The following is a 71,008-nucleotide window of genomic DNA, read 5'->3' on the forward strand; positions in this document are numbered from 1 at the left end:
GATAAATTTATAGTAAATGAATTGCTCATAAAAGAGAATACAATAACTCATTCAACGTAAACATCATAAATTTTACTTACCATTACGAAACTACATTCTCATTCAACATCCGTCCTAATCAAACTCGTTGGTGCATTTACTTCATCAGTTGGCACAACATTATAAGGCATACACTGAGTATAAGTATCATCGTCCTTCTCTTCCAATTCTTTTTCCATATCATACAAGTCCTTAGGTTTTGTCTTAATAACAAAAGACCAATTCTTATCTTTTGAGTCTTGCACAAAAAACATTTGTCAAGCTTGAGATGAAAAAACAAATGGATCATCTTTCAATAACACACATGTATGTATCAATCTTGAAAAATTTACAAGTGTAAATTCATTTATGTCTTGCCTCAAACCTCTAGGTGAGTTTATATTCATCCAATCACATTGAAATAATACTACCTTAAACTTTTTATAATAATCTAACTCATAAATATATGTTAGAGCACCATAATAATTTTTTCCATTTGCCTCAACCATAACCCCACTATTTTGGATTTTTCTAAATTTCTCACGCTCTTTAGTATAAAATTTAAAACTATTTTTAATGAACCCATCATATCTGTTGATAATATTATTCGGACCTCGAGCAATGACTATTAACTCCTTAGATCTATTTTTCTCCATCATCATTGGTACCTAAAAAGAATTATAGAAGTAATGATTAATTTCTCTCTATAGAAATTAAAAAAAAAGCTTAATATATTAGACATCTAACCTGTTTATAAAGCCATTCTGGAAATAACTCAACCAACCATCATTGCTCAATCCTTGGTGTAGGACGAATGTTATGGTTGAGACTTCGCTGAGCTATTAAAAATTCTCTGTACGATCAGAAAATTTTTAATTAAGTACCAATATTACATTCTCCTGATATAAAAGTAAATTTAAATTTTAATTAACCATACTAACTTGCGAGACTCGGATATTACATCACTATGAAGTAAGACATAGCGATGTGCCTATGTCAATGATTTTTGGTCACGAACAACACTTTCAACTTTTTCCAAAACTTTTCCACCAGATGAGAACTTGTAAACATCTGCATACTCTATGATATCATAATTCTTTTGAGGTTGATTGAAAAATATTTCAACATCTTCAAGATATCTCGAACAAAGTGTCAAATACTCCTCAGCAATATATTCTTCAGCAATCGAGCCCTCGAGATAGGCTCGATTGCGTACACAATCTTTTAAGCACACAGAAAACCTTTAACAATAAATTTTTAAAATAAATATCAAGCTGATTATTCAATATGAACATTAGAGTTTAGAAAAATCACATCTCAATAGGATACATCCACTGGTAGTAAACCAGTCCACCAAGTTTAGCTTCCGCCGCTAAGTGAATGATTAGATGAACTATAATAGTAAAAAATTCAGGACGAAAGATATTTTCCATATGGCATAGTGTAAGTGCAACTATAGACTTCAATTGATCAAGCTTCTTATGATCAAGAACTTTAGAATATCATGCCTTAAAGAATGATGACAACTGAGAAACAATTGCGAAAACTTGTTACGATCTTAAAATCAATGAAAAGATATCTTGCATCAAAATGTGACAATCGTGACTTTTAAGATTTGAAAGTTTTCGCTCTTTGAGATTTATGCATCGTGAAATATTCGGTGAGTACCCATCAGGAACCTTCATATTTTTCAGAATCGTTAGAAAAAGATCTTTCTCTTGAGTAGACATTGTATAACATGCAGAAGGTGTATAAAATTTATCATTGGCAAGCTTTTTCGGATGAAGCTCTTGTCTTATGCCCATATCTTTCAAATCAAGATGCGCTTTCAAGTTATCTTTGGTCTTTTCATCAAGATTTAACAATGTTCCAATCAGATTATCACAAATGTTATTTTTTATATGCATCACATCAAGGTTATGATGAAGAAGATTATACTCCTAATAAAGTAAATCAAAGAAAATGCTCCTTTTTTTCCATAGTTGCTTCTGTGTAGATGCTGTCATTGAGTCATCATCATTTTCCTAACCATATACGTTGTCTACATTCTCAAAAAAGTTGTCAGCATCCTCAGCAACCTCTGCTGTTAATCTTTCATTCATTGTGCTGCCAACATGCTCCCTTCCCCTCTTCTTTGAATATTTGGAGACCTTACCCAGTATATAATTGGTGCCAAGCATTTGTCTAAAGACTTCAGTTCCAATTGGTAGAATAGGGGCAGATCGTAACTTTATAGTACTATCAAACAAGTCTTTCTAAAATCGAAATGGATGGTTTGCTTCTAACCATCAACGATGGCCCATATAACAGAATTTTTTTTCATATTTTAACCAACACGAATGGGTTGAATCCCCACAAGAAGGACATGCAATATGCCCCTTAGTGCTCCAACTAGATAAATTAGCATATGCAGGAAAATCATTAATTGTCCAAATAAGAGCTGCATGCAATTTGAAATTTTGACCAGCAAAAACATCAAATGCATCAATACCCTCCCATAATTGTTTCAATTCCTCTATTAGAGGCTGTAGAAAAACATCAATATCATTATCTAGGCCCTTGTCACCTGAAATAACCATTGATAGAATTACTGAAGACTGTTTTATACACATCTATGGTGGCAAATTATATGGAATCAAAACAACCGGCCAAGTGCTATATGTTGAGCTCATTATTCGGAATGGATTAAACCCATCAATAGCTAAACCTACCCTAACACTACGAACATCAGAAGATGCCTATCATCAAATGCTTTCCATGCGAGACTATCCGCTGGGTGTCTTAACATTCCATTCTTTGTACGGCCTTCATGATGCCATCTCATCGAGGAAGCCATTTTCGGTAATGCAAACATCCTTTTGAATCTGGGTATAAGAGGAAAATACTTCAAAATTTTAGCCGATTTTTTCTTAGTAGGTGCAGTATCCACTTCAGTCAACAAATCATTCCCGTCTTCTTTATGTTTTCTCCATCGTAAAGTTCCACATATTCGGCACGACTCTTGGTTGATATTTTCACCACGATATAAAATGCAGTCATTTGGACAACTGTGTATCTTCTCGTATCCAAGATTCAACTCTTTTACTAGTTTTTTGGCTTCATACGAAGACGATGGCTAAGTAACACCTTCCAAAAATGCATCTTTTAATAATTGAAGAAGTATAGTAAAAGACTTACTGGACCACCCATTCAAATATTTCAAATATAATAAATGCAGAAGAAAAAAAATCTTCGTAAAATTCTTACAATCCGGATACAGTTTTTGATTACAATCTTTCACCAAGTTATCATACTGAGTTGTGTCATCAGAATGTATAGGTTTCTCAACATGCATGGACTGATCAATAACTGTACGCTCATCTTCTCCTACAATTTTAATACTATATCCAAGAGAATCTCTGAGTATGCCCTTTATATTATCTTCTCCTACAAAATTTCATTCTGTGTCATTGGTTCCAAAATTGAAGGTGTGTTCTAGATAGGAGGGTTGGTTACATGAAGGTATGAACTCTCCATGAAGTATCCATTCAGTATAACCCTTTAGAAAACCACTCCACACCAAATGTTCTTCAACAATTTTTGGATCAAAAGCAGAACCGTTTACATATTTTTGACATGGACATAAAATCTTCTCGTTTATATTAGATTTCTCAAAAGCGAACTTAATGAAATTCTGAACTCCATCCAAATATTCGGCACTGGATCTCAACTTATTTATCCAACTTTTATCCATTCTATTAGAATACCGATTGAACTGCAGTTTATATAAAAAAGATAAACAAAATTAGGGTATGAAGAAGGATGGCCTACATATGTAGAGTAACCGGTTCAAACTGTTAAATAAAAATGAATAAAGGATTGGCAGTGTGGAAGGGCAAATGGAAGGCAGCGCTCACACCACATGAAACACAGGAGGATGTTTAACAGATTCAAAACACATCAGATTGGAGGCGATCGAAATTGCCAGCATAGTGGTGGTAAAGGTGGAAGTCCAGGACATAAAAATGAGAAAAAAAGAGCCTAAAAACACAATTTTATTGCTAGCTAAAAGATATTGCCCAACTTTATACCGATATCTCATTTCTGATCTTCCAAGCTTTAAGGAATAAATAAGAAACATACACCATCAACTAGTTAAAATACAAGTGTCATTGCAACCAGTCCATTTTGTTTTGTATCGTATTGTCATTGAATCAACCACTCCTAGCCATGGAAATGATATTTAGTTTTATGCTACAGTTAGTTTTATCTCCCTAATCTTTTCTAGACCTTTCAGATTCCATTGGAAATGATTTTTCAGTACACATATGTTTAGAGATGAAAGCAACTCCCAAAATCTAATCGTGTAATCTTCTCTTTATCTACACTCTCTTTTCAAGTCAATGTAATTATAGATGATCTTTCCTAGGTTGCATGAGCAACTGGCCCTTCAAGTTTCTTGACAGACCCTTTCTTGCCTAGAGTTCCCTGGTTAGAAATTTAGTTTGATTCTTGGAAGATGGTCTTCAAGAGTTCAGGTTGACAACCAACAGTAGAACCCTGCTGAATCAACCCATGGAACCTGATCAGATTAGAGTTGCCCTCCACAGCTGTGCTCAACCTCGACACTAAGTATTACCTTCCATCTTTTCTAATCAAAGGCTCAACAACTATTGCCAACCACTCCTGTCATCTAAACTGCCTCATCACTTTAACACTGATTGTAATGATTAACAAGTATAACAAATCAGCACAAACCGCAATGGATGACCCACACTTGCTACCAGGCATCAAATTGAAACCTAGTTGTGGCCAATCATTTGGCTTCATATTTCCAAATAAATATCACTGGTCATTTATTTCAAACACAGTGGAGGCTAATTTCATGCTTACACCCTTATTTGACTGGGTATTTCCCACCTTATATCCAAGTTGGACAGACATGATAGCCGTATGGCAATCAAGAACTGCCTACTTTTGTTTCTCCTCTGTCCACATGTGGGGATGAATCTACGTATAAAAAATATTTCATAATCTAAGATTCCATCAGCTCCTAACCATGAATAGGACTGATAAGAGTAATAATGGCTGACAAATATATAAGCATTATGTGAATTCAATAAATCATTCCACTTCATTGTTGTTTAGCACAGGGCATGAGATCTCATTCTCCTTCCATGACAGGTCTGACTCTGTCAATTCTATATTAGCAGACTGGGGGCTTTCCACTAAGACAGAGAGTTATCAGACCTGAATATTCATCCCACATTCAGAATGCTAAAAAATCTATAAAGAAAAAAACTATTACCTCGTTGCTTCAGGCTGGTCGGTCGATGCCGGTCTCCGAACAGGAGGGATGCCACTCGATCGAGGATTGAGGGCTGCTCTGACAACGCCGGAGAGGAGAGAGGAGGAGGAGATCCTCGGGTGGAGGCGAAGCTAGAGAATCAGTAAAAAAAGAAAAAAAACACCCAAGAACACACGAACAAGAGGAGGCGAAGAAGGAGGAGAACAAGCGAGAAGGAGGGAGCGGAGGGAGGAGGAGAAAAATACCTCAGGCGGAGGGGGTTGGGGTCGGTCGGTCGGCACCGGAGAGGAGGGAGGAGGAGAGGAGGTTGGTGTCGGAAGGCCGGCACCGGAGAGGAGGAAGATGGCAGGCTAGGGTAGCACCGAAGAGGAGCAAGACGGAAGCTAGGGCAGCACCAGAGAGAAGAAATAAGGGCAGAATGAGGGCTCGATCAGGATCGGGCGCTGGGTTAGGAGGGGTCCTCGCCTTCGATGACGCTTATAAGCGTCGTCTAAGATCGACGCTTATACGCATCATGTTAGCTCGACACTTATAACCGTCATTATAGGTCGGAGAGAACAATAACGCTTAAAAGCGATGTCCTAGGTCCAGTTCCCACGTTTTCCAGCGTTGTTTTCAATTGAGGACTTTGATGACGCTTTTAAGCGTCATCGGTTCTTTTAAATTACCGACACTCCTTAGAAGCGTCGGTATAATTTGGCGCAGGAGCCAAATTTGCCGACGCTTTTTCCTAGCGTCGGCATTCAAGAGTCAGTTTTGTTTCTTTTTTTTGTAGTGTGAAATGTCCAATAAATCTATATATACTATGAATTGGAATTTACTTAATGGGCATCACATATTCCAGTATACTAGTTTATCAAGACCACTAAAATGCATGCCCTTTTTTTCCTGTATTCCATGCTAGAATTTTGTCTATCAAGTTTTTTGACCAGAATATTCTTAATTTCTCTCCTCAAAAATATTTGTAAATTTTTTTTTAAGAAATTAGATTTATAATTTTCCATATGTCTCTATTTATCTCTATGTTCCGATCTTTCTTGTGGTTTTCAAATTCTTATTATTATTGTGTTGGCGTGGATGTGCAGGGATACTTACTGAGTTGTAAAGCTCACTCTCCTTCTTCTTCCTCTTTTTCAGAGACGCAGAATGCATAGACATAGATAGGTTAGGCGTGGAGTGCGAGTGTCAGAGTCATCGGTTAGTTAGATAGTTTATTTGATACCGATGAATATTAAAAGTTCTTGTAATTGAACTAATTTGATTATCTAGATATGTTGGATTTGTCTATTTGATTAATTAATTAATTATGGAATTATTGGATTTTTGTTTATCTTAAGCCTTGCATGATCTTTAGGGCATTGCTCTAGAGCTCATGTGGTTGTGTCGCGTACCGAACCCGTTGCTGGTTTTGGGGCATGACAAAGTGGTATCAGAGCTTGAGGATTGTGACAAAATTAAAATCGGGGCATGAGGACAAATTTTTTTTAGGGCAGGGGGAGAATGTAAAGGCCCACATTTCATTGGGCTTGGGCCAGTCTCTAAGCAACGACATCGGCCCAACCCATGAGAAATGGGGAGGGAGATTCCCAATCGGAGTCTTCTCCCTCCCTAGTTCCGACTCTTCTTTCTCTTGAATCCACCAAAAGAAGGAAAAGAAGGAACTAGTCCCTAGTTCCAATCCTACCTAATTTGGGACTAGTTTTGCCTATTGAAGGATTCTTTCCTCTCTTCCTTGGGCATCAACTGAGAGTTCTCCCAATATTGATTGGAACTCTAAGCTTGCCGTAGGAGGGTTCGGAGCGTTCACCGTTGATCTAGCCAGAAGGATCTTGCCAGAGGCAAGGTGCATCCTCTCTCTCCCTTTTTCAATCTCTAGGCCCTAGTTCCCCTTGAATCCGACTGGCGAGCCGCCAGATTCGGAGACAAACGAGCCTCCCCTATTTGCTTGGTATGTCCTCTTCCGTTCCGGCCGGCTGTCGCCGGGCTTGGCACGCCGGCGGCGCCCCCGAGGCCGTCAATCATCGGGCAGTGCCGACCATGGGCTGTCATCGTCAAGCTTCCAATCCAATCGAGAGTGTGTGAGAGAGAGAGAGAACCACCCGCTTCTGTCTTCTTTGTTCTTCTCTCTCATCTCTTTAGTTTCTCTCTCTTACTGTTATGTTTTCTCTGTCTAGTTTGATCCAGGGAGATCATGGACTGCTGGATAGTCCTGGGATGCTAGATACTTAGTGGATCCTTTAGAGGATCCATAGATGGTTCTGGGTTGTCAGATACCTTAGGTAATTTTTAATATCGACTTGTTCGTAGATCGCAATGTGGGCATGTAATTGGTTTGCCTAGTTGTCAGCAAAAAAGTAAAAATTCTTGTACACCGACCTGCATAATATAAATATTTGTATCTATATATGTATGATATGCTATGATCCATATAAGTAAGAAGCAAGAATAGTTTTATATTAAATTATATTTTGATCGTATTTCCTTGTAATTGGTATCATGATGGATGTATGTACATGCGTAACCTACACCTACATAATCGGATTTATGGATGTGGTGCTCTAGATTAACCTTGTTATTATTGGTTACCCCATCACGGGCTGGAAAAGTGATTGTGGTTAGTCTAAAGCCGAAAATTAAAGGGATTGATGTGTGAATGTAAACTTGATTAAATGAACAAAAACTTGAGTCGTCTCGTTATCATTGGTTTGCCCCATCATAGGCTCTAAGCATGACACTATTGGTTTGCCCCATCATAGGCTTCAAATGTGATACTATTGATTTGCCCCGTTATAGACTATATGTGTGACATTATTGGTTGCCCCGTTACAAGCTGAAAACGTGGCCAGAATTTGGCCCAAAGCCGAAAAAATAATTGATTTGGATAAAGTTTAAAAGAAATGAAATTAAAAGCATTGAAAATATTAATGAAGATATTTAAGGTATCGTATGACATATTACACTTGAGTGGCTAGATTTTTAGTGATATTTGTCGCTTATAATTATATTGGTTGTTCGAGCCTTTTTATAGTTGGTTTACGATTTTATGATATGTGCATCGATTTCTTGTGGTTTTCAAATTTTTATTATTATTATTGTATTGGTGTGGATATCTAGAGATTCTTACTAGACTGTAAAACTCATTCTCTTCTTCTTTTTCTTTTTCAGAGACGTAGAATGTATAGACATGGATGGGTTGGGCGCGGAGTGTGAGTGGTGTGCCTAATGAGGGAGAGGGAGAGAGAGAGAGAGAGAGAGAGAGAGAGAGAGAGAGAGATAGAGAGAGAGTTGGAATGGAGGCATGGCTCGACAATTATGGGAAAAAAAACTTGGGAGGTCTTTTTTATCGGTGACATTGCTCGCGCGGTAACAGCTATGAAATGGAACCTTGGATCAGGCTCCTGAACACCCAATCCAATGCATCAAACAATTTTTGCCAAACCCTAGACTTTCTAGTATTGGGAAGCGGGCTGATCTCATGCTACCCAACCAAGCCGAGTTTGCGAATTAAATACGGTTGTTGCCGAGGACTGAAAGCTGGTAAAGAAGTCCTATGTCAAGGAATTACTCCCTAGGGCGTTACAGCGCCATCGGAATCTATAAAAAATAGGTTTTTGTGCGTGTTTCGGAATTTGACCTTATCAATGAAAAGAAGAGTTTGTTGCCTAGGGTCAGTTTTGAATCTCATACACCACTTTTAAGGATTTGAGAGGGCTCTAATTTTTTTCTCCTTGATTTTGTTAATGGACTGATAACAAGAGATAATCCGCCCCCAATATTCTTTTTCCCATAAGCTTGATGAAGGCAGAATTGAGTCAAGGGTTTTTTGTGCAGCTATCAAGAGACAATCGGTAGGCAAAATGACGACCCTTGGAAAATGACCTTTACAAAAGAGAGGAGGCTCTCTAATTGCAGTCAAGACAACTTGGGCCCAGTTTGGTATCCCTGTAGTCTTCTCTTCCCAAAATAAAACATGAAAATGAAGACAAAAAAAAAGAGTATTTGCTAATAAAGAACTTTTCATTTTTGTTTTAAAGATCCTAGTGTAGCTTTTGAAAATTAAAAATGCCTTTGAAAAGAGAAACTCTTGCAATGGGGTTCGAGACGGAACCTGAAAGGTCCACTTGCTGATCTCCAGCCATTCGTGCACTGTATGCAGAACTATGGGTCATGGACCGTCTGGAATACAAACCACACGGCCGCCATTTATTAATTCTCTGGCCTATCTGCAAGGCATGGATTGCCGATGATCAGCAACCGGACTTCTCCAGTTCAATCCCAAAGTAGAGATAACGATCTGGGGTCATCTGGCTCATTCATTTGCTTGCGGGATGGATCGAAACAGACGTACCATTCACAGTTTCAAATGTGACCGGTGTTGTACGGGACGGTCGAGTAAACTGATTTGCGCTGAATCCAGCTTAGCGACGGATAGTGGCGCATGGTTTTCTGCGGGTATGGTCGCAAACACTATGCAGGTACGATGGCCAAAACCTTCGGCTGGATCAAGAATTTTGAGGTGCCTCCTGTCGTGTTTGACCAGCTTAAATTCACAAGGTTGACAAGCGAAGAAGGGCCCACCACCTGACGGCGGCCATTAAAACGGTACTTAAATTGTTTCCGACACACCATTACGCCATGAGTATCAGAGTACATGGAGATAAAACATGCACTTCGTTAATGCCCTAGCATATGCAAAGACCATACAAACGACAGAAGAGGATCGCAGATCGAGGAAGTGACGCATGCACAGGGAGGTGGGATGATGACTAGTGCAGCACTCGGGGGAAAAAAAAGAAAGACAGAAAGAAAAGCAGGACGCCGCTCCAGCAGCGACCATAACAGCATTTCCATGGATGGGTAGACTCCACCACCAGTCGACTACCGTCAATGGAGATATATTGGGCAGCTGCATGTGCAGCTGTATATAGCATCAAACATCACCAGAAAGAAGAAATTATATATGACACACAAGACCAATCTCTCTGACCTCCCATGGCAGAGAGAGAAGTTCAGAAGCCGTTGGGATATCGGCGGTTGTTAGCCGACCTGGCATTGGTGGTGGTGCGGTAGTTGGGGAAAGGGACGTCGCCGGACTCGATGCTCTGTATGTCTTCGACTAGGAGGTCATAGTGGCGCTTGACGTCGGCCGCGGACTTCCCCCCACCCACCATGGCAGCCACCTTCTCCCAGCGGTCCGGGGTGTCCTGGTCGTAGATGGCCAGTGCCCTCTCAAATTTCTTGTCCTCCGTCGCCGTCCACGATACAGAGGATGATGCCATGCCCACCACTATTAATAATGGATGGCTTGTGGGAAGAGCTAGGTATGCAGAGGGGGAGGGAGGGAGGAGTCTTGGTAGGCAGGGGTTCTGTTTTTATTGGTTTGGTCGACTGTGCTTGCGTTGGATATGGAGATGCTGCTCTGGATGAGCATTTATAGAGAGAGCGAGCGAGCGAGAGGGGAGATAAGTGGGAAAATAAACAACGGACGAACAAAGCAAGAGGGGAAGAGAAAAAGGAGAGGTTACATCGGCTGGCGTGAGGGCGTGAGTGCGAGAATATCGTGTCCCCCTGTACGGGGTGGCATGAAAATTGAAAAAGGGAGGTGATTCGTGCCTGGGAAATTGCAGGTATCTCAATCTCGGCACCACCTCCCCTTTTTGCTGTTCTGCCCTCGCTCAGGCCGGGTGGCGGAGTGAGCGAGGGCCGGTCGAACTCGAGGAGATGGAACGAGGCCGGTTGGACTCCGGAACATAACCCCCCCATGCGACGCCACCTTCTCTGGCGGTCAGATCGCAGGCCTCACCAGGACGACGAGTGGCGAAACGCCACACCTCCATAGCTTTGACCCCGAGTCACGTGGCTCTCGGCTTGGAAGTTGGATCCGAACAAGAATTTTTTCCATCTCATTAAAATAGGAAGTTACTTTATTTATTCAGAAAAAAAAAGCGAATTATATAACGTATAAAACTTTGAATGACTCGCCGCCGGTTACCAGGTAACCGACTAGTAACCTGCCGCCCCCGCCGTCCCGCCTTTCTCGTGCTTGTTGTGGGTACAAGCTAGCTTTATGCATTAATAATAATTCTTTAGTCCGTTCTGCCTGGGGTTTTCTCCTCTCCCTTCTGCGAGTCCTCGTTGTGTTGGACTTGAGAAGCGCTTGTTCCGGTGGTGACAAGTGGACGAGGCGAGGGGAACGAGGACAAGGGAATGATCCCGTGGGCTGGCCTCGGCTTGCCCCCTCCCACCCCACCCTTTCACGTAACTCACGTTCAGGATTCAGAATTGGACGGGAAGCCAACGAAACGGGGGGCGCGGCAGCTGCTTGAAGCGCAATCCGAAACCACATGCACAAAATGAAAAGGTTTAAAATTAGTACTTTTTATTTTTTTTGGATTAAATAGCCATGCTGCACGCGAGTTGAACCGTTTCCCTGTATCAAAATCTGTGGCACTTACAAAAATTCAATCGGATCACCTTCCAGACGCGGAGGGGTTCGAGTCAGAGGAAGTAATTTATGACACAAACTAACAATCTGTGCCACAGTCGACACGGGTTTTTTTTTTTTTTTTTTTTTTTTGGGCACATCCGCGCCTTATGGACACGGATATGAGTGCAATTCATCAGTTAGAAAAAAGGAAAAAAAAAAAAAAAAAAGTACATCAAAGGGGGCACCAAGGCGTGAGTGTCCCAAACAAAAACTCTAGAGTGGTGAGAAGCAAAAAAATGATGTCATCCAGTCCGCCGCACTGTTAACCTTTCGAAAGACATGGTAGCCCGATGAGAGTTACACTCCCTCAACATGCTATGGATGTCGTGTATCAAACGCAACCTGCCTGCTACTTGTTCCGACTCCTGGATCCACTCGATCACTGTAGCTGAGTCCCCTTCCAGAATAAAAGGATCCATGCCCAGCACTCTCTTCGCATAGGAAACTCCCTCCCATGCGGTCCTGACCTCAGCGCCAAGCACAAACTGATTGAAGATCCGTTGGCTCCCAGCTGCCACAAATCTAACCTCGTGGTCCCTGATAACAAATCCGGCACCACACCTGTCATCCTCCTTAACGCTACCGTTGAAGTTCACCTTAAGAAAATCAGTGGGTGGGGGCTTCCAGAAAACAACCACATTCCTGAGCGCTACAAGAGCAGAGTGAGAGCCCCAAATTTTTCTATTCAATCTAAGGGATGTTGATGCGGTAACGCTAAGGACCTCCTATGCATGAAGAAGTGCCCTATCCACTACCTTCCTCGAGTGTGCACCCCTGCCCTCGATGATTCGAACATTCCTATCTAGCCAACAGTGGTAAGCCAGATAGGCCGCCCCGAATCCCCTACTCCATATGGCCGGGTCTCCAATAGGACTCCCTCAGGAAGCTGGATAAGAAGTCCTCTATCGACATCCATCTCCGATGTAGGCCGGAAGAAACCATAGCACTCTCCCAAATCTGGATAGCCCGTTGACAGCCGAAGAGCACATGGAAGATAGACTCCTCTACCTCCTAACACACCCCACAATCTGGAGGAATGTTGACTCCTCGCCGCGTTAGTATCCCTCTGGTTGGCAGGCACCCCCAAGCAACTTTCCACACAAACAAGGCTACTCGGGGGTGAATGCGCATCTGCTAAATCTATCCCCTCTCAATCTGCCATGCCGACGTCCTGCTCGCTAGCCCCAGAAGATCCCTCGTACTCACCTCTGGCTTCTCGGTCTGTCCCCACACCCTCCTGTCCTCAGACACACCAACCGGAAGTAGTATCGCCAACACCTGCTCTGACAGCTGCTCACCAAATGTAAAATGCCCACCAATAGTCAACATGTTTTAAATAAGTTTAGGTTTAATGTAAATTGCTCTTATCACAAATGGATCGCCTGGTTCAAACTTGTTTAGTAAACAAATCAAGTTCGGATTGCAAAAGAGGTTGCCACAATCCATAGGCTTGCAGCTTGTCTTATAACTAATATGGTTCTAAACAAAGTTTTAAATCCTGTGAGATAGAGGTGTCCAAGTTTCTCTATTGAAAGGGATGCTTCATTGTCTCATCCTATCCTAATAACTATTCAAGTCATGCATCTCGGTAGATATCCTCCATCTCTTTTTTTTTCTTTCTTTTTTTTATTCTTTTTTTTCTTTAACCTTTCTTTTTTTTCATTTTTTTACTTTTATGATCGTTTACTTTCTCCTTTTTCATTTTCTTCTTCTTTCTCTTTCCCTTCTGTCTTCTTTCTTCCTTTTTTTTCTTCTCCCTTCTTTTCTTTTTTTTATTTTTCTTCTTCTTCTTTACTTTCACTTTTTTTCTTTTCTTCATCTTTTCTTTCTTTCTTTCCTCTTTCTTCTTCCCTTCCCACCTGGATAGGTTTCGGAATTCTAACCTCGTCCCCATCCTGTTTTATCACAAGAACAAGATGAAATGATCAGGATGCCCCCTGTCCTGTGACGACATAAAATCTTGGTTGCAAGATGAAAATCAAGCTTGATCCATAAGGGGCACTGTAAGTTGGCTTACGCTACAGGTCCAAATACGAACCACCAAATTAGAACTAATCATAGGCCAAGCTAAGGCATAGAAAATATCAAATTTTAAATAGGTATGGTCTGAAGTCCAACCAAAAATAAATATAGTTGAGGCCCGAAGTCTAACCCATGATCTGCTCTATTCCAAATAAGTGGAATGGTTCATGCAGCTAACACTGGTTGACTTATAATGGACCAAACAGATTGATCCAAATTCCTTGTAAGGGACAATAATTTTTAATCTAGACTTGCCAAATTGTTCGAACTTTCATGAAATAAATGGGTTTGTGTATGGGTTTTTTTATAATCAAATTAAGTTTGCATTAGTCTAGATCAACCTAATTATAAATATCTAGGATATGAATTTGACACTTGGATCGAATGTGTCACATCATATGGTTTGAACAAATTCTTGAAATATATATATAAATTTTTGGAACAGTGGTTTTTGTGCATTGGACATAGCCTAGTTAATAAATATTGTAGATGATTAGAAACATTATATGATTCATAATTAAGAGAATACATAAAATATAATGAAGGGAAAAAAATGAAGGGAATGACATGGACGCAATTTATCACATTTTTCTTCACTTTAATTTACTCATTCTATTTTCTTACTTTATTTGGATATCTAATCTGGATTCCTTATGTTTTGCTAGTTTGATGAGGGAAGTGCAAAATAGATTGGTAAGGTAGCTGTAGAAAATAAAATGAGCTGGTATAGGTTTATTTTTTTCCTTTTTTTCAACCTTATCATGGAAGGGTTAGCTCCAAGTTAAGGATTTTTTTAACTTGAACTAATTTTTATTATATTTAATCAACCTATTGCCAGCCTTAGACCATATTTGGAATTGATGTTGGTAGTAGAGCTATTGTAGTTTTTAGAAATAGAGCTTTAGAAAAGTAAAGCTTTAGAACAATAGAATTTTAAAAAAAAATTATTTGCTGTTTGGTAACTATATTTTTAAAATACTGTAGAATTTTAGCATATGTTTGGCAAGCAAACTAAAAAAATACTTTTGATATGACAACATAATAATAAAGAATATTGCATAACATTGCACAACAGAGGATAATACAATATAATATAAGATATTATTACATATTAAAATATTATTACATATTATTATATTATTATAACATAATATAATGTGATATAATATTGTAATGCAATATAATATTACTACAATATAGTATAATATAATATTGTATACTATAGCATAATAATATAACATAATATAATGTAATATAATATAATGTGATACAATAATGTATTTTGACATAGTATAATATTATTATGATATAACATAATGCTGTAATGTAATATGATATTATACTATAATATAGTGTAGCATAATAATATAATATAATATAATAATGTATTATTGTAATGTAATGTAATTATGATATAATATAATATGATATTATATTTAAGAAAAATATTATGATATGATATAATATAGTAATATATTATTATATTATTGTAATAATATTATATATAATATCATATAATAATATAAAATGTAATTATGATATTTGTTCGTAAGTATTTTGGTCACCACAAAAATTTTATTAAAGTCAAAACAACTTTGTGACATCTGGCAAAAAGCATCTTTGTTGAAAAGGTGCAAAATGGAGCTTCTTCTAAATAGATTTTTTCAGTTTTTTGATAAAGCTAAAACATCTTGTAGATTTTTTACCAAGCACCACTATATAATCAAAAAATACTTTTGAATGACTAGAAATTACTTTTTTGCTCTTCAAAAATCTTTTTGGATAGGGTGTTAGTCCCTTCCCCATATTATTAGTTAGAAAAACCTGGAAAAAAAAAAGATAGGGAGAGGAAGAAGTGGATGGAGTAATTAAGAAGTAGACTCCGGAGATCTCCATGATTGGTAGGGACAGGAGGTGTTTGGGTTAAACGTACACCAACTATAGACCCCAACTCGTCAAGTTGGCTTCTTTGATCACTCATGTTTGGATCCTTCACTGACTCACTGTCAATGGAGACTTCAATTAAATCAGCCGTGCTACACGGATCCATATTCAATCTCACCTAGTTCACGACTACCTAAAAGAAAAAAAAAAAAAAATCTTCCCCGGTACATGAATCAGCCAAACTATGACGTGTTGAACTTAGTAGGATATTAATGTACTTGCTATGTCCGATCTCTTATTGCTAATCAATGCGAAAAAGCGATGAATCTGTATGAGCTGGACTTGTCCCCTTCGAAGATAAAGGGAAGAAGATTCCGCCGTGTCACTTCCTATGAACGAGTAAAGAGCCAGGCCACTTGGCCTGAATGGCTAGAAGATCAATTCTCTTGGCGTGCGAAGGAACAAAATTTTTCATCTCATCTTCTTATTTATCTATGTTTTGAAGGTTACGGATCAGAATCTTTAACGGAGTACAAATATTGAGCGAGCAAACATATTATTTGTTTTGGGACAGCACCTGATGTCATTGCCATTTTCAATGCAACTGCATGAGGATCCACCATATATTCCACGGTTACGTAGGCATATCGAGAGAGAACCTGGCCTTCGGAATATTGTCCTTAAAGGAAGCAGATGTGTCGTCATACGGAATTTCACTAAAGACTCTTTTTCTTTTTAAATAACTCAGGAGATCGTACGACCGCAGGATTAAGAAAAGGATGGCAAGTGGATGGGTATAGAATCGCATTGGAGATACCCGGCGGGACAGAAGATATACTTCGAGGCTACATTATGTTGCAAAATAAATTTTAAGAGAATAAGAGAATTGTTCCGACGGATGATGATTTGTTTGCATTTGGTTGGAGCAGTAGATGGGAGGGGATAAGGATAGAGGGATAGTTGCTCTAATATGCATTGAATTTCATAATGATTCAGATTTTATCACTGGAATAAATTAATCCCTACTGTTTGGTATTTTTGAGAGTGGACAGGAGTAGAAAAATAATTTTTTTAAAAAATAATATAGTTATTATGTGAAATAAGTTTCCATCCAATTTCATGGAATAAGTCCCAGTCTTAACTTGAAGTTGACTTTTGACATAAGTGGAAGAGAGATCTGCTGAGATATTATGAGACGGGAAGAAGCCTTTTTTATGGTGCCAAAGTATTTAGCCTAATCAATACAAGTTGGGGGGCATTCCACATTATTCTACAAGGAAGCGCTACATTAACCTTGCCCAGTAGCTATTGGATTTTGATGCGGGTGGACTGACTTTTTGCTCGGCCGCATTAACTTAAATTTGAGATATTCTTGGTGGCTCAGGAACTCAACCAACAAAAATAACTTAAATTTGATGAGAGGTATATTCATAGGATTGTCAACCGTCATTACTTGTTTTCTTGTCGGCTCAGCTGGTTGGAAGGATGGATGGCTAAATTTATGTTGGCTGCAGGTGCCGTGCAATGAGGTTCGCCATGGTTACCTTAAGGTGCGCACTGCGCCTTAAAACGGGCGTACAAGATCGGCAACGCATCCGCACGGACACCATGCTTCCGAATGGACGATAAATTAAAGTGACCGGTTGAAAATTCTTCCGACCAACATATTCTGGCTTTTCCGGCCGGAGGCGTAGATTGGCCCGCCCTTTTTAAGCGACGTTAGCCGGATGAGAAAATGGGTTCCTTCACGCCCAGGCTTTTTTTGACTTTCCTAATTCCTCGAGAAGGTTTTCCAAATTGGCGGCAAAAGTCATGGCATCCGAAACGGATTGGAATTAGTACGTTTTTATCTCGGGCGATGGCCGATGGATGGATGGAGCCTCCACCAGCCGCTCCATGCTTAAGATTCAGTGGTTAGCTCGGCATCACGGCTCTTTTCCTGTTTCTTTTTATTATTATTATTTCTTTCTTTTTTTTTTCCCCCAAAGATGTTGATGACTCCTTTCCTTTTGACAACGCCTACCACACAGCAGCTTATGATCAGATTAGTAAATCGCCGGAAGCCAATGGAAGCCCTGAGGATCTCCTGTAGTGTGTTATATCAAAACGGCCCGTATGCGTGGTGCGATGTAACGCTGATGGGCCGAGTGGGGGGAATAATTAAAGGTGAGGGAGCCTTCCTTTATCTATTCCCCCTAATCCATGAGTGAAGAGTCGGAACCCTTCCTGTCTCCAAATTGAGGGAGGGAGGCAGGCCCGCCCACCTTCTCAAGGCCCCCACCAGCGCGATACCATCCGTCCCCACGAAAAGATGCGCTTTTCCCCCGAAAATAGAACATTGAATAATATCTTACCACCCCGCCCAAGCAAGCAAAAGGCGCCTCACGGAGGCTGTGGAGCTAGCTTCGAGCCTCGAGTTCCGGGGGGCTTTTCTTAAAGAATAAAAGGGCGTTTTGTTCTTCCCCCTCAACGGTGACAGGGAGTGAATATCACTGGATAGACACTGCTAGGAGCACCGGATGTTTCCTCTAGCCAATCACAGAAGGGTCTGCCACGACATGGTCGCAGCATGGTCTGCCTTGATTCGGTCAAGCTCCTGTATACAGCCCGCTCTCTCCAAAGTCCAAAGCCGCGCCTCCTACCGAACTACTCACTGGGAGCACACCAAGCACCGCACTTAACCAGAAAGGCTTCGCATTGAGGTATAACCTTGAAGCAACCAGATTATCTGAGGGCCCATTTCGTATTGCGTTTCTTTTTCTATTCTTTGTTTTCAAAAACTTAAGAAAATAAATGAGCCAGATTTAACGTGCATGAGAAAACCCTTCGATTTTTTCTTTTTTCTTTTTCTGCAATCGTTTGTAAAGCCCTTAGAGATTTTGGCACCAAAATTTTCTTGCTCTCAAAAAGGAGTAAAAATAAAACAGGGAACATCTGAATTTTTTCGCAAATGCTTCCTTCAACATCAATCTTTGTATGGTATTTGACTAAGTTGCAAAAAATAAAAATCCCAGCATGCTGCAAATTAATCAATAATTTGGATTTTTAATCTAAATAGTCTATAACTAGTTGTAGTCATGAGTTATATTATTACCGTTCGTATGTATTTGCCCGACGCAAAAAGATTAGAATTCCAAAGCTTAAGCAATTCCGAGAAAGGATGGGTGGTCAACCATAGAACCTGTTCAGCGATGGCTGTGATCTTTCAATAACAGCAACCTGAACCCCACAAGAAGCAGGATAGCCGGGTGACTGCTTCATGTAAGGAGCAATTATATGAAGCATGTTTCAGCAATTTTCAGTGACCATAAGGTATTCCTTCCTCCAACCTTTTGGTGTTCAGAATCGTGAATTACCATGAAATCGACTGGTGGTTGCAGAATAAAACAAGGCATTGCAGATTGAAGTTCACAAGAGAACCTCAAGCAAATTCTATTACAGCTTGCACAGACAGGTTGGTTCCAGAGTCAAAAAGCTGAGTTCGCTCTGGGACTAGATACAAGACAAGACAAGACAAACAGAAGCAGCAGTTCTACAGTCATAATCCTCAAGAAACCTAGATAATATTTACCCCTGCATCCAGAAGCACACGAAAAGGCACCATGATCGCCCTAGGCCTGCAACAAACAAACAAGATATTGAACATAGAAGGCGGGCTGCAACAAACACATGTCAAGAAAGAATAGAATGACATGGAATATTTTAATGCAGCTTGGCATAAGCTCAACACTCCATTAACATTTGAGTCCAAGGAGAGAAAATCTGCCCTGCCTCTAAAATTCTCTGCTCTATTTGATATGCAAAACCTCTTCTCATGCCTAATCTAAACACTCCATATTAGCGCGCGCACTTCCTTATGGACCTACACAAGGATAACTTTCCAGAAACCTAATTAGTGTCTTAATAGACATACTTCACAACACTAAGACAAATTAAATATACTTTTCACCAGCAGCAGCACTAATTGTAGCACACTATTTTTGAACAACTAAATATCTAGCGCATCACCTTTGAAGAGATATTTTGCAGCATCACCTTCCTGCTTCCAGTTTGGCGGTCATCTACAAATTCACTTTCTAATACAACTGATAGTCATCATGATCAAGCTGAAATGAAGAGCCTTGTCAAAGAACTCCTGAAAAGACCCAGGTCTCATACCAAATGTTAATGTCCTGAAGGAGTTTTGTGCACTTCCTAAAAGGCCCCCCACCCTTCTTCATATTCTGTCACGTTCCTCATTATGCCACTGCTTACAGTTTACGGTTGATATATAGTACCACTGAGTTGGCACCTTATATTGACTCACAAGAACAATGCAGCTACCAACAATCTGCAGCTGACAGGAATATCTGATGGCAAGAACCTTTGACTTTGATAGTAATTCTATAAATTAATGAGCTAATTATCATATGACAAAATCAAACCTCCAATCATGAACCCTACATGGGCAACAGAAATAAAGGTTTTTCCATCTCTCATGATGGTGGTCACCCAGAAACTTCTTTGCAGTTCTCAGTATGCCATAGAAATTACTCTGGCAAAGCCCCACAAATTACCCCTTTGTCAGGCTGCGCACCAAGCCCCAGCTAGGTACAACAGTTTGTATCTTTCCATCTACTCCTGCTTCAAGAACAATATAAACATGCTTTGAAAGGTAAAGAAATTATGTCATTTAATGCACCCTCACCCATACCTTCTGACCAATAACCACATAAAATTTTAAATTTGTTTTACATTTATAGCCTTCTCAAAAACACAAAGATATGCATTTAACCTCCAAGCTAAGAGATAAAATAAAGACAAAGTTATGGTAATATCAAGTAAAGACCTTGTTAGCGATGTTGTTGGAAAGCCAATCCAGCCCTTCATAAAGACCCTCTCCAGAAGTTGCGCAGGTGCTCTGAATGTACCTGAAAATCGAAGAAGAGCAAATTAACTCTTTGTAAGAGGAAATACCCAGATAAGAAAGCGTCAACATGAATTAGTTGGCAAGAGTATCAAAAAAGACAGAAGGTATACCAATGGCGTTGGCGCAAAGAGTGAAGACCAAGCTTATCAGTGATCTCTGCTGCATTCATAGCATTTGGAAGATCTTGTTTGTTTGCAAACACAAGTAATACAGCATCTCTCAGTTCATCCTGTCATATTGTACAACATTGAGTCCATTATTTCTTCCCTGATAATCATTTCAATCCACTAAACCCACATGAGAAAACATGAGCAGGAACAATCTATTAAATATTCTGGGAAAAATAAGGCGATACTGCACAAAAGCAGATATAAATGTGCATTTACCAGATATAAACAGATCATTGTTTGATACGCAATACAAGTAGATCATTTTTTCTTGTTTAATACATGATACAAATAGGTCATTTTTTCTTGTTTAATACACACACAAATACATGCATACATGTATACACAAATTCATGCATGCATACATCCAGACATACATACATATATACATGTATACACACATACATCTTCAAGAGGGATATTAATACCTGAAAGTCTTAAAAATCCAATCGTTTAAGGCTGGTTGCCTATATCTCGGAAATAGATTAAAAGAACATAATGTAGAAATAATAATTCTAACAACTAAAATATTTAAAAAAGTTTGACTTACCTATATGACCCTAATCTACACCCAAGCATATAGAGACAGCCTTGTAAATTATGAGGCCTGCCATGCATTTTATCATGCAATAAGTAGAGACACATGTTGCGAAGGAGAATAAACAAGCTGATTGTTTAATAATGTAGCTGTTCATCATGGAGATAAGTCATAGTCTCTGGGAGCAGGATGATCTTATGAAAGTTCAGAGATGAGCCATAGTCTCATGAAGCAAGATGAGTTCAAGAATTTATTCTTTGATTCCCTAAGAACTGCATTGTCGATGAGAGCTTGAGTTTTGAAAATGTCCTGCAACACTACAAAGCTCCCATTAATGGACGAGCTATATAAGTTTGAGCATGACACATCAATGATGAGCAATCTTATCTACTCCATTAATGCGTATAAATGGACAACAATGACAACTAGGATAGAGGATGATTATGTATATATGAATTTTGGTGCAAGCATGGATGATAGTAATGGTGGCTGAAAATTAATAATGAGAAAAAATTTATTGATATATATCTGTTCTAATATACGACCTCCAGAACAATCTGTGCATGAGGCATCCTCCCACTGTTGGTGACTTCACTTGGTTTTGCATCCAGTTTTCCCATCCTATTTTCAAGACTGTTTGCTTGATGTAGCTGAGTTGATTAGAGCATGCGTTTGTTAACCATAAGATCACAAGTTCAAGCCTTTGTTCTATCATTTATTATTTACTCAGATGAAACTTGCACATTTTGTCTTTCAAAAGAATTTGCATTGCCCATGCAATATACTAATTCCATCAATGTAAAACATTGGAAATGATGAAAATCATGTTTTGGTTGCTTTCATACAATCTGTTTTGTCAAAGTTGACAGGTTACAGAAGCTGGGAAGTTAGTTTTAGGGAAAAAAAGGCTCCTTCCTGATCTATCATACAAAAAGAAAAAAAAGCAGATTTTACACAAAATTAGGTTTCCTGATTAGTTGTCTTCTTACCATTCAAAGATTATCAAACAGCACACTAAAGTATACCATAACCTATTATCAGCTATTTTTTTCTTAAAAGTTTACAAATTTAAACCATGTTGTAGGATTAGTTTAGGATTCTATACGCTGAACGTCCAAATCAGAACCCTGCCCACTATAAAGCAATCAGAAGCAACCTAGAATAATGTTTGAAGCATATCATAGCATTATCTCAGTGTATTCTCCACTAGGTTTACATTTCTAACAATGCAAACAATATTAAGATGGATTTGTAGGCATCACTTGATTTATTTGACTTCTGGATGATATGGAATTGATCTGCAATCACATGCAAGTTCTATCAGCTATCCTTATTTCCAAATAAATGCATGGATAAGTGGCTTATATAAGAAAGAGCATGTCTTTAGCTCTCATAGACCATGACTATTTAGCCCAAACAGGTATCAGGACTGCTTTTGAGCACTTCAAGGCACAGCAAGATGAACAGCACACCAGACATGACTGTAATCTGAGGAATTTTTGGGCCTGTAAATGGCACCACCAAGCCAATAAATATTACTAAGGTTGGTTCTAGCATGTTTTTGCTTGAGAGAAGGTCCTTAACTTCAATGGTTGGTTACATAAAAATATTCATGAGGCTAGTTCTAGTTTTACCATGAGATAGTATGGGGACCAAGCTGATTCGGCACCGTGCGGATCCATACCATGCCATTTGAGGGTGTATCAACACACTGAGAACCAAAGAGAGGGGGCAAGGGAGAAGGAGAGAGAGGGGGAAAAAAAGAGAGGGAGGGAGAGGGAGAGGAAGGGAAGGAGAGAGAGGGAGAGGGATAGAGAGGGAGAAGAGAAGAAGAGAGAAAGAAGGAGAGGAAAGGAGAGAGAAGGGGGGGGGGGGGGGGGGAGAAGCCGAGGCCTCCGGACTCACTTGAGAGTTCGCGAGGGTTTTCAACAAAGAGGCTTCTGACGAGGCAACCGAATCGGGATGGCATCCAAATCTGGCAAGAGAAAGGGGTTGTGGCATCGTTACAGGGTGAGAACTGCATGAAAGAGAGAGAGAGAGAAGCAGGAGCTTACCGAGCATCGCAAGGCAAAGAGCGAGAGAGCGCTCGAAGGCTCTCCAAGATCTCGGGAAGACGAGGTTTTTTTTTTTTTTAAATAACCCGAACTGTTAAAATAGACCAGACTATCCCGAGTTAGTGTCGGTTCGGTTCGGTACAGGTCGAATCACCCGGGTCGGTGTTGGTCCGGTTTGGTACAGGCTGAACCGCCCGACATCCTTTGATAAGGACAACTTGCATTCTCAAGTGACAAACAATTCAATTCTAACTTTGTTCTATCCATGGAGGCGAGAAGCTTGTAGGGACCAAAGTGATTGTGAATGAACATCAAATGAAACTAAGTAAATTAAAAATAACATACATAACCAAAGAGATGAACATGGTTACGATACATTTGGACAATGATATGGAAGATATAGAAATATCATATGATCCATAAAGCAAGCAGCTGATTTGTTAACCTAACAAAATACAAAATGCAAGTAGATATGTAAGCCAAAGTTTTAAAACTGGACCAAATGGGCTAGTTGAACCAGTTCAACTACTAATAGGAGAGATCTATAATCCCATCACACACATAAAAGTAAAAACTCTTCTATTTTGTAAGAAAGAGAAAACCACCAAGTAAATAGGTAAATTGTTTGAATCGCTTTGGGTTCAACTGAACTGGATGTTTTTTTTGGTTGATAAAAACTCTTGATTTGGAAATTATCATTTTCATTCTCCATCTTTATTCTCTCATCCTACTCGACCACATGACCTCTTTCTTCCTTTGCTAGTATCAGCAGTAAGGGTGAACCGCCTATGGTGACAAGTGGAGATGGTAGATGTAGGTTATTGGATTCTCTCCCTCCCTCCTCCATCCCATCCACCATTTTCACGTGCAGCTTCTGGTCGCCTCCTTCTCTCTCTAGCCCCTACTCTTGCCATCCCTCTTCCTGTCTCTTAGAAAAAAAAAATCTCATAATTGGCCTCTAGCGGCTGTATGGGGCTCGAACCTCCAAGCCTCCCCTCCCCCCCCCCCCCTAGCTGTTCTTTTCATCCCCTTCATCTCCCCTTTCTCAGTGCTCTCTCTCTCTCTCTCTCACTCTCCCTACCTTGGAATGCCAAATTTTTTCACTCACTTGATGCCTGTGTTAGCTGTGCATGGAAACGTAAAGCATAAAGGCCCTAAGTAGGAACAGTTCTGAAACATTGTTGTCATTTATTCCATGTAAAATTAGCTAAAACTGTCAAAGTAATTGGTATGGTATTTAAAAATGTTTAAGATGCTGATATTGGCTCGAGTGCTGCTGATCTTTTAGTCTTCCTCTTGTTTTGAGCCTTCAACAATTCATAATCTCCTCTATTTCCCAGCTTTTTCTCAACCTCATAAATTAAAGTTGATTGCAACTTGTTAACTATAAATTATAATGCTACATGATAATAAAAAGTAATAAGTATTGTTTGGAAATTGCTAACAAATTTTAAATATTTGTCCTTTTTCTTTCATAAAAATGTATGTATAAGTTTTATTTTTTTAACTAGTTAATTCTAGTATATTTATTTTCAAAAGTAGTCATGGTTCGACTCCAGTTGATGGGGTGGTTGAACTAATGACCCATGACCCTGCCAATTGTCCAGGTTGATCGACGGTCCAGGTATGAAAATATTCATATAGACAATAATAATAATTCAAGAAATACCAATTTAAGAAAGTTCTGTGCATTGCTACATTCAACTAAAATCACTTAACTACTATGCAGACTAGCAGGATCTCAAGATATGAATGCAATGTCAAAAGGATCATAATTGAGTCTCAGGGAAAAGGAGGAAAAATGAAACCTCATTTAACATCCTGTGCAGCTCATCCCTAGCTTCAATAATACGATCTCTATCATTGCTGTCTACCACAAATATCAAACCCTGTGTGTTCTGGAAGTAGTGCCTCCAAAGTGGACGGATCTATAAAACAAAGAATAGCATTTCTCATACAAATAATCCAAGAAACAGAGACATGTATATTAAAATCCTTTCATAAAAATCCCAATAACATGACACTTAGATATTCAAAATCAAAATGACTTAATAATTACCATGCTTCTCAGATCATTTAACATAAAAGCAAGTTCTTCACAAGAAAAAACAATGTGGATTGCATCCAAGAAAATGCTAGTGGAATTCATACCTTGTCCTGACCACCAACATCCCATACAGTAAAGCTGATATTCTTATATTCCACAGTCTCCACGTTAAATCCTAAGAAGAAACATCTCCGCTATCATCTCCGCTATCCATATCAAGACACCATAAAGAATACTAAAATACAATTTTTTTTTTCAAGAATTGAGTTCCCAAAGGAAGATTTTTCATAAACTTGAGCCCGCTATGATGACTTAAGTGAAACAAAGTTAATAAAATTCTCAGCTATGCCTAAATATATGATTCATAGCTACAAAGACAATACCTTAAAAGTGGATAAAAAACCAAAATTTGCCTTGTCAAAGAAAAAGACAATTTAGCCATAAATATCAAACATAAAAGTGAAATAGAAGCATCCCAAAAGGCACTCTTAAAAATAAAAAATTAAAATAGCATCTGCAAGAGTAAAAGAAAAGTCTTGAAAACATACCTTGCCACAATAAAGTTCAATAAATTAGATAGTTTCATACTAACACTTATATAAAATTTAGGTAGGAGACATGGATTAGAATAGTCAATCAAGCTACATGTAAGTTCTCATTCTTAAACACAGACTAGGTTTTTCTTGCATTCATATTTATTAAAAAGAAATCACTACAAGAAAATTTTGAACTTTTATATGTGAATTAATTTGATAACTTCTTGTAATAATGGTATGATCTGATTCAGAATATAGATCATTGACCCAACAAATGTGCCAATAACTGATCACAAAGTATATGCTTAACTAAAGAGGTGGAAGTACAAATGCACTAACACATGAATTAAACTACAGAAAATAATATAAACATATATCCAATATGTAAACATAAAGGCACATATACAAAACTACATCCCATAACCATAACCATCTAGCCTTGTCCCAACTATACAAAGTCACATATATGAATCTTCCCTCACTAGGCATTCCTATCTAGGGCGGCTACCTATAATTTTATTTCAAGTTTTCTCATATTTTTTTCCTCACTGTGGATGGTACCATCTCCAAGAATTAGAGCTTGGGTAATTATAGTGCAAGTAGGTCTCCAACCATATTATTAAAAAAAAAAGTCAACTTTTAATCATGTTAACTTAGGCCTTCCCCTGCTCTTGCCACATTCTTCAACAAAGATTCTAGTAACCCTCAAGGATCTCTCGAGATCTTTAACATATGCCTATACCATTTCAATCAATCATCAATTTTTTCTTAATAGGAGCAACTCTTATAGATTCCCCAATACTCATGTCTCACTCTTATTCCTAGTGTTACACAACATCTCAACTAGAGCTATCAATGTTCATGAGTATATTGTCTTTGGTTATTATTTAAGTAAAATTTATCGTTATATTGATTTATGAAATGTTGAACAACACAAATAGGTGTACATATCAACCTTTAGGTTGTAACTTGATGGCTTTATTATGCAACTAATAGCTGTTATAGATCCTGGAGCCCATGGATCTTGATAATGGCCTATGAAAAAAAAACAACGGTTCAAGCTCTATCCATTCTCCCATTTGATCAGATCAGAGACGTTTCCATCCTCTCTCTCTCGCACATACACGCACACAAATTTCTCCTCAAAATCTATCTTCTTCATATCTAAATATACAACCCGAACTCCTGAGTCCTCCCCAGCACCACTCCTCCAAATCTCTCAATGTTAGGATCCCATTTTCCCTTCTTCCCTCTTTACCTTCTTCAATGACGGAAATGGTGATAGGACCTTGGTTGATGATAACTAGGGTCGATATCAACTAAGATGGGGTTAACTACGATGGGAGATAGTGAAGCTACCTGATTCATGCTCGTGTGTGGCTTCTTTAGCTCCCTCTCCGTCTCCCTATCTCTCCCTCTCATTATGTTTGTGTGTGTGTCTATGGGTTTGCGGGTGGGTGATTGTGTTGGAAGGAGAAATTGACCTCACTCTTCTCTTAGGGTTCCTTCAACCTGATAAAGTAAATGTTTTTGAGCCAAGAGTGCTCAGTTTGAGCTGGCTTAAATTTAGGCAAGCCAATCAGGAGCTAGGCCTATCTAACTTGAGCCGAGATTGAGCTGGCCATATTTAATTCTAAGCTTAGCTTCAACAAGCCCTAACTTGTGTTCGGCTTGTTACACTGATTCTCAACATTCTCATATATGCAACATTCAAGTTGTTTCTTTGGACCCTTTTCATTACTAGACATTACGAACCACATAATATTGCAAACCTTATTGCCTATCCATCAACTTTTCCTCTATGTTGCCGTTGATGGCATACATATTGACCACATAATACCTGAAAAGCACATCTCTACTTCATCCAACCAATTTTAATTCTACCACATGTCTTCATATAATTTTCCATTATTCTTTATAATAAACCTCATACAACAAATTTATCATTTTGTGGTATTTCTTGTCCATTAATCTTGATTTGGGCCTCCTCTTCATTTTTGTTTTCACTAAAATTACATTTTATATGCTATATATCCTTTAAAGCTTTCTTCCATAAATCCACTCTAGCATTTAATCTTGTTCTTTTCTCATTAATCAACACTATATACATATGCATATAATACAAATAAATTCATAAAATTATTGGATGCATAACAATAAGTTTATGATGTGGAAGGGAAAAGGATTTTGGATAGCTACAAAACCAAATTGAATGCTAAGAACCAAAGAAAAGTCCAATCCCCAATGGGTTCAAAAAATTGATACTAAATCAATATAAGATAGGATCAAAAAAGGATATATAGAGTTTGTTGTGGTTTAGGGTTCATGAAAATGAAAGAATTGCTGAAAACTCCAAATGGCCTGAATTTTGCATTAAAGTGAGCTAGGGAGACATATTTTGCATGGGAAGTTATGGTCGATGTGCATGTTTAAGGTTGAAAACCATGAGTCTAGGATTTAGTTAGTCCCTTCGGGTAACCTTGTAAAGGAACATAATGCTTTTCAAGTTCCATGTTAATTTATAGCACATCTATATTTAGGTTTTAGTTGGACCAAGGAGGCTGCAAAAGGAGAAATGGAAAAAGAAGGAAAGGTGGGATAAAAGCTAGTGTAGGTATTTTCAAGTTTTTAGGATTTTTTTTTTCCGTAGAAAGGTTCGAATAAGACATTTAAAGAGACAGATTTCAAATAGAAGAAAAGGGAAAACATAATCAAGATGAACTCGTCATCACTATATAGAACTTTACAACTCTTCAAGTTGGTTGAAGGAATCATCAAGCCAATAGATAAGTCATGCCATGAAAGAAGAGAAGCTCAAGGACTTAGTTTAACTGATATGTTTTAAGTTTATGAAGATGGAGGAATGCTACTAGGATTCAAAAGCACAAAGGAAAGAAACATGCTTTTTGTAAGATAGGTTCACTAAAAACAAAAGAACATCACTTTTAAAAGAAATATTCTCCGAAAAGGAGAGCTTGAAAAGCCTTTCTTGAAGAAACTTCTTTCATATGACCAAAATAATACCTCAATTACAAAGTTTGAATTTGCATGAAAAAGCATTGTAATTAAAAAACCCAAATCCTCCTAAAAAATTTATTTGTAAACCAAAGCTCAAAATAAAATATCCAATCAGAATACCAAATTCCCCTAAACAGCTGAGGACAATGATACCTGAGGATGATAGTGTTATTTTGATGATTAACAAGCAATTATCTAGAGTATGTTATAAGTTAAATTGATACTTCATTTATAAGACTATTACTCTCAGGATATTTGTATAAATTGATATAGATACATTTCATTGTTTATTTGAATGAATCTAACCTTGAGATGCAGCAAAGTGTAGATTGAGTCGACCCAAATGATGATTGGGTCGACCCCGGCACATCAAGAAATCATTTGGCACACTTCTGCAAAAATGGCACAGATGAACAGTGAGTGGGTCGACCCAAGGAAAGCATGAGTCGACCCAAACATCAAGATCCTCAAAACAAGACAGAACAATGGTTCTCTGGATTCACTGAGAGGGTCGACCCAAGAAGTAGTTGAGTCGACCCAAGCTTGAGTCGACCCAAACCCTGAGAGGGTCGACCCAAAGGCAAGACAGAAAAGAAGACAGAAAATGGTTCTCTGGAATTACTGAGAGGGTCGACCCAAGAAGAAGTTGAGTCGACCCAAGTGAACTTTGAGTCGACCCAAAGAATGGTTGGGTCGACCCAAGGAAAGGAAGGCTGAATTTCAAGTTTCTGTGTTTTCTGAGAGAGTCGACCCAAGGAATGTTTGAGTCGACCCAAGTGAAAGTTGGGTCGACCCAAGGACAGGTTGAGCCGACCCAAACACGGGCTGAAGCATAACGGCTAGTTCTGCAGATGTACTTTTTGTCCTTCCCAAAGTCAGTAACGGCTAGTTTTTGAATTCTAACCATTGGGGCTTGTTCAATGGATGTAGGAGACTATTTAAAGTGGCACTATTCATCAGATAGAACAACCTTTTGAAAGCAATATCAAAGAGTACACAAGAAAACAAAAGTGCCCTAAGCTTCTTCATCCAAGTGCTTCATTCAAGAATCAAAGAAAGGGGTTGAGCAGATTCAAAGAGTCATCAAGAGCTCCATCCTCCCTTGTAGAGTGAAGCATTCTTGACAAAGAAGAGAGAAGCCACTTCAAAGCGATAAATATTTTCTATACTCTTCTTTGTAGTTTATATTGTTTCATTTGCTCATTTAGGAGTTTAAATCTTCCTTCTTTATTTGTTAAACAACTTGTAAAGGTTGGTTGGTGAGCCCGAAAAACCAACGGAGTAGGTTGATTGGTGAACCCGGAAAACCAATTGTAAAGGTTCGTTGGTGAGCCCGTAAAACCAACAAAGGTTTTTGGTGAACCCGGAAAACCAAAGTGTAAAGGTTCGTTGGTGAGCCCGTAAAACCAACAAAGGTTTTTGGATTGTGAGCCCGGAAAACAATCCAACTGTAATCCGCGAGATTATAGTGAATTCCCAAGGGGTCGCTTGGGGAGTGGACGTAGGTGCTAAGGAGAGCACCGAACCACTATACTTTGTGTTGTTTGTGTTGTGATTTGCTTTAGCTTACTAACCATCCATTTGACTTGAGTAAGATAGTTTAAATTTAAAAAGAAACCAATTCACCCCCCTCTTGGCTTGTCACCTTGAGCAACAAGTGGTATCAGAGCGAGGTGCTCTAATAGTACTCATTGATCTCACAATCAAGAGTTAAAGATCATGACAACCCAAGTGGGATGTTCTATGAGTGAGGGGCAATCCACAAATAGACCACCTCTATTTAATGGCACAAACTACACATATTGGAAAGCTAGAATGAGGATATTCATTCAAGCTTCAGACTATGAACTATGGCAAATCATCACTAGAGGACCTCACACACCCACACTTAACATAGAGGGCACTATCATACCCAAACCAGAAATAGATTGGAATGAAAGTGATAGAAGATTAGCACAGTTAAATGCAAAAGCTATAAATATACTTTACTGCTCATTAGATGTAAATGAATTTAATAGAATATCTACTTGCACTACTGCCAAAGAAATTTGGGACAGACTTGAGGTCACACATGAAGGGACCAATCAAGTTAAGGAGTCAAAGTAAACATATTAGTACACAAGTATGAATTGTTTAAAATGGAATCTACTGAGTCCATAACTGATATGTTTACTCGTTTTACTGATATTATAAATGGGCTTAAGAGTTTAGGAAAGTCTTACTCTAACTCTGATTTGGTGCGAAAAATTTTCAGGTCTCTACCAAGGAATTGGGAGGCCAAGGTAACCGCTATTCAAGAAGCAAAGGACCTCAACACACTGCAGTTAGAGGAGCTTCTAGGATCACTCATGACCCATGAGTTGACAATGAGGCAAAATTCAGAAGATGAGGTCAAGAGAAGAAAGCCCATTGCCCTAAAAACTACCACCCCTAAACAACTAACTGAATCAGAAGATTCAGATGATGATGAAGAAATCGATGAAGAAGGGATGGCTGTGCTTGGAAGAAAATTCAGAAAATTTATGAGAGGTAAGAATAGGTTCCATAAAAAGAAACCCTTCCTTAAAGGTAACTCAAGCAAAGAAAAGGGTAAGGACAAAGAAAAGGAAAAAGAAACTCCCATTTGCTATGAGTGTAACAAACCCGGGCATTATAAGATAGATTGCCCAGATTTGAAGTGGATGGCAAGAAAGTTGAAAAAGAAGAATTTCATGGCTGAATGGAGTGAAAGTGAGGAATCAAGTTCGGAGGAGGAAGATCATCAAGAGACGGCCCAAATGTGTCATATGGCCAATGACGATGAGGTGTGTCTTACAGCTGATAAAGTAGAAAAACGATGGTATCTAGATAGCGGCTGTTCAAGACACATGACCGGTGACGTAGATCAATTTGTCACCTTGGAATCAAAGAAAGGTGGAGTAGTAACCTATGGAGACAATGGTAAAGGGCATATCATTGGAAAGGGTAAAATTTTCATTGCTCCATCTATTTTTATAGAAAATGTCTTATTAGTTAAGGGTTTGAAACATAACCTTCTTAGTATAAGTCAATTTTGTGATAAAGGGTTTAAAGTTACATTTGAAGCATCTGTATGCATAATCACTAATCCTAAAGATAATAGCATTGTACTTATAGGACAAAGGCAAAGAAATATTTACTTAGTAGATCTTCATGAGTTAGGCAGGAAAAATGGTTTATGCTTAATTACTAATGAAGAAAAGAAAAATGAAACTAGTTGGCTTTGGCATCGAAGATTAGGACATGCTAGTATGGAATTAATATCAAAACTAGTTAAAAAGGAATTAATAAAAGATGTGCCAAAATTGATCTTTGAAAAGGACAAAATATGTGGACCATGTTCATTGGGAAAACAAACTAAATCATCTTTCAAATCGAAGAATGTAGTATCAACAACTAGACCATTTGAACTCATACACATGGATTTATTTGGACCTACTAGAACTACAAGTCTAGGAGGGAAGAAATATGGACTAGTTATTGTTGATGATTTTTCAAGGTATACATGGGTTTCATTTTTGGCACATAAGAATGAAGCATTTTCAGAATTTTTGAAACTATATAATAATATCATAAATGAAAAGAAACTCACCTTAGTAGCAATTCGAAGTGATCATGGTACGGAATTTGAAAATCAACACTTTGAAGAATTTTGCACTAAAAATGGAATATCACATCAATTTTCAGCACCTAGAACGCCTCAACAAAATGGGGTTGTTGAAAGGAAAAATAGGACATTGGCAGAAATGGCACGCACAATGTTGTGTGAGTCAAATCTTCCAAAATACTTTTGGGCTGAAGCTATAAACACTGCTTGCCATATTCTAAATCGAGTTTTAATACGACCTATAACCAAGAAAACTCCTTATGAACTCTGGAAGAATAAGAAACCAACTGCTAAATATCTTAAAGTTTTTGGATGTAGATGTTTCATCTTAAACAATGGCAAGGAGGATCTAAGTAAATTTGATGCCAAGTGAGATGAAGGTATCTTCTTAGGATACTCCACATCTAGCAGGGCATACAGAGTATTCAATAAAAGAACCTTAGTAGTGGAAGAGTCAGTCAATATTATATTTGATGAGTCTGATAGTGAGTCTGCTAGGAAAGAAAATATTGTTGATGATGATACAGGAATTATCGATTTTGAAAAGTTGAATATTGATGACGTGCCAAATCAAGATAAGGGAGATGATAGCGTGCCACCACAATCCCAAAACTTGCCAAAGGAATGGAGGTATGCATATGGACATCCTAAAGACTTAATCATTGGTGATCCATCTCAAGGGGTAAGAACTCGATCATCTCTTAGGAATTTAAATGATTATCTTGCTTTCGTTTCACAATTAGAACCTAAGACTTATGAAGAAGCTGAAAAAGATACTAACTGGATAAATGCCATGCAAGAAGAATTAAATCAATTCAAAAGAAGTAATGTATGGACATTAACTGAAAGACAAAAGCATAATTCAGTAATTGGAACAAAATGGATATTTAGAAATAAATTAGATGAAAATGGATTAGTTATAAGAAATAAGGCTAGACTTGTAGCTAAGGGATACAATCAAGAAGAAGGAATAGATTTTGATGAGACATTTGCTCCTGTAGCTAGATTAGAGGCTATTAGATTACTTCTAGCATTTGCATGTTTCATGGATTTCAAATTATATCAAATGGATGTGAAGAGTGCATTCTTAAATGGTTTTATTGAGGAGGAAGTATATGCAGAACAACCTCCAGGTTTTGAGAATCATGAATTGCCAAATCATGTCTTTAAACTACATAAGGCATTATATGGATTAAAGCAAGCACCTAGGGCTTGGTATGATCGATTAAGCAAATTTCTGCTTAATAATGACTTTAGTAGAGGAAATGTAGATAAAACTCTATTTCTCAAAAGAAAGGACAAAAATCTATTAGTGGTACAAATATATGTAGATGACATAATCTTTGGTGCCACAAATGATACTCTTTGCAAAGAATTTACTGATTTAATGCATGGAGAATTTGAAATGAGTTTGATGGGAGAACTAAGCTTCTTTCTAGGATTACAAATCAAACAAACTAAAGAAGGCATTTTCATTCATCAAACTAAGTATACAAAGGAAATACTAAAGAAGTTTGGGAATGAAAATCATAAGGGAGTAGGCACTCCAATGAATCCCACTAGCAAGCTAGACAAGGATGAAAAAGGGAAGAGTATTGATATCAAGCTCTATAGAGGACTAATTGGATCCTTGCTCTATCTTACTGCTAGTAGACCCGACATCGTATTTAGTGTAGGAATATGTGCTAGATACCAATCGGATCCTAAGGAGTCACATTTAAGTGCTGTTAAGAGAATCCTTAGATATTTAAGAGGAACTACCAATATAGGGCTATGGTACTCAAGGGACTCCTGTCTAAATTTGCTTGCGTATTCAGATGCTGATTTTGCCGGATGCAAATTAGATAGGAAGAGCACAAGTGGCACATGTCAATTCTTAGGAAATAACTTAGTATCATGGTTTAGCAAAAAGCAGAATTCAGTGGCACTGTCCACAGCTGAAGCTGAATATATAGCTGCTGGTAGTTGTTGTGCTCAAGTATTATGGCTTAAGCAACAACTAGAGGACTATGGAGTTAAACTAGATAATATTCCTATTAAGTGTGATAATACTAGTGCCATCAATCTTACTAAAAATCCAGTTCAGCACTCTAAAGCCAAACACATAGAAATAAGGTACCATTTTATTAGGGATCATGTGCAAAATGGAAATATATGTATTGAGCATATATGCACTGAAAAACAATTAGCCGACATATTTACGAAACCATTGAGTGAAGATAGATTCTGCATGCTAAGGAGGGAATTAGGCATATGTGATCCTTTTTATTGAAGAAATATAAAAGAGAGCTAGTAGTCTCATGATACATTCTTCCAATTTCTAAAATCCCATGAAACATGAGTCAAATTTGTTATCTAGAGATTCCTTACTCATGTATCATTGTCCGATAAAGAGTTTATAAGGATTGGAAGCAAGAAAAATTCTTAGAAGCAAAAAGGAAGAGAAAAGAAAAAATTCTGCACTTGGGTCGACCCAACCCTGAATAGGGTCGACCCAACGTTGAGTCGACCCAAGAAAAATCTTGAGTCGACCCAACGTCGGGACCCCACTGTTAAAAGGGGACCCGAGAGCATTGTTAGGGCACTGTTTGCCCTTGTCCTCTTCTGAATACTCTAATCCCCACTCTCCAAACTCCTCCAAACTCCTCCAAACAGTAAATTACCTTGAGATCTTAGAGAAATGGGACCCAAAAGAGCCGTAGCCAAGAGATCCGGAAGAGTCACACGGATCCAACGGGAGGAAAAGCAACCTACGGAGCCATCTACCGTGTCTCCACGACGTGAGGCACGTGCGGAGGCCCCTCCTCCTTCCCCCTCAGTGATACTTGCAAGATTTGCGGGGAGACCGGTTACAACGGGGAGAAGGATCCATTCCGAGTTCTTTGATCAAGAAGGGTTTCGGTTGAGGGAATGGATCCAAAGGCAAGGTTGGGAGTATCTTTGCTCCCTAGACGTGATGATCTACTCCGGATTGGTTCAGGAGTTCTATGCCTTCCTCAAAACTGGTATGGGAGGGCTTGTTTCGGAAGTTCGAGGGGTTCGAGTTCGAGTTTCCGAGGAGAGCTTGAGTGAGCTACTTCATCTACCCTGCGTAGGAGCCACTCCGGAAAAGCCTGAAAACAAAATGAGAGCTCTACAGTTGATCATGGAAAATGAGAACTTCGACTTTTCCGCGAAGGTAATAGCTAGTTCTCTTACTGCTGAAATGAGATTACTACTCAGTATAATAAATAGAATCTTATTTCCAAAGACCGGGAGATTCGATCTCATCACAGAGCGAGATCTAGCAGTGATGGAGTGTATGATTCAGGGGATTCCCCTAAATCTTCCGACCATGATACTGAGACAGATGAGGAAGGTGATGTGCAACTCCAGGGTATCACTACCTTATGGTATGATACTCACCTTGATTTTTCGACAGCACGGTTTAGCTCTCGAGGAGGAGGCATCCAAGAGTCTGCATCATACTGACACATACACTGCACGGACACTTATACGCATGGGATATGAGAAAGTGAACGGGCAGTGGATTCACACTGGAGCAGGCATTCAGGGTGAGGCATCAGAGGGAGATGCACCAGAGGATGAGGATGAGGAGCATATGGATCATCCTCCTGCACCTTCAGAGGCTGGACCATCATCATCCGTTCCTCCGAGAGATACGAATGAGTTCTGGAGCAGGATGACTGAGCTCATGTCAGCTCAGGCGAGGACTATCACTGACGGGCTGACGAGCCGATTGGACGCCCGATTGGACGTCATGTCTGCTGAGATCAGTGATCTGAGGCAGCAGATAGGAGCACTCCGGAGAAAGAGAGAGACCCATAGACCATCTGTGCCACAGGCTGCTGAGTCAGAGATTTCGGCACAGAGTCATCCAGCTCGTCGTGCTCCACGCCAGACACAGTCTCACCAGGCTCGACCTCCCCTCGCCACATACACTAGGAGGATGAGGACTAGATCCCAGCCGTTAGAGTCTCCCTAGGCTGATCTTAGCATCTATGTTTAGAGCCTAGGCTAGATATCTAGTTCTCGTATGTATTTTGCTTTTATCATGTATCTTTAAAACTTTGATTCAGGAACATTGTATCTGTTTTTGTTTTTGGCATGAATGTATGAAAATGTTCCCATTTTGATCAATGAAATTTGAAGTTTGGTATTTATTGCATCTTTCCCATGTATCTTTTTGATGATAACAAAAAGGGGGAGAAGTAAAGAAAGAGTATTTATTTTAGAAGAAGTAAAGATCTTAGGGGAGAAGTAAAGATATTGTTTAGAGTAAATAAAGTAACAAAAAGGGGAGAACTAAAGATATCTTTAGAGTAAGTAAAGAAAGATTAATAAGAGCAAAAGTAAAGAAAGTTAAAGAAAGGAGAAGTAAAGAAAAAGAAATAAGAAGTTATGTAAAGAAAGAGAAATAAGAACTTATGCAAGAAAAGAGAAATAATTGGGCAAACAAATTGAAAATCATATAAGAAAGCTTATACATCCAAGGGGGAGCAATTTGTAACAATGAAAATCATCAAATCAAAAATTTCTATCAAATTTCAGAATTTGGCACATATAATTTCAGAATTTGGCACATATAATTTCAGAATTTGGCACGCACCTCTCGCACCCCGATACATAACCTGAAACTCATATTTTATCTCTAATTTTTGAAGTTTCATCGTTAATGAATTATAAATGAAAGGGGGAGCAATTCAAAAAGTCAAATTGGCAACATTTAAATGAAATAGGGGGAGATTTCACTCTTATATATGAAAAGCTGAAATTCAGCAAGTTAAGCCCTTTTAAAAACTGATCTTAAAGACAAGTATCAATAGGCTCATACTCTTTATTTTGTAATCATCAAAAAGGGGGAGATTGAGGATGATAGTGTTATTTTGATGATTAACAAGCAATTATCTAGAGTATGTTATAAGTTAAATTGATACTTCATTTATAAGACTATTACTCTCAGGATATTTGTATAAATTGATATAGATACATTTCATTGTTTATTTGAATGAATCTAACCTTGAGATGCAGCAAAGTGTGGATTGAGTCGACCCAAAGGATGATTGGGTCGACCCCGGCACATCAAGAAATCATTTGGCACACTTCTGCAAAAATGGCACAGATGAACAGTGAGTGGGTCGACCCAAAGAAAGCATGAGTCGACCCAAACATCAAGATCCTCAAAACAAGACAGAACAATGGTTCTCTGGATTCACTGAGAGGGTCAACCCAAGAAGTAGTTGAGTCGACCCAAGCTTGAGTCGACCCAAACCCTGAGAGGGTCGACCCAAAGGCAAGACAGAAAAGAAGACAGAAAATGGTTCTCTGGAATTACTGAGAGGGTCGACCCAAGAAGAAGTTGAGTCGACCCAAGTGAACTTTGAGTCGACCCAAAGAATGGTTGGGTCGACCCAAGGGAAGGAAGGCTGAATTTCAAGTTTCTGTGTTTTCTGAGAGAGTCGACCCAAGGAATGTTTGAGTCGACCCAAGTGAAAGTTGGGTCGACCCAAGGACAGGTTGAGCCGACCCAAACACGGGCTGAAGCATAACGGCTAGTTCTGCAGATGTACTTTTTGTCCTTCCCAAAGTCAGTAACGGCTAGTTTTTGAATTCTAACCATTGGGGCTTGTTCAATGGATGTAGGAGACTATTTAAAGTGGCACTATTCATCAGATAGAACAACCTTTTGAAAGCAATATCAAAGAGTACACAAGAAAACAAAAGTGCCCTAAGCTTCTTCATCCAAGTGCTTCATTCAAGAATCAAAGAAAGGGGTTAAGCAGATTCAAAGAGTCATCAAGAGCTCCATCCTCCCTTGTAGAGTGAAGCATTCTTGACAAAGAAGAGAGAAGCCACTTCAAAGCGATAAATATTTTCTATACTCTTCTTTGTAATTTATATTGTTTCATTTGCTCATTTAGGAGTTTAAATCTTCCTTCTTTATTTGTTAAACAACTTGTAAAGGTTGGTTGGTGAGCCCGGAAAACCAACGGAGTAGGTTGATTGGTGAACCCGGAAAACCAATTGTAAAGATTCGTTGGTGAGCCCGTAAAACCAACAAAGGTTTTTGGTGAACCCGAAAAACCAAAGTGTAAAGGTTCGTTGGTGAGCCCGTAAAACCAACAAAGGTTTTTGGATTGTGAGCCCGGAAAACAATCCAACTGTAATCCGCGAGATTATAGTGAATTCCCAAGGGGTCGCTTGGGGAGTGGACGTAGGTGCTAAGGAGAGCACCGAACCACTATACTTTGTGTTGTTTGTGTTGTGATTTGCTTTAGCTTACTAACCATCCATTTGACTTGAGTAAGATAGTTTAAATTTAAAAAGAAACCAATTCACCCCCCCCCCCCCCCCTCTTGGCTTGTCACCTTGGGCAACAATACCTATATCGATTGATGAGAAATTAATCTTTCCATGATCCATATACTGATGGTTTGACATTTTTCTTCCAATCAGTCACTGTCCAACAACCCAACTCAATGGATCATTTAGTTAATCTACAAGCTTTAGTGTACCTTTGATCTGCTAATCTGGTCTGCATTTGCATTATCTCAACTAGTCCACCTTGAGGAAAACTTGGTCTTGAGTGGCTAAGATAGTATCAGCAAGTCTTTGTTGATATGAGGCCTTAATTCCTACTTCAATTGACCATTCATCATATTTGTTATTATCATCATGCTAACAGATATTCTAAAGAATATAGTTAAAGGTAGATGTTTTGTAAGAGACTGCAACTTGGCAAGTGGAATTATTCTTATACTCATTGAAAACCTCATTATTTAGTGGCAAAATTTCATCATGAAGCTTTAGCATGAAATGTTGAACGAGCAACTTCCATGTGACCTTTAAGTTTCCTTGCAGTGTGGCTCTTACAATGATGAGAAAGACTGGATGGCAATGATGGAATATCTTAAGTTACTAGAACTTCTTTAACTTCTTCTGTCAGTAGGGCATGAATGACACAATGAGGAAGCTTGTTAAAAACTGCAGTCTTGTAGTTTTTTTTACCAAAGCTTCTCCAACTTTTCATTGGCCTTGAGATGGTCTGTCAACATTCAAATTTAGCATCCCAATCATGAATAATTTCAAAATTTTGCAACCATGAGCAAGTAAGAAGAATAGGTGTGATCACAATTGGGATGCCAATACATAACATTAAATCCCTATATTTACCATTTTTGACAGTGATGAAGAAAGCAGAATGTATGCCATGATTTGTGCAAGAACATGTATTGCATATACGGTTGCTGTTGTAGCTTTCAATTCAACCAGAGTAAAAGGACAAAAAGAAAGTCACTAGTGGATTCTTAGATTTCTTAGTTCCAGCTCTAACACAAACCTTATTTTTTGCAGACGTCAAATGTATGTTACATAGATGCAGTCTATGTTGATGATGTTCATAATTGCAAAGCTCAGTTCTTGATATCCATCATGTTTGCAAGGCAACAGGTCATGGCAGTCCAAGTTGCAACAATATGGAGTTCTACAAAATAAGGAGGCCAAGCACATCAAATTTGAAAAGGCAGGAGATGTCGGTTTCTTCAGAAATCAGGTATCATACAAGACAAACATTAGGTATACCAGGAAATAATAGGAACCGGTGCCATGTTACAAAGGCATCATTCGACCACAAGGTCTGCTAAGTAGAAGGTGCCATCCTTGTGAGCCTAGAGCAGAAGATTATTGGGTGACTTGTCCTATGGTGAAGAGACCCCACCCCTTCACCATGTCTAACCTTTACATAGCATTCTCTTGAATGAAGTCTGACTAGAATGACCTGTGCTCTCCTAATAAGGCTAGGTTAGAAAGAGAAAACAATGAACGAGGAGAGGTTGAGGCTTGGTGCACAAAGAAAAGATAATTAAAACACCAGATAAACGACACCGAAAAAAAGAGAGGAGAAAGGTACTCAGTTGGTATGTATCCCCCAGCTTGTCCTTCTAATGAAAAAATATATATTAAGCTGCCGACCGAGGACAAGGTTTCATATGCAGTTCTACACGTTATCTTAATAAGATGCCTTTACCATTAGTGATTGATCGAGTTGGACGTTAGAAATGGAAAAGAAAAGAAAGCAAAAAGAAAGGCTTCACATCATTTCCACATAATATTTTTGTTTCTCATCGCATCTAAACAGTGTCATAAAACTATGACAGAAAATGAGAATGTCAACAGGTCCTTCCTAAGCACGTCGATACGTACCGATGGTAGGGATCGTGGTGACTATCTCTCCCAGCTTGAGCTTGTAGAGTATGGTAGTTTTACCAGCAGCATCGAGACCAACCATCAGAATGCGCATCTCCTTCTTGGCGAAAAGCCGGCTGAAAAGCTTTGTGAAAGTCAGCCCCATCTCCCTGCCTCGTTCATAACAAACAAACCCCTCTCAAAGCTCAGTTCCTTCAAAGACCCTCGGAGCACAATGCGTGAATAAACAAATTCAACGATTCGGGATCGTTTTTCAAACGGATCTGTTACTTAACGCTGGAAAACAGCCCCAGAAATAGGCGAGCATCGCGAAGAATTCTACCAATGCTTTTCACATATTCAAGAACTGGACAGACTTAACCGGCCAGGCTAATAAAAATCGAAATTCAGAAAAAGAAAATGAGAACAAGACCCTTTTTTGATATCAAACGAAGAAAAGCAATAAATCCAGGTTTTGTTTCTCTATTTTTTTTTTCTTGAAAGTTCTCTCTCTTGTCTTCAAGAGAAGGATGCGCAGATTTGATAAGAGGAAGAAAACGATTCGGGGGCCAAAAGCGATTGCTCGTGCATTCTAATGGGCCGAAAAATAAGCCTTCTAAATCTAATATAAAGAAGATTTCCACTGAAACGATTACCTAGAAGGACGCAAGAATCCCCAAGCCAAGAATTTCAAACGTCCAGGACAGACACAGACAGACGGATCCAGGAAAAGAAACAACAAATGTTCATTCGGATGAAGAGGACGAGGCTTCTTTTACCTTGCCGAAGAGAAGCGATTAACCCTCGAAAACAAAAGCTCCGTGGAGGGAAAGCGAGGAGAGGAGATGGGGAAGGAGCGTGCCGCTTCAGCTCAACGCGGAGATTGATGAATGGTGGTGGGTCAACGAAGGAACAACAGGAAAAAGGTGCGGTATAACCGCATTGGTCCAAGAGAAAAAAATGCTGACGGAATTCCCGTCCTTTAAAAATAAAAATCTGAGTTCCCCATTATGCTTTCTAAATGCCGAACGCCTGTCAATTTAATCTCGATATAATTACAGAAATATGAAATCTCTCCTTCTAATGCCTTCCTTAATTATGCTTCTCCTAATCATCAACACTAAATTTTAAACTTTATATTGAAAAAAAATACCTAATTAGAAAGCAATAAGGTAGTGGAAGAGGCTCCAATTCCACGATACCACTTACCAGATTTAGTTAGGCACATGTCCTCATCTCTCATCGTCTTTCTATACTTTGATCAACCAGATCTCTCTCCACAAATAATATAGCCAGTTCGCACATTCTTTCTAGATCAATCTCTATCTGTTGTCTTAATTATCTGATGAAATATGAAAAGATGAATAAAAATGATTCACTCTAGTTAGTTAGGGGCGGCCCAATACATCTAGGGGCCCAAGACAAATTCAGTAAATGAAGCCTCTTTTTTTAAATAATAATTTTTTTTAATAAATATAAAATGCCTAAAAAAATATTATGGAAATAAATTGCTGTCCAGTACACTATTCCAACAAAGATGCATGAATCTAATAAAGGTAGACAAAAAGTCTCTTCAGTTTAATATAATTTTTGAATGAAAATATTAAAAAAATACTTAAAAAAAAAAGCTCATGAAAATGTTTTTGGCAATACTGTTTACCCTGTGGAGCAAGAGCAGAATAGGAAAAAGGTCATCCCATGGCGCTTAGAATTTATCCAGAAAGGGACAGAAAGTAGGGTCATTATGGAAAATTCACTCTATCTAATTAATAAAAGTCCCTTCCCACCATCTCTCTTTCAAGTGGGTACCCAAGCAGCCACTGCAACATCACGGCACAGCAGCCATTCAACCCCCCCTCCCTCCTTCTCTTTCTCTACCCTCCTTTTTCTTTTGCTTAGGACCATCTCCCCCTTCAAGTGAGCACCGAAGGCACAGCAGCCATTCAACCCCCTCCCTCCTTTTCTCTCTCTACCACCCAAGAGGGGAGAAGAAACCGAGAGGAGAAAATTAAAAGAATCTCCACCCTCCAAGAAGTCCATCTCCAATCCCCCTATCTTTCTTCCTGATGGCCCAGCTGGATCAGGAGTAATGACTTGTGAGGGAAGGAAAACCAAGACCAAAACCAAAAAAGAGAAGGGATGAAAGATAAGAGTGGCTTCAGGCGTGTATCAGGCCAACCAAATCCCTCCTCTCTCTCTCTCTCTCTCTCTCTCTCTCTCTCTCTCTCCACCCAAAACAAAACTACTGTCCCCAACTTCCCCAGTTGCCCCTCTGCAGGCCAGGAAACCCTCCACCTCCCTTCCATCAAGTGGGAAGACCCGTAGCCAGCTTATGCTCCCGGAGGCATTCCATTGGCCCGAGGCCTTAGGCGACCGCCTCAGTCGCCTAGGGCTCAGGCCGGCCCTGTAGTTAGTATAGGATGTACAAAAAAAAAAGTTGGATGATATTTATATGATATTTTTACTAAACTATTTTTTGATAAAAAAATAAAAGTCTGGTTCTCACATTTTTTGTAAAAAAAATGAAACAAAATGTAATTTTGGTGGGCTAGGATGGATGAATGATTCCTCCTTTGTATTTATCCTTTCTAAGTTTTTTAAACCAAATGATGAATGGAGGTCATCCATACTTCCTCTCCTGACCCAAATCAAACATAAGGTAAGGGTCGGGAGTGTATCTTTTTTGCACAAATCCATCATTGGATCACACATTGTAGAGATCTCAAAATATTTCTAGCTCCGTCATTCATTATATTGCATAGCTCTTACCGCTATTAGTGGATGATCCAGAAGTAGATTAGAAAGGTAAATCTTTCTTTCTTTCTCGCGGAAAAGATATGCTTCCAACCCTCACAAATTTGTCTTTTTGTGTATTTGGCCACCAAATCAAATATTTTGTGCACAATACATGAGGTAGTAGGTGATTCACTCTCTTTTTATTTTTTTTTATAGAAATAAGGTAGGTGATTCACGAAGGCATTAATATCCATTAGTACTTGACCCCTATGCATAAAACCAGATGTACTTTGAACATTTAAACCAAGAGGAGAGAGAAAATATGATATCTATGTATACTGTTAATGCGAGAGAAAAGAGAAAAAAAGAGTAAAAAAAAAATGCCAAAAAAAATTCTCATCCAAATATTATTTTTAAAAAATTAATTTTAAAAAATATAATATTCAAAAAAATAATTTTGATATATTTGATTGGCTAAAAAAATGATATATTTTTTTAGAAAATCATATAAAATATCTATTATATTGATAAAGAAAAAAAATTTTATTCTTAAAAGTAATTTTAGAAAAAAAATTTAATTTCTAAATGTGAAAAAGTGCTTTTCCATATTCCTCATAATTTTTGTCATAAAACATAAAAAAATTATTCTTATGAACATACTATTTTTTTATTTTTTAAAAAATTCCAACCAAATAGAATATTTTTTATTTTTTTATTGGCCATATTTTTTTTTCTCTTATTTTTCCACAAATCAAACAAGCTGCAAAATAAAAAAAAAACGTGTTTGGAAGGAGTTCAAAGAATTCAAAAAATAAAATATTCAATTCTTATCCGGTTGACCTAAGAGGCACGTAAATAATAAGTTGTAAAATTTAAAACTTGAAAGACTAATTTACAATAAAATCGCGGGACTTGACCCTGTCACATTCGTCGGTTCGGGGAAAATTCAGATATTTTGTAGCAGTGGAGCGAGGCCGGCGTCTCCATCCACACCATCCGGTCCTCCCTTCCACCGAGTCTCAGGGGGAAGGGAAAGAGAAAGAGAGAGAGGGCGAGAGAAGGAAAGAAAGGCCGGGGCAATGGGCGCGATAAAGGCGGCCGTGGGCGATGCCGTGGTCACGTTTCTGTGGGTGTTCTGCGTCTCCAGTGTGGGTGCCCTGACCGCCATCATCGCGTCGGCCCTCCAGGTCCAGGGCGTCGCCTACTCCCTCGTCATCACCACCACCCTCATCTTCCTCCTCCTGCTCGTCTTCAATCCCATCTGCGACGCCATCGGCGGGGCCAGCTTTAACCCTACCGGGACGGCCGCCTTCTACGCCGCTGGTTTTGGGGGGGACAACCTTGTCTCCATGGCTCTCCGCTTCCCAGCCCAGGTCGGTCTCTCCGCCCTCCTTTGTTTTTCTCCTCTCGCTCGCTCCCTCTCTCTACCTTCCTCCCTCCTTTCTCCCCGTTCGTTTCTCCGTGGATCTGGCGAGATGGACCATCTGATTGATATGATGCTTCCTGGCAACAGGCGGCCGGGGCGGTGGGTGGTGCGTTGGCTATCGCGGAATTGATGCCTCCTCAGTACAAGCACAAGTTGGGCGGCCCTTCATTGAAAGTGGACTTACACACAGGGGCAGCTGCGGAAGGGGTCCTGACCTTTTGCATCACCTTCGCTGTCCTCTGGATAGTGATCAAGGGTCCCAGAAGCGCATTCGTGAAGACGTGGTTGCTTGCTGGGACGACTGTGGCACTCGTTCTTGCAGGTGCTGGTTATACAGGGCCATCCATGAACCCTGCCAATGTGAGCTGCTTCTTCCCTTATTCAGCATTTCTGCTGTCATCCTCCTCCTCCTCTTTTTCTCATCATTCTTAGGGGCTGAGCCGAGCCAAGTCGAATAGCTAGAGGCTCAAGCTTGACTCAATTAAGAATACTTGGGGTCGAAACTCGAGGTTGATTGAGTTTTACTATCAAAGCTCGAACTTAACTCAATTAAAAAAAAACAATATTCAAAGTCGACTTGACTTGACTCGAATATCAACCGAGCTCAAATTTGAGCCTTAGTCATAATTAAAAAAATGATTAAAAGTGAGAAGTTAGATTAGATTAATATATATATAATTATATTTTAGAATATTAAATTAGTAGTATATATTATAAATAAAATATAATATTATTAAAAATATATATACTCAATTAAGTTCGCGAGCTTTCGGTTCGGGTATTTTGCTACCCAAGCTAGACTCGAAAAATGCCGGAGCTACTCGAGCTCGATAATAGTCGAGTTGAATTGAGCTTGGACTTTAGTCGAGCTTGAGTAGCTCACGAGTTGCTCGGATCATTCACTCGTAATTATTATCATTTCAGATATTCACAAATTACTTTGGTGCTATTGTACTTACTATGTAGAACAATGTTTGCTGAATCGGTAATAAAAGTTGTATTAGTTAGCAATTGGTACGTACCATACCAATTTGTGGCCTACCGAAACTAGGAGGAGAGAGAGGAGAGAGAGAGGGGAGGAGAGAGAGAGGTGGAAGCCTCCAAACTCACCTGAGAGAAAGAGGCCGAGGCATCCAACGATAGCTTTGTGAGGGGATAGGCCGGAGGAGCAGGCAGGAAAGGGAGAGAGGGGAAGCAAGGGCTTCGAGATCTCTAGATTCGGTGACGGAGATTGAGAGAGAGTCTCATTTGGCCAGGACGACATTTTCATTGTACATTATTGTTGTCCACATAGATCGAGAGCTTCGAACAGGTTCGATGGAGACTAAGGGTTTCAAATAGGCTTGGTGGGAACCAAGATTTTCAAATAGGGTGACACAGACGGGGATGCGCAGGAGGTCGAACTTGGGGATGATGGCGGTAGCTTCTTCTTTTTTTTTTCCCCTTTATGGCGGCTATGCTATGCTTGGGTTTTTTTTTGCGGATGGGAGGAAGAAAATGATGGAAGATGACTAATTGGGGTTCAATTGGGTGTGGCCGAATGGGGATTGGGTGAGAGTGTGCTTGAGGGAATTGTGGACGGGATGGGATTGGATTGGATCCAATTTAGGATTGAGTTAGTGGTGTGATAAATTGGGTGGACTTGGCTAGGTTGAATGAGGTCCAATTGGGCTTGATGTGGTGTGATTAATTGAAGGTGGCGTGGCTAGTAGGGAAGAGTCCTAATGCGACTCAAACTCTTCCATTATATTGCGTACTGGCGTGGGAATGAAATATGGCATGAGAAAGGAATATAGCATGAGAAAAAGGAAAAAGTCCTTCCACAAGGACTCTCAAATAAGGATAGCGTGAGAAGGGTTGTGGCGTGAGGAAATGGAAAGAGTCCTTTCACAAGGACTCTCAAATAAGGATGGCGTGGGAAGGATTGTGGCGTGAAGAAAAGGAAAGAGTCTTTCTTTCACGAGGACTCTCAAATAAGGATGGCGTGAGAAGGGTTGTGGCGTGAGGAAGAATAGGATAACTCAAGAGGATGGATGGATGAGTCTTATCTCTACTCAAACTCTTTAAAGAGGTTGGGCGTGAGGATGGATGAAGAGTCCCACTTCACTCAAACTCTTTCCAAACTTGGCGTCTCCCCAAGAAAAAGAAGATGGAGCGTCACACTCCAAGGAGAAAGAGAAACACTCAATATTTTTTTCTAAACTCATTCAATCTTATTCTGAATTTTATTCTTCAACCTTCTTTTTATATAGAGTAAGAGGTTGGAAAAACTAAGCAACTTACAACTAGAATTTTTGAGGACTCCTTTAACAAGAACTCCTACTTAACATGGACTCTTTTAAATTAAATCAATCATTTGACTCAATTAATTAACAAATTACCTAAGACTCCCAATCAACTAGGACTCTTAACTGACACTAATTTTTGAAGGAGTCAATAAACAAATAAAAGAAGAAAAACGTGACTTTTGAGTAAGCTTGCACACACCCATGGAGAGCTTCACGCACGCCCCTAGTTCCATCACTCCTAAATTTAGAATTTGGATCAAGTCAACGAGTAAACAACTAAGACTCCAAATTAACTAGGACTCTCAAATCAACTAAGACTCCAAAATAACTAGGACTCTCAAATGGACTCAATGTAACTTGACTCACAGATTCACTGTAACTCGACTCATGGACTCAATGTAACTTGACTCATGGACTCTAAATAAACCAGAACTCTTCAATGCCACATGGACTTAGTGTAATTGGCGTTGGAACCCTTAGACCCAATGTGTTTTGGCGTTGGAACTCTTGGACCCAATGTGTTTTGGGCACGCCCAAGTAAGGACTCAATCTCCACGCACGCCTCCTTTTGTGCTCCTCTCCATTTCCGTCTGCATCAAGTGGTATCAGAGTGAATTTTCTGCATGAACTTGAGTACTCTACTACCATGAGTACGAGAAGTGGCCGTCCCTACAATACTGACCATCAACTTGAATACTCTACCATCATGAGTATAAGAAGCGGCCGTCCCTACAATGCCGATTGACATCAACTTGGGTACTCTACCATCGTGAATACGAGAAGCGGCCATTCTTACAATGACGATCGATAAGAAGAGAAGTTGGCTAAAATCGCCAATCAACTTGCTGCTGTAAAGGCACAAATACAAAAGCTTTGCCTTGTCAATCCATAAGTTGGGCGGCGCTCTTCAGAACGCAACACCAAGGGCGTTCCTTTCCTCGAGGCATTTTTTCTTTCACAATACCCAAAGTTTCTGCAAATAGGGTACATATTCGAAACGTGGAGCAGCAAGAGCCAACAAAAAGGTAAAGGGTCCTATGCTGCAAAAAGGAAGCCAATTCGATTGCTACAAGTGCGGCGGCCGAGGACATCTTGCGGTTGTTTGCCCCACAAAGACTAGCAACTTGCGTTGGTTTGCGAAAAAGACGAGATCGTGGAGACATTTGAAGTTTCTCGTAAATTTGCTGAGATTGAAGAAGAGGAGAAAGGCAACGAGGAAGAAGCCCCCGCGGTAGAACTCGAAGGATTCGATCTATCCGTTTGTGTTATTCGCAGGGTCTTTTTGGGTTGCAAGCAAGACGAGGACATGGAGAGAATTGGTTGCGCACCATCTTCCACATCCGTGTCGAACACAACAATAAGGCAATGAACCTCATCATTGACAATAGGAGCGGGACGAACATCGTTTCCAACGAATTGCTGAATAAGATAAAGCTAAAATTGAAGCCCTATCCCAAGCCATACCGAGCAAGTTGGATTGTTGATTTCAAGCCTGAAAATTTAGTAATCCAAAGGATGTTATCTATGAGGCGATTCGAGTAGATCAGCCATGAAGTTGAGGACATGTTTGCATCAATTGCTAAGGAAGTCGGTTCTAAAAATTCAGAGAAGATGCCATCTGATTTCAAGGAGGATAATCTGATTGTTCGGAGAAGCCGAGAGGAGCACAAGCAGCGCCTAGCCGTCCTGCGCATGGTGCTACGATGAGTGCCCGTGCGCAAGTCCGCAACCAAGCGCAGCAGTTGCAATTGCTGCGCAACGCAGTCTCTCGGAGTGCGCACCAAATCCGCGTCCCGTGCGCACCAGACCTGCGTCCGCGCCTCCTGTTGCGCTACCAAAATTGGAGCGTGCCGAACCAACAGCGGATCACCAGCACTCCATCAGCAGAGTCCACCCGAACCGGGACTCTCCTGGCGCGCACCGCTTGCACTCATGCGTGCACCAAATAGCGGATTTCAGCGCAACCGCATGTCCAGCACAGTGGCAGCAACCCAAGTTCACTTGGGCTAGGAATCTTCAAATTAGCCCCAACTCAACAGAGTCGAATTCTTTGTCAGCCGGGAGAAATTGATGTAGAAGCCCAAGAGGAGGCACGTGTGGAAATCGAGTCCTTGCGTGGGCGTGCCCAAAACACATTGGGTCCAAAAGTTCCAGTACCAAAACACATTGGGTCTAAGGGTTCTAACGCCAATTACATTGAGTCCATGTAGCGTTGAAGAGTCCTAGTTTATTTGGAGTCCATGAGTCGAGTTATGTTGAGTCTATGAGTTGAGTTACATTGAGTCCATGAGCCGAGTTACATTGAGTCCATTTGAGAGTCCTAGTTATTTTAGAGTCTTAATTGATTTGAGAGTCCTAGTTAATTTGGAGTCTTAGTTGTTTACTCGTTGATTTATTCTAAATTCTAAATTTAGGAGTGATGGAACTAGGGTCGTGCGTCAAGCTCTCCATGGGTGTGCACAAGCCTACTCAAAAGTCACGTTTTCCTTCTTTTATTTGTTTGTTGACTCTTTCAAGGGTTAGTGTCATTTAAGAGTCCTAGTCGATTAGGAGTCTTAGGTAATCTGTTAGTTGATTGAGTCAAATGATTGATTTGATTTAAAAGAGTCCATGTTAAGTAGGAGTCCTTGTTAAAGGAGTCCCCAAAAATTCTAGTTGTAAGTTGCTTAATTTTTTCAACCTCTTACATATAAAGGAAGGGTTGAAGAATAAAATTCAGAATAAGATTGAATGAATTTTTTCCACCCATCCTCTTTAGTTATTCTATTCTTCTTCATGCCATAGCCCTTCTCACGCCATCTTTATTTGGGAGTCCTTGTGAAAGGTCTCTTCCCTTTTTCTCATGCCACAATCCTTCTCATGCCATCCTTATTTGAGAGTCCTTGTGAAAGGACTCTTCCCTTTTCCTCACGCCATATTCCTTTCTCATGTCATATTTCATTCCCATGCCACATAATGGGAGAGTTTGAGTCCCATTAGGACTCTTCCCTGCTAGCCACGCCTCCTTCAATTAATCACACCACATCAAGCCCAATTCAACCTCATTTAACCTAGCCAAGTCCACCCAATTCATCACGCCACTAACTCAATCCTAAATTGGGTCCAATCCAATCCCATCCCGTCCACAATTCCCTCAAGCACACTCTCACCCAATCCCTATTCGGCCATACCCAATTGAACCCTAATTAGCCATCTTCCATAATTTTCGTTCTCCCATCCGTAAGGAAAAACCCTAGCATAGCATAGCCTCCATAGAGAAAAAGAAAAAAAAAAAAAGAAGCTACCGCCATCATCCCCAAGTTCGACCTCCTCCCCATCCCCGTCTGTTTCATAGGGCCTTTCATAACTCCTGTTTCGACCGGCTGAATCATGCCGATAATTGACTGGTCTGGTCTGGTACGCCGTGAACCAGCTAGTTTGGCACAATTCTGCTTACCTTGATTCAGAAGCTGTGGTATAGCTTTGTGGTAGTGGTAGGAAATCTGTCTATGTCTTCACTCAATTTAACAACTTGGCATGTTTCCTCTTCAAATCTCCAAGAAGGAGGTTTAGCATATTTAGATTTTTTTTTTTTGTTTTTTTTCACCTGTGCATGTGTGCAAGCTTGCAAGTATGCATGTGTAAGTGTTTGTTGTTGTGTGTGTGTGGGGGGAGGGGGTGCGGGAGGTTGGTAATCTCGTGTTAATAAATGCAATCGGCATATTGCCTCCTAACCTTCACATCTTGTGTTGGTCCTTATATAGGTGAATGTTAACTGATGACTCTTTAGCTAGTGAGGAGTTTTATCTGGAAACAAGGAGAAGGAAAAAAAAGAAATATTCGTATGATACAGGGCGAAGAATTAAAACTTTTAACCATCAGCTGAACATTCCAACATTTCATGCATGTCATTGAACTAATAGCGGCATTTGTTGATTTGTTTTTTCCTTCCCACTTTTTTGGGTTTCATGTTCAGCCTATGAAGCTAGGCTGTCTTTTGCAGATTATCCTGTGACATTTGGCACAAAACAAATCAGTGTATAGTACAATTTATATTATAATTTCACTCTCACTGATTGGTTTTAAGATACTCATGGCTTTGGATATACTTGTGTCTATAGCTCCCCAGCATCTATTAAAGCAAGGGTTTAAGGAAGAACTTGCAGTGTGATTATAACCAATAATGCACATATGGACAACAGCTAGCTTGTATTTTTGTTGATTTTATGTTTTTTCTAAAAATTGATACTAATGTTGGTGCATGGATTGCACGGAAAAAAATGGCATCTGATTATGAACTGGCTGTTTTGTCAGAAAAGTAGAATTTTCTTTTTTGGTCATTTGTAGTTTATCAAGGGCCTCTTAAAATATATATGGAGGATATCGGAAGTAGCGACAACTAGTAAATACCTTGGGGCAGAATTATCTTGTCTTTTTGATGGCATAACTTACAATGATGCATTTGTTGAGGACTAAGGAGCCAGCAACCATCAAAAGTCAGAATTTAATTCCTTTGAAATATTTATTGGTACTAATATCTAACACATGTTACCTTCGTTATTAGACACAATTAGTGATGAATGCTGTTAGTAAATTGTTTTTTTAATTATATGAGTGATTAGTTACTGGAAGTTATTATATAATGTAGCAAAACTTTTATATAATCTTCAGATGTTTTATGGATTTTAGTGTTGCTTTTTGGCCTCTAATTGAAATGAATAAAGTTTGGTTACTTAAGAACATGTCGTGTTAGGATTTGGCTGGACATAATATTTTCCAAGTCCAACCTATACATTCTAAAACTTGTTTACATGCTCTACTTGGGCCGAATTGTGGTCCAGAATTCACTTGTCCAAGCTTAGGCTGTTATATGCGAGACTCATTTCCATTCCAATGCCATTGTATACATAGTATGTCTCTGTGATGAGAATGCTACTATAATCTACTAAAAGAGTTAGGTGCGATAGTTTTCATTTTTTTTAATGGTTTACAGTTATTCAAATTATAACCTAGACCCACAATTCTTTAAGGGTTCGGTAGAAGTGATGTTGTTTCTCTAACACAAGATATGTAGGTTTGACATTATTTGTTTACAGGTAAAATCTTAGAATCTAGGAGCGAGAATGGAGTGTTGGTAAAAATATGGTCCAACATAGGTGGCAATGGGGGCTGATAGCATGCTAACCCAATATGAATTTGAATTTTCACGTTTGGATCTGCAAAATTAGCCAATAATCTACCACCTACTATATTATATCTGGATCCTAAATGTAAATCTGAATCCTTATCAAGTTGAGTTTGGATGTAAGTTGATTAAATACTGTACCATTACTCCATAGCCAAACCAGTCATATACATACATACATAGATACATACCAATACATATGTATACATACATGCATGCATGCACTATATTGCATAAACTTGCATTACAAGCATGTGTGATGTTTATTACACTAAAAACTATGAAATCAAAGTAAACTAGTATCCTGCACATGCTTTGTATGGAAGAAGAAAAGCCATAATTGGGAAATGTAGCTGTGTGGGACGCCGTGTCCCCATAATCTTTCAGGAAATGCATTCTTTCCTGCTTCCAGTGGAGTCATAATGCCTTTTGGACACCTTTAACATGCAAGACCCTGGAGTCAAACATGCACATGCTGGACTCGAACGCTTTCCCGTTATATTCAGTAGAGATTTGTAATTATCTTATTGTATGATCAGTTCATTTGGGTGTCAACTGTTAGAGTTGTTAAAATTTGTTTTTTTTGGTACAAGAGACTTGGGTTTGATCTGCCCTCAAACCAATAATTGGTTGGGCTTCTACCTTCCTTTTTCTCAACAAAATGATCAATTTATTTTCAAGAAAAACTAGAGGATAACTTATTTCAATAATAGAATAACAGAAAGATATTTAAAAAAAAAATAAAAAAGATATTGTTGCCAATGAAATATCCTCTCCCAGGGGCTTTAGCGATCCTAGGCATCTTGTTAAAGTTATATTAGAATATCCTAGGCATTTTGGTCATCCTCTCTTGTATTATATCATTGGATTTAAAGTCAAGCAACCATGTCAAAAGGAGAGGAGAAGTTTAAATAGCTTTTCAAAATAACTTCTCTTTTGTTTTGCAATTCAGCAAATAATTGAAATTGTAGTTAATGCAAGAGATATATTAACCTTGTTGGGAAAAGTAGATAGAGAAAGAAAGAGGGCCAATACTAAGAGTTCGTGTGAGAGGATTCAGGGGTTATAGTTCAAACATGGAGGAGGGAGAAATGGGATTGTTGGGATTGGAAGAGACACTCAACTTAGGTTGGGCCCAACCCAAAACCAACAACCCTAACCTGCTTGTTCGATTGGATTGGATTGAGTGACTATGAACTTTGGTTAGGTTTAGGCTCAAAAATTCCAACCTCACTCCAAGTTGGATTATGTTCAGGTTGAGCATAAACCCATCCCAAACCTTATTGCAACCCAACCTAAATCCCGTTGAGTTATAGAATTGTGTGTTACTTTTTATGCCATTCATCCATCTATCTTGGTTGAGGGTTAAAAGATATCCACACCTTTTCCTCTTTACTAAAATTCCAACCTAGCTAATATAAACTTGAGACAGTTTTCTCAAGCCTTTCCTCAATCTCAAAATCTTGATTCAACGTGACCTAACTTGACTAAACAGAACCAACCTGACGGCAATCTGACATAGCGTATTATAGTTTGGGTTGTTTAAATCCCAAGCAAAAGTTGAGCTGAATTGGGTTGGATATGAGAGTTTAGGAGGTTGCTTCGTTTTGGGGTTAGCTGTCAACCCGCCCCAACTTGTACCTAAGTTGCAGCCCTAGAGACGTGGTAAAAGAGGAAAAGTGGATGATCACATATGGCATATCACATGTTCAGAGCTAGACATTGACATGCTTGTGGTAATTGGGTATGCACCTTGTGAATCTCACTCACATCCTTTGTGCGGTCACCAATGAACTCCCATATCAGCATGCAAACCTGTATGCATATGTGGCAGCAGTTGGGCATATGAATGCATTTAAAGAATAACTAGATCAGATTTTCAATAGTTGCTAGATGTTATGATTATTCTCTTTCCTTTCTTAGTAGGAGGTATTATGGTATTTTGTAAGAGTGTGGAGAAGGCTGATCAGTTTAGGATTAGAAATTGATGGGCAGGAATCTACTTCTAATTTTTAAATAATATATTTGAGTATTCATATTAGAGGATCGTGGCTAAGTTACTGTTTCTGTCTTTATTGAGCTAAATACAAGAAATAAAAAATAATCTAGTTGGATTAACCAATCAACAGCAAGTTGGCTTGATTAAGGTAAATAAGTGAACTCAGATGTATTTTGGGAACGAAGTTGTTAGATACTCCAGAAATTCAAAACTCCATTTTTAATGTAACATTGATATATTTACTATCTATATTTCATCTACTCACATTAACTGAGACAAATCTCTCAACTCCCTTTCCCGTTTGGAGTTCCCTATGTTTCTTCATCCTTTCTTCAGAATGGAGGCAGAGGTGGTTTGATGAGCATCCTTGTGTTGGAGAGATGGAGAGGAGATTGTTAGCAGAATTAACACCCCCCCCCCCCCCCCCCCCCCACCAAAAAAAAAAAAAAAAAAAAAAACCACACCTCAAATGTTTAAACCCCCAACCAAGATAGGGTTCCAAAGAGCCCAACTAATGGCCATAATATTTTATGCGTGCATAGAGTGTAAATTGAGTTGGGGTCTAACATATGTAGTTTGGATTTGGCTATGGATATACACCTGTTGGCACCCTTGCCTGTAAGTGGTGTCATGATTCTTGTCTTGACTTGACAATGAACCCTTCTAGGTTATGTTTTGCAAGAAGCTCAAGCATGGCGTGTTCCAGAACAATTTGTTTCCAAATCTAACGTGAGAGATTAAATACATAATATCTGCCTGTGATGTAAAAAATTTGATGATCCTTCTAAGCACCTGGGGATTGTGAAGGATCCAAAATTTTGATGGAAAGTCAATTCATATTGAGTCATTGCTATATGGTGAAGCTCCAAGGTCTAAACTGCAATAAAGATTTTAATATGTGAATACTTTTGAAGGTATGAACCCACTCAAATAATTATTGAAAAGGATTATGAAAGAAAGGTAATTTAACAGGAAGAGTATCATAGAGGAAAGACACTGTGTTTAAGGCAAGGTGTACTGGATATGTACTAGCGAGACAACTTGCACTGATTGTGCTTGAAAATGTAAAAGTTTCATGAAGTGATCATTGTAGAGAATGCAGTGATTAGAGGGATTCATGAGATGCTAGAATACTCTGCATAGATCGGTATATAGCATGATGTTTAATTCAACAGATAGTAGCACTGATCTTTACTTCAGAATTGATAACTTCCTTTTATATAAGAAATTGCAGATAATGGCAAACTGATGTAGATTTTTAGCTGCTTATGAGTTGTAATCATCTAGGCAAGTATGGGTTGGTATGAGGGAATATAATTATATGGTGTTCTAAAGATGTATTAATTTTGCATGAATTGGCAAATAGTATTTGGTCATGTTAGAATGCATACTTCAGCTTTTTATATATGCATATTATGTGGGCAGCTGCTTTGAGCTCAAAGTTGAAAAAGCAAGCCAACTCCCTGTTTGGGCATGCTCACCTCATTGTGCAATTGTATCCATTTGTATATGGAAGAGTAATGAAAATATTAGTTAAATTACGAGTAGTCTTATAGTGCAAGAGTATTCTGCATATTAGTTTACGATATTTGGTCTTGTTTCTGAGTAGGCTCTATCAGCGCATCTTTACTTAAAAATCCGAGGTAAAGAAAAATGTTGCCAGCTTCTTCTGTTGAAATAAAAATGTCATTATGATTCCATTTAAGTTAGGGAGATAATAGCTATAACGAATGGCATGATAAAATGTCCTTGAGTTGCTTCTATAATTGGAACTGCTTGATGATGCTGACTGACCATTATTCAATTTATTGTTTCTATCATGCAAATGGACATGATGGTTGATGAGATAGATTAGAAGATTTTAATGATCGTGAAGCTATGGTGCTCTTGCTGCAAAATATTTCGGTAGCTTTGTGTAGCTTGAATACCATAGGTGAGATGGTGCATGTTTAATTGCATACTCCATTATTCTACGAAACAAGGAACGTATGATATATGTCCATCTAGAGATATTAGGCACCTTCTTTCTAGCATATGGTTTTTTCTGGGAATTCATCAAAAAGTAGTGTACATATATATTGTAGATTTTTTCCCAAAAACTTTGTTCATGGTCCTTCTGTGATCGGTCATAGGTGGGATCGATTCGGTGCTTTTGGAGGTTTATGTTATGGGACCTATTTGGTGCTGTTGGAAAATTGACAGGACATCTTGAGAAGAATGATAAAGAGGCGATTAGTTAGTTCTCTTAGTATGTGCAAAAAAGGAAATCAAAGATGAGGAGCAGGAAGTATGGTAGGAAATGGGCTTGGACTGGCTTGAGGGCCATTGGGCTAGGCCTTAGGCTAGGCCAAGACTGTTTGATTGGGCTCGGGCTTAAAAATAGGGTCTGAATAAATTTCAGATCGGGCTCAAGTCAATGTTTGGCCTAACCTTAAGCTTGAGATCAACAATAGGCCCAATTAGAGCCTGAAATAGGCTCATCTCTTCAATCTCTATACCCTATTTGCTCTCTCTCTTCTCCACTCTCGCTCTCCTTTCTCCTCTCTCCCTCTTGATCTCTCTTCCCTCTCTCCTCTCTCTGGCTCGATCTCTATCTCCCTCTCTGCTCTCTCCTCTCATTGCCGTCCAAGGTCTGCCCCTGCTCACCCTATCCCCTATCCTCTCTCTTTCGTTTCTCCACTCTCTCCTTTTCTTTGCCTCGATCTCCATCCCTCTTTGCTCTCTTCCACCTGATCTTTCTATCCCCTCTTTGCTCTCTCTATCTCTCTCCTCTCCCTTCTCTCTCCCTCCCGATCTCTCTCCCCCCCTTTTCCTCTCTCTCCCACCTGACCTATTTTTCTCTCCTCTCCACTCTCTCTTCTTTCTGCTCTCGCTCTTGATCTCTCTCTTAGTTCCTCTAGATCTCTCTGCCTCTTGATCTCCTTTGTCCTTCTCGATCACTCTCTGCTCTCTGTCCCAGTCTTTCTCTCTCTCCTCTCTCCCCCTTCCAATCTATCTCTCCTCTCTCCCTTCTCCCCTCTCCCCTCTCAAACTCTCTTCCCTCTCTCCCTCTCAATCTCTCTCATCTCTCTCTTCTCTCCCTATACTCTCTCTTCCCTTCTCTCTCTCTCTTCTTGTGCTGGAGCTCGGAGGACAAGCTTTGGCCTAGGTTTGGGCTGAGCTTGTGTTCGGGCTCGAGCCGGATATTTGAAAAAAAAAAATTTGAGCCTCGGCCAGCCTGAAGCCCAAAATTTTTTCAGGCTAGGCTTGGGCTGCATAGAAAACAAACTTGGCCATACTTGGGCTGCATAGAAAACCAAGATGGCTAGGCATGGGTTGCATAGAAAATCAACCTGGCAAGGCCTAATTCTAGCCGGAAGTAGCAAGTTGCTTGCCATCATGCATTTACTTAGTAGTCTTAGTGCAACATTTGGATGCTTTTAAGTTGCATTTGTGTGCTAGTGCTTTTACTTGCAACATTTGGATACTTGTATGTTATTTTGCAAAGCTTGACTCAAGTACATGTGGTTATCAACACAATTTCTAGGAATACCGCCATTTGGGTTTGAATCCTAGTCCTCTCTCAAGTAGGGCGGGCGGGGAAGGCATCATTGTAGGTTATTGGATATCATACCGATTATAATGCTTCAACCTTACACTAATCATCTATTTCTTGTCGATATTCAGGGTCATTATTTTCCATTTTCTCCTATCATGGTTGGGCTTCTCCAAATATTGATTATTCCCCCACTATAGCCCAGCACTTCGTAGGTTGTCCTCCGACTCTCTACCAAGGGCCAATGCCTTTTTATTTGGTCTTCATTGTATATTATGTAATCATCTTCGAAGTAGCTCATTGTCTCTTAGGCTTCAAAGCATCCTCTATGTTCTTATTAGAGTTCTATTCATAGCATCTACATCCTCTGCATGTACATGTCATGCAGTTCTCTTATCCTATACAAGCAAAGAAAGAGTTGCAAAGACTCTTTATTGTGCCACATTATACCAAGGAATGCGGAACCGATCTGAACAGGTAGGTTTCGCCCGTTCCGAGCTATACCAGTAGCTCACCGGTACGGTTCGGCCATTAAAAACGGCTCGCTGCCGGAGCTCGAGAAGAAGAGGAAGAGAGCGAGTGGGGAGAGGGTGAATGAGGGGTGGCAGATGGTAGCGGAGGGCCGGCGGAGGCCGAGGCCGAGGCCGAGGCGATTGTCGACTTCACTTAAAAATTTTAAATTAAAATTTTTTGGAATTTTTAAGTAAAGTTGGCAAGCGATTTGCCGACTTCACTTAAAAAATTTCAAATTTTTTAGCCGCAAGTCGCAGCATCCGTGGCCCTCCGCCGGCGTCTGCCGCTGCTCGTTTTCCCTCCCTCCTCCGCTCTCTCTTTTCTCTTCTCCGGCTCCGGCATTTTTTTTCTATCGGTTGGGTTCCGGTACAGTCCGTACCGACTCGTGCTGCCGAAAAACCGGTACGGTTTCCAGTACTGGTTCCTCCGACCTTGCATTATACCAATGAAACAAAACTTTTGCAGCTACAGAATGATTGGATGGCTTTTTGTAAATATTGGAAGCAACTTTCTTGGTGATGGTGAATAGGCACGTCATGTTTAGGTGGATTTCACAATGGCCATATAAACAAACTCACCAGATGCCATCTGTACGAGAGCATGCTTGTCAGAAGCCTATGGTGCACTGAATGACATATCTACTATGTACAGTTTATTGTGCTTTGCACTTCCTGGAGAAGCAATTTTATGGAAGATATATTATTAGCCCTTTATTTTTTTAACTTTTATTTTTTTTATTTTTCAGTTTCTGCAATTGTACTATTCTGGTATAAATCTAGAGGAGTTCAGTAGCTATTTGGGTTCTTTATAATAGCAATTCCATCATCATGCCTGCTGACTTTTGTGGGCCGTGGCAAGCATCATAATTGATACATCTTATGCGCACGTTACTTTCAATTTTTTATCCAGTGCTGTTATTTTTATTTTTGTTTTTCAAATTTGACAAAATCATTTTCTGTTAACAGGCATTTGGCTGGGCATATATCAACAATCGCCACGATACCTGGGAACAATTTTATGTCTACTGGATATGCCCTTTCCTTGGTGCCATTATGGCTGCTTGGGTTTTCAGGGTTCTCTTTCCGTCGCCACCAAAGGCCAAGGCTAAAAAAGCATGAGATAGGATAGATGAAGCAGGAAACAGTTATTTGTGATGCTCTGGAATGAATAAACCAGTTAGGCTGTCGTGACTGGAGCTGTTGCAGGTTTTCATTTTAGGTGAACTGTTTTTAGTTTATGTTTTTGCTGTAGTAATCTCAGTTATGGTACTTCAATCTCTCTGGTCATAGCTTTGTTTAGATGCGTCTTGAGTGCACGGTTAATCTAGGACCCAGCTGCGTGCTCTCGATGCGTGGAAATTTGTTACACATTGCACGGCTGCATAAATGCTCTCTTTTAACTTTTAACTCCATCTCCTCCCTTGTTTTAACTTTGGACGGGGGGGTTTTAGAACAGGCCTCAGCCTTAATTGAAACAAAGAAGGGGACTTTACAGTTGGTTCCTTGCTGTATGCCGTCCAAGGTGACAACTCCGGCACCTTTAAGACACGGTTAAGGCGTTTGGACTGCTTTACAATGCGTGTCAAAGTTTGATGTGGCATGCTGTGAGTGACCGTGCTCTAGACCCGTCCCATCCATTGGCTATGCGAACTCAAAAGAGGGTGGCTTTGGGACGCCAGCTTTGTCGGCTGACTGTTGGATCTGCTCAAAAATCGGGCGGCCTGCCCAGCTCGTCTGCGAACTCAAAAGAGGGTGGCTTTGGGACGCCAGCTTTGTCGGCTGACTGTTGGATCTGCTCAAAAATCGGGCGGCCTGCCCAGCTCGTCTGAGCTTGGAGATTCGAGATTGAAAAAATGTTCATGGGGCACTCGCATAAAAACGTCGGGCTACCCAAAAAGATTCAAAGTGAGATTGACTTACCTCTCGGAAAGGCCTACCCTACTCTTTGGAAGTACCTCATCAAAAAACCGCAGAAGCATCAACTCAAAACAAAAGTGTTGGCAGGAGGCAATGCAGCTTTTGGACGGTTCAGATCTGATTTTTCAGTTTGATGGGTTGGATTGGGTCAGAAATTTGAGCTCTTTTTTTAAGTGAGCTGGGTTTAGGTTTACATCAATTGAGCTCGTGCCTAATTATTTAAATTAATAATATATATATATATATATATATATAAAATATTTTTGTCATTTTTCAAATTTATATTCTTAATCTGATTCTTAAATTTCTAATCCTCCTCGCCGCGTCATCATCTTCCTCTCTCACTGCCATCGCATTGTCCGCTTCCTCTCGCTGCTTGTCTCGTTGTCCAGCTCTTCTTGCTGAGAGTGTGTCGTCTGCTCTCTCTGTCGCCGTTGCTGCATCGTCCACTCCTCTCAACGTCTGGAGTTATCGGGCTGGGTCGAATTTGGGCTTGATATGGGGCTAAGCCTGGCCCGAACTTGGCCCGGCCCGATAGGCAGCTCTTCTGACTGCAGGGCAGTTCGTTACCCAGCATATGCATTCTATGCTTTAGTTAAAGAGGGCATTGAAAAAAGTGTTTGGCATGACCATCAGTATTCAATTTTTGACTTTTATTTTGAAGTTTAGAAAATCAACAAACTGGTAAAAAGATTGATTCTACACGGGTGAGGTGGAACATTTGGATTTTTGAGAGCATGCGGTAAGCGACCGCGCTCAAGCCATGTCCCATTCAATTGGCTATGCAAACTCAGGAGGATGGTTTTAGGACGCTAGCTTTGGCTGTTGTAAGAAAGTCTAGGCAGGTTTGGCATAGCAACCAGTTTTCAGTTTTTGATTTTTATTTGTAAAATTATGAAATCAATAAACTGGTAAAAAAAAATCCATTCTACAATCATGAGTTGGAGCATTTGGAGATTTTAGAGCATGCTGCGAGTGACCGCGCTCTCAAGACCTATTCCTTTTTTTTTGGTATAACGGCTACATAGCGGTGGAACAGAGACCCTCTGGTGTGTCTAGAGGACCTTTCCAGAGTGCTGGACGACATAGGTGGCGACCCAGTCTGCGACCCTGTTTGCTTCCCGATACACATGCACAGTCTGGAAGGCTCTATAATCTTCCGACATCTGATGAATGTCATAGAGTAGAGGGGTCTCATCCCCCCCTATGCCCCTCCTCTCGTAATCAGTCGATCACAGTGGCCGAGTCTCTCTCAAGAAGGATCTGCTCCGCCCTCAGCACCTGTCTCGCATAGCTGATGTCTTTTTATGCTACTCTGAGCTCCACTCCTATCACTGTCAATCCAGCGGTGCTTCACACCCTCCCCCTGCCCCCCACATAGCAATCAGCAGTGAGTTGTGACCCTAATCACGAAATCCACACCTACTCTATCTCCATCGCCTGAGATGCTACCATTGAAGTTTACCTTAAGATGGCCGGAGGGTGGGAGCTCTAAAGAGACAAAGACGATTCTGGACATTGTAACAACAAAGAGGGGGTCCCAGATATCCCTGACCATCCCAGATAAGGTCACCGTGGTAGCTCTGGCGACCTTAGCAGCCTGAAGAAGAGCTCTCTCCACTGCACTCCTCAAGGGCACCCGCCTGTCTTTAAAGACTCGAGCATTTCCGTCCAACCATATATGATACACCAAATAAGCACATGTGACTTCCCAACCCATCGTCCTCGAGTTCTGCATGACTGTCCTCATTTGGTGTAGTAGATCGTCAGCAGATCGGATGACCTAAGGCAAGGAGAACGCAGCTCTCCTCTAAATGTATACTGCCCGCGGGCACTCAAGCAGAACATGAATGATGGACTCCTCCATATCAGGGCATCTAACACAGCTCGGGGTGATTCTGACTCCCCTTTTTACCAACACGCTCTTGGTCGGTAAACAACCCCACGCCACCTTTCATAAGAATAAAGCTATACGGGGGTGAACATGCATCTTTCAGATCTATTTACCATCCATTTGCCTGATAGCATCCCCTTCCATCACCTCTTGTAAGTTCGTGGCCCGCACCTTGGACCTGCCCATGGCTGCTCAGACCAACCTATCCACCATCTCCCTTGTAGGTAACGGAATGGCTAGAATGCTCTCGGTAGCTGCTCCCTAAGACCTCCCTAACCAGTGGCTCATTCCATCTGCTTCCACTCCGGATGATCAGATCGCTGACTCTGCAGCCCTCCAACCTTGCTGAATTAACTAGGGTTGGCACTTGACAGAACTGCTTCTCGAATATCCAGTTATCCTCCAAGACTAGACCCCCAGGCCGCTCTATCTGGCTGGCTGGCAGACCAACTTCCATGCCATCAGGTGGATACCCCTTCTGCCCTCTTGTCTACCCCAAATGAAGTTTCTGAATAGTTGCTCTAGAGACCTCAAAAGCGACACCGGTATAATGGTATTCGATAACAGGTAGATCGGGATCGAACTGAGAACCGACCGCACTAAGGTCACTTTACCCATCATAGAAAGTACTCCCATCTACCACCCCTCGAGCTTGCGCCTGATGCTCAACTTGACGTCAGCGCAGTCACTACCTCTGAGGCGACGCCCCGTGATGGGAACTCCTAGGTACCTCATAGTGCCCTCTTGCCAGTGCCGGCTCGGGCCTTAGGCGACTGAGGCGGTCGCCTAAGGCCCCCACCCCACGGTCCCCACAGGCCACAGCATAGTTTTTTTTTTATTTAATCCGAGCTGGAACAAAAGATGCTGGGCCCTGGGCAGCGATGGAAAAATATTTTGTATCAATATTTTTTTTGGCCCCCGACCGTAGCCTTCTGCCTTTCCCATCCATCTCCGATAGCTAGAGTGACAGTCGTAGCTGGGCGCTGGGCAGTGGGCGACGGCTACCAGAGTATCAGTACCGGGATGCTACGCCGCTACAGTGCATCCCCTTCGGTCCTTCGGCGTCTTCCAACGACAGATTGGCTGGGCAACGTCTACGACAGTTGACAAATGACAAGCAACGGGCATTTCCTTCCTCCTCTCCCCCCTTCTCAGTTCTCTGCTGCCGGTTATTTCTTTTTTATTGGTGAACCAGTGAACCTTCTCCCAAATCCCAATCTCCCGTTCTCCGGTTCTGAGGTTCTCGGCAGATTCGCAGGCTTGCAGCACCGCTCCATCTCTCCTCGTTGAGACGTCGACTCGTCGTCCTCGGCTCCTCCGAGGCTCCGAGGCTCCGACCTCCGGCCTCCGGGCCTCTGGCTCCAAGAAGGCAGAACCCGGCGAGTGGCGAGCCACCGGCCGAATCTCTTCTCCGGCTCTTGGACCGCCGGCCGGATCTCCTCTCTTGGCCGACGCCCGACGTCGCCGTCCTCGGCGGCTCGGCTCCTCCCGTCCTCCAAGTTCCAACCTCCGGGCTTCGGCCGACGGAAGACCCGGCGAGTGGCTAGCCACCGGCTGGATCTCCTCTGAGAGGAGTCCTCTCCAGCTCTCCTCGCCGTCCTCCGACCTCTGGGCTCCGCCGCTCCAGCCTCCTCCGCTCCTCGGCACTCGGCAGCTCGGCTCACTCCAAGGACCAAAATCCACCATCCTCACTCCTCCGTTGGACCGTGAGCGGTGAGCATCCCACTGAATCACTGATCCCAATTCCCAATTCTCGGTGACTGGTGAGAATCATAGAATCTAATCCACCGTCTCTCCTCTGTTAGCTCCTAAGCTAGTTTACTTTACTAATTAATCTTTTGATCCAATTAATTTTTATTTAGTCAAGTTAGAGCCAGTAGAATTGATTTTTTTTTTGTCCAAATGTAGGTTGGTTGTAATTTTGCTTCTCAAAAAGCTAGACGAATTATTTTTAAATAAAAATTTAAAAATATTTTTATACTTATTAAAAATTTTTTATTATTTAAATAATAATAGAAAAGGCCTCTTCTAATGAGTTCGCCTAAGGCCTCCAAATGTATTGGGCCACCCCTGCCTCTTGCTCTTCCACTCCCAGCATATCCTTGATGGATGCCTTCACCTGTGGCTTGGTCTTCGGGCTGAAGCTGATCACCGACTTGGCTAGATTAACCCGTTGCCTAGAAGCTGCACAATAATCCCCAAGAATGCTTGGAATGGCCTTTGCTGTCTGGCTTGTAAGCCGCGTCAGAAGAAAACAATCATCAACAAATAAGTGTGATATCTGAATAGGCACCGTCCAGGTCTGTATGTTTCTAAAATCTGGGTCTCCTAGCATGTCGAAGGGTTCTGGATAGCGCATCCGAGCACAGAATAAAAAGTAATGGAGAGAGTGGGCACCCCTATCGCATCCCAACCAAAGACTCGAAAAAGTGTGTAGGCGAGCCATTTACCAGTATGGCAAAGAAAGATCTCTTCCATTCATTGGCTATGCAAACTCAAAAAAAGGATGATTTTAGGATGCTAGCTTTGTCCACTGACTGTAGAGTAGTTCGAGCATTTGCGGGGCATTGTAAGAAAATCTAGGTGTGTTTGGCATGGCTACCCATTTTCAATTTTTGGCTTTTACTTTTAAAATTATAAAATCAATAGATTGGTAAAAAAATGATTCTACAACGGTGAGGTGCAGCATTTGGAGTTGCTGCAATGGCTAGCCATCATGGTTGACGATTGCCATTTTTGTCTTCTCCCTCTATGATATCTATAACTTATTTTTGCTTTCTTTTGAGTGCTTTTTTTAAATAGATTATAATACTATACTATTCTACATTTTAGAATTATGTTTCTTATTAATAATTTTATTTTCCATTGTTATTAACTAATTTTTTTTATGAATTATTACTATAGACATACATTGCAAATGGCGAGAGAGACAACCATTGCGTATTCCACATGGTTTCAAAGCTAATATACTGGTTGCTAGGATTAAATCTACATGGCTGAGAATGAAGAATCCCTCTCTATTGCCCAAGGAGACAACCCAAGAGGGGGGGGGGGGGGGGGGGGGGATGAATTGGGTTTTAATTAATTATTGATCAATTAAAAATAAAGTGAGTGATTAACTAAATCTATTGCAAGTGAACTAGTTAGATCAATAGATGCAATGAGTGAAGAGAGAGAAAGAGACAAGGTCCAATACAAACACAGAAAGATTTATAGTGGTTCGGAGCCAACTTTTGCTCCTACGTCTACTCCCCAAGCCGCACATGGGAGTTCACTATAATCCCTATGATTACAGCCGGTTGTTTTGCAAGCTCACAACCTAACTTGTTGTTTTCACGAGGTCACAACGAACTCGGTCGGTTTTGACAGGCTCACCGACTAGAACCACTCAATTTTTTTCCGGATTCACAATCAAACCCAGTTGGTTTTTCTCGATTCACCAACCACAACCTTACACCGTTGGTTTTATCTATGGCTCACCAACAAACCTTACAACCCTTGATTCAATCTCCTGATTGAATCAAGTACAAACACAAGAGTTTAAAGTTTATAAGAAAAGCTTCTAAAAAGCAAATATGAAACAATATAAACAAGATTGAGTTAGAAGCTCTCAAACAGATTTGAGATTAGGAAGTGGAGGCTTCTCGATTTCTGAGTTTTCTCTTGAATGAGCCGAAGGATGTAAGACAGTAGGTAGAGATTTGAATGTGAAGGAATCCTTTTTGGTTTGACTTGAATGCACTTCTTTCTTCTTTTGCTTGGATTCACTCTACGGAAGCTCTTGGTGGTTGAAAATCTTTAATGCTCAAATGGAATAACTCTCTTCTTATCTACTACTGTTCACTCTAGCTATTTAAGTGATTTTCCTCGAAAAATAGCCGTTAGAGAGTGATTTGGAGCCGTTCTGACCCGTCTGCACAATCTGACAATGTATCCGTTGGGATCGGAGTCGACTCGCGCGATCTGGAGTCGACTCGCGCTTCACTGGAGACGACTCGCGCTTCACTGGAGACGACTCTCCCACTATTTCAGATTTGAATTAAAGTGCATGCCTCATCCTGGGGTCGACTCGGATCAAACTGAAGTCGACTCGCCAACAGCTGGAGACGACTCGGGTACTTAGGGGTCGGCTCGTTCTCAGGGTTCCATAAATCCAACTTTCTGTTTTTCTTTCTCATGTCGACTCAGATTTTTTTGAAGTCGACTCGCTGTCTTGAGAGGCGACTCGAGATCTTCGGGAGATGTCTCATTCTCAGAGACCGAAAAATTGATTCTCTGTCTTTTGAACTGATCTGCCTCGGAGTCGATTCGGGCTTTGTTGGAGTCGACTCGGCTAACTTAGGGGTCGACTCTGGAATACTTGGAGTCGACTCGTTCACAGGATCTCCGAAACTGAATCTCTACCTTTCAAACGATTTTCCTCTGGAAGTCGACTCGGACAAACTGGAAGTCGACTCGGCTGATGTGGGAGACGACTCGTAGTCTTCGCGAGTCGGCTCGCTGACAGGGTCTCAAAAACTAACGTTCTGTCTTTTTATCAGCTTTTCCATAGAGTCGACTCGGGACCATCTGGAGTCGACTCGCCAAGCATCGGAGTCGACTCGCAACCTTTTGGAGTCGACTCGCTAACAGGGTCTAAAATTCATCGTTCTGTCTTTCTGTTTGTTCTCAGTCGGAGTCGACTCGAGCTTGTGCCAGAAACTTCAAGTGTCCCGGAGTCGATTCGTAAAGTTCAGGAGTCGGCTCGTGATGCAGACTTTGGTTCAAATAGAGTTCAATACTTAACCAAAATACTCTGAACCAAAGCTCAAGGCACTTAGACAGAAATTCATAAAGATTTACCTGAAACACTAGATTGAATTCATTAGAACAACATAAGGCATACTCAGATACTTTGAGCTCATCAAAATTAATTAGGAAATACTCAATCACTCCACACTCTCCAAGTAGAAGTTAGGTTCATGGTCAAACACAAGATATTTTTCTTATTATTCGAAACCATTGCATTTTACTCGAACTATATTTTTTTTTCTTTTGTATTTATTATATTTGTGGCTGAAACTTAAGATATTTAAGTTGTTTTTGGATTTTATTTCTCAAGAAAAAATCGTTTATAGGTTTCAAGTATTTTTCAAAATTAATGATCCAAGTATTTGTTAAAAATTAAGAGAAAGAAATGGGTTTGGACGGACAACATGATCTATCCATCTAGAAGATGGATGATGAGAATAGGAAGATGAAGAAAAATGATGATCTTCTCAAAATGAAATCTTTCCTTGCATCAAGCTACAATGACCTTATAAGAGATTGAACTTAGTTCAAAAATGAGATTGTTTGAAAGATATTTTTGGACTCTAGGTTATAATTTGGTTAATCCAGGTCAATATTTGATATTAGTGGAATTTAATCCATATTTCATATCAATTTAAGCAATTGAATTATCAAGATTGGTCACTTTATTTAGTCTGGATGGATATTTATGCGAACTTCATCACATCTATATTGAGATTACCCTTGGTTGAGTGGAATGCGATGCGATCCATTTAAAACTATTTACACAGGGGGTCTATGAAGCTTCATTCAACGAGATCACTCAAAAGCCACGTAAATAACACGTAAATAGCTATATTATACATTATTTCCTTTAGCCACCAGATATGATTCTTCGGATTTTCAAACATAGAGGTTTGTTCAAACAGCTTGCACTTCCGACATTTTCACATGTGGCATGTGCCTAGCCATCCATGCACTAATGTAGAGAAACTCAGAAACAAATTGCAATATGTGACTTAAGGTTAGCTTACCCTTATTAAGATGGGAATAGGTTTTTATTTGATTTGGTTGGATTGAGGAGAAAAGGATGAGGATGGAGGTCGACGTGTACGGTCTTCACGGATATAATAAATTATTATAAACTTTAAAAAAAATAAAAAAAATACGAACTAAAATTTTGCATTTTCACTCATGCTACATCAAACTTAATTATCTAACTCAATCTAAATGATAAAAGAGTGTTTTAAACATTCAAGTAGTGCTTTTATTATGCCACTATAATGCACAAGTATTCAGTCCTTTTTTTTAAAAAAAAAATCAAGTAGAAATATATAGTTAGATCTAAATTTTATGGATTAATGTGAACATTAACTAATTCTTTCAGGGTACATCATTTAATTTATCTTTTTATTTTTTCAGTTCATCATTTTTCTTTTTGAGAAGTAAAATATTTGGATGTGTATCCATACTTCCGTGTCTCATTTTTACATTGAGTAAAGTCCATTCCACCTGAAAGTTTTTTTAATTTCAGCTAACTTCATTCTTTTTTATTATATTATAATCTATTTTCATGCGTTGCATGAATGTTTTGCCTATTTTCAACTAAGTTGGTCGATGGATCTTCCCTATTTTTTTTTCGCTACAAGAGAAATCTTTCCCTTGGAAGATGGACTTGCCTGGTTGAGGCGCTCTCGAGTCGTCTAGAATTCGGCCTCAGCTAAGGCGGCAAAATCAGTCAATGGGATGCGCTGACACGCGTCCCGGCAGTCGGACACTTGGTGCCAGACCGCGCTACCTTACAGGCTCAAGAGCCACGTTGCATCCCATCCCGCGCGACAAGCCACCAGGCCTTGCTCGTTTCCGGGCGTTAATATGCCGGCCGCGCCCCTCTTGCCCAGTCCCAACCCGATTCTCTCCTCGCAGAGGAATTACAACCCGAGAAAGGGAAAGGACAGCAACGAGCAAATCTCGATACTTCTCGTGGAACTCCACATTAATCAATCATCAGGTAGTCTTGTAGTCGATTCGCGAGAATGGGCACTCACAAGGGCTCCACGGTGCGGATGCTGCTGCTACTTGCTCCGCTCCTCCTTGCGGCGGCAGCGGCCGCAGAGACAACAAAATTTGGTCTAGAGGAGGAGGAAACCGGGAAGGCAGGGGAGGAGGACTCTTCCGAGTCATGGACCATCTGGGCCAAGGACAAGATCTCTGAGGGATTGGGTCTCAAACACCAGCAGAAGCGAGAGGAAGAGGAGGCAGCTCAGAAGGCCCGAGATAATGTGGAGAGTGCCAAAAGAGAGGCCCAACAGATGGCTTCCGGTGAGTGATTACGAATTAAAATAATCGACATCTATTGGTGCCGTGAAATGATGAAAACCAGTCCCTTTCCCTAGCTTGTCTGCTTACACTAATAAATATACATGTTCATACAAATCCGCAGACAAGGCGTCGGACATCAGACAGGCAGCCAAGCAGGCTGCCCATGCAACGGGGGAAGCAGCTAAGGGGAGCAAGGATAAAGCGCAAGAGCTTGCCTCCGGTAAGGACATCATGACCTATCCATATATGATTATCAGATGTAGAACGAGTGGAGGGTAGATGATAAGAGAGATTTCCGTTGGTCCGAACCTCTGACTACTTATGCTGTCGGTAGCATAGATTGAGCTTTGTTGCTGAAATTTTTGGCAGAAACGGGACGACGTGCTGCAGAGAAGGCAGGCGAGGCAGGAGAATGTCTGATGGAGAAGACAGGGAAGGCCAAGGATGCTGCGATGGAGGTTGGGCATCAATCGGTGGACACGGCCGGTGAAGTAAGGGAAGGGACGATGGACAGCGCAGGGAAGGCCAAGGATGCCGCCGTGGGTGCCACTGAGGAGGCTGCGAGCGAGTCCGCAGAAGCGGAGGCGGAGGCGGAGGCCCAGGAGCAGCTCCTCAAGGCCAAGGAGAAGGCCAAAGAGAAGGTTGAGGAGGGGTATGCTGCTGCCAGAACCAAGGCCGGGGAAGCTCTGGATGCCACCAAGAAGACCCTCGCCTCCAACTACGAGACCGCGAAGGAGAACATCATGGGAGGTTCTTCCAGACGAGAAGACGAGCTCTGAGAGTGTTTCTTCTTTTCGTGTGAGATGCGGGAGAGTGGCTTCCGTGATCTCTTTCTTCCTTCTGTAACATATATATATATATATATATATATATATATATATATATATATATATATATATATATATATACAAGCTGGACCGCATGTGTACAGTTTCCTTGTTCTGTAATGGGGGATTGTGAATCCTGTCAAACTTTTCTCTCTTTTTTTTAATTTTTTGGGCAAGTAATCCTGCTGAATCTTACATTCTTACTTGCAGAGACTAAATATCCGGATGCTGGCAGTTTGCTTGCATGCTTGCTTGTGAGGACGGGAGGGAGATTCAATTCTGGGTCCAGACATGCGGGGATATGTTACCTGAGTTCAGCCTTTAATCATGGCCGCCCGTGATTCAGTGCAGTGCAATGGGGGGTTTAATCATCTATTCACCACTATTCCGTTTAGGGCATCTGATTCCGCTGTTCAGGTCTTTCGCTGTTTAGGATATCCAGTTCCTCTCTGTTCAGGTATTTGGATAATCATAACATAAATTGGAAAAGTCATTACAAAAGCTAACAAGCCAACGAGATAAAAATCTGTACGTCGTGTTTCTGGTTAATTTTTTAATTAATTAACAAAATTTCTGCGCATATATATGGCTAACATCTGTGCTTTAAATTTCTTCGCACTTGGCGATGCAGTTTTTAATTCTTTAGCACCAGCTCCACGATCTAAACAATTCGAAAATTACCCCCAGGCATTTTGTACAGGTGTCATTATATCAACTAGATTTAGATTGTAAATGAAATGATTAAAATAGTACTCCCCTGAAAGCAGCCCTGCATGTATCCCAATCATGCACTAGCATAGGTGTGCTATAATTACATTATGGCCGTCCTACAATTTTAGTTA

At 40.2% G+C, this 71,008-nt stretch overlaps 3 protein-coding genes, 1 long non-coding RNA gene and 1 pseudogene across 5 annotated transcripts; 2 read left to right on the top strand and 3 right to left on the bottom strand.

Moving 5' to 3' along the window:
* Positions 1–9,606: 9,606 nt before the first annotated feature.
* LOC148714986 (protein RADIALIS-like 4 pseudogene) lies at positions 9,607–10,654 on the bottom strand (annotated as a pseudogene).
* An 8,418-nt stretch (positions 10,655–19,072) lies between these two features.
* LOC103723192 (ADP-ribosylation factor 2-like) lies at positions 19,073–40,942 on the bottom strand. Of its 2 annotated transcripts, XR_016399673.1 has the most exons (7): positions 40,795–40,942; positions 25,518–25,588; positions 25,175–25,294; positions 21,325–21,621; positions 20,718–20,836; positions 20,527–20,608; positions 19,073–19,315 (listed from the first exon to the last, which is right to left on the bottom strand). XR_016399673.1 is itself a non-coding variant. In XM_088717195.2 (6 exons), exons 1-6 carry the CDS (start codon positions 40,940–40,942, stop codon positions 19,310–19,312), a joined length of 546 nt encoding a protein of 181 aa, XP_088573321.1. In that variant the 3' UTR covers positions 19,073–19,309. The 2 variants fall into 2 exon arrangements, 1 of the variants encoding a protein (XP_088573321.1); XM_088717195.2 differs by lacking the exon at positions 21,325–21,621.
* LOC148714987 (uncharacterized) lies at positions 19,379–20,520 on the bottom strand. Its single transcript, XR_015975922.2, has 2 exons — positions 19,707–20,520; positions 19,379–19,560 (listed from the first exon to the last, which is right to left on the bottom strand). It is a non-coding gene; the product is annotated as an uncharacterized LOC148714987 (long non-coding RNA).
* Positions 40,943–44,430: 3,488 nt separating the features above from the next.
* SIP1A (small and basic intrinsic protein 1A) lies at positions 44,431–59,843 on the top strand. Its single transcript, XM_008814031.6, has 3 exons — positions 44,431–44,885; positions 45,026–45,298; positions 59,403–59,843. Exons 1-3 carry the CDS (start codon positions 44,592–44,594, stop codon positions 59,553–59,555), a joined length of 720 nt encoding a protein of 239 aa, XP_008812253.1. The 5' UTR covers positions 44,431–44,591; the 3' UTR covers positions 59,556–59,843.
* Positions 59,844–68,887: 9,044 nt separating this feature from the next.
* On the top strand, positions 68,888–70,675 carry LOC103723195 (uncharacterized). Its single transcript, XM_008814032.3, has 4 exons — positions 68,888–69,339; positions 69,461–69,559; positions 69,709–70,137; positions 70,377–70,675. The coding sequence occupies exons 1-3, from the start codon at positions 69,054–69,056 to the stop codon at positions 70,116–70,118; spliced, it is 795 nt and encodes a 264-aa protein (XP_008812254.2). The 5' UTR covers positions 68,888–69,053; the 3' UTR covers positions 70,119–70,137; positions 70,377–70,675.
* The last annotated feature ends 333 nt before the right edge of the window (positions 70,676–71,008 follow it).

Source organism: Phoenix dactylifera, chromosome 2 (assembly GCF_051530095.1).
Source record: "Phoenix dactylifera cultivar Ajwa chromosome 2, Ajwa_hap1_PhDact_Kaust_v1.1, whole genome shotgun sequence".
Classification (NCBI taxonomy): Eukaryota; Viridiplantae; Streptophyta; class Magnoliopsida; order Arecales; family Arecaceae; genus Phoenix; species Phoenix dactylifera.

Coding starts and splice junctions, on each gene's coding strand:
- LOC103723192 (XM_088717195.2), bottom strand. CDS start 40,942: ATGGGGCTGACTTTCACAAAGCTTTTCAGCCGGCTTTTCGCCAAGAAG. Junction 25,295..25,517: donor ATGTTGGTGGTCAGGACAAG/GTATGAATTCCA, acceptor TTTGTTTTATAG/ATCCGTCCACTTTGGAGGCA. Junction 20,609..20,717: donor TCTTTGCGCCAACGCCATTG/GTATACCTTCTG, acceptor TTCGATTTTCAG/GTACATTCAGAGCACCTGCG.
- SIP1A (XM_008814031.6), top strand. CDS start 44,592: ATGGGCGCGATAAAGGCGGCCGTGGGCGATGCCGTGGTCACGTTTCTG. Junction 44,886..45,025: donor CTCTCCGCTTCCCAGCCCAG/GTCGGTCTCTCC, acceptor TCCTGGCAACAG/GCGGCCGGGGCGGTGGGTGG. Junction 45,299..59,402: donor CATCCATGAACCCTGCCAAT/GTGAGCTGCTTC, acceptor TTCTGTTAACAG/GCATTTGGCTGGGCATATAT.
- LOC103723195 (XM_008814032.3), top strand. CDS start 69,054: ATGGGCACTCACAAGGGCTCCACGGTGCGGATGCTGCTGCTACTTGCT. Junction 69,340..69,460: donor GGCCCAACAGATGGCTTCCG/GTGAGTGATTAC, acceptor ACAAATCCGCAG/ACAAGGCGTCGGACATCAGA. Junction 69,560..69,708: donor AGCGCAAGAGCTTGCCTCCG/GTAAGGACATCA, acceptor AATTTTTGGCAG/AAACGGGACGACGTGCTGCA.